Here is a 72,089-nt window from a genome sequence, read left to right as displayed (position 1 = left end):
CTCAATTACAGTAAACATGAGTATGTGATGAGAGCATGACTGGGTAGGCAAATATCTACCTACCTTTTGGAGTTTACCAAAATCAAGATGTGATATAGGAACAGTTAGATTTTTTTCCAATAATAAAATATTACAGCAATCCATCAAAATGCAATATTGTCCAAAATGTATGTAGCTTTAATTAACATATGAACTGCTATACTATACAGGTATAGCACCATGATGCAAAGTTTACTGTTTAGATGGTATAGTCATCAAATGGTTTAAGGTGTGTTAAAATGAAATGAACATTATGTTTTTGTAAACTTACCATGAGTATAGGGTAACCCTAACCCTAACCCTAACCCATTAACTAGCCAAGAAAAAGTATTAATCTCAGAAATATGACACATGACTATACTTAAAATTGAGCGCATATTGTGAGAAAGGCCTTGATAAAGAAAAAGTCTATAAAAAGAAATAATAGGCAAGGCAAGGCAAGGCAGCTTTATTTATACAGCGCATTTCATACACAATGGCAACTCAATGTGCTTTACATAAAACAAACATTTAACAGAAAAAATTGGAAATAAAAAACATAAAAACATGCAATTTGAGAAAAAAAAATGAAACCCAATAATAGTGAATAGTGAGAATGAGTGATTTGAAATGACAAGGGCACACTGGCGCTCTTGATGATGATGGTGATGAAGCAGTCAATGACAGTGCAGAATTGTACAGTGAATTGTTTTTCTAATTGACTGAACACAACAGGCAATGGTGAGGGATGCCTCACTTTGCTCGGTGTCCATGTTGCCACAGCAACAGCATTTGACAGGTCCTTGTCAAAAACAAGTGTTCAATATCTCCCTCAGTGTTGAAGGGTTTGTTGCTTTGATAAACATGCACACACAAGGTCAAAAGTTAAAATGCAGCTGAAACCAAGAGAAAATGTTTGGATTTCAACCGCTCAGAGAAATCTGTGGGCATCAACAAAGGCGCCCACTTCATACTACCATCTTGCGCCTACCTCTCCATCATGTGTCTTCCTCTTAGCCATTTGTGTCCCTTTTCAAAGGATCCACGGTGCACTTACTGAGATGCCACCGAGTGTGCTCATTTGCATTTAACAAGAGATCAAGAGTAAGTGGCAGACACCTCTCGAAATTCATCTAATTTGCTACATAAAACTATTGCGACCGTGTAATACATCCCATATTTCCATTCTAATACGAAGAGCTGCCTAAGATTGCTACACAAGCTAATTCAGTGCATTTCATTTCACATAATCAGTGAAATCATTTGATTATTGATCCGTCTGATGAATGTGCAATGGAGGAGGAATAAATTAAGTGGCTGTCCAATAAATTACCTATTCTCGCAGTTAACTTTAAAGGCATTTTCAATCAAAGTCTAATGTCGTTTGCGGCATGATGAGGCAGTGTCTGGGTGGCAATTCAAATCAATAGAAGCCTTTATACTTTATGTTGAGGTGTGTGCTTCCATAATTTCCAATACAGTATGATGATTGTTTACTTAGTTCTGTTACTGTAATGGATTTATTCACTGATAATACTGTTGTCTTTTTACTACATACTGGATATTGGCCAGTCATGTCATATGCTCAAGATATAAGATTCCTGCCTGACTACAGGTATGAATAATAGCCACGAAACCTGTTGACTGTTGTACATTGTATTTACTGATTGGATTTTTCAGTCATGCCTTTAGTAAATCTTCATTTAAAAGTAGTAATCAGTCACACAGTTCCCCACAGAGATGGTCAGCTGCCTGTTACCACCCAAAAAATCCTTTTAGTGAACATAATGGCGTAATAAATGATTATTATACACCAAATGAATACACATATGTACAGTGTAAACACACCAAAGCGTGACATAATTATCTTTTTTCTCTATCCATTTCTTCACGCAGAAGATTCTCATTAGGAGTTCGATTTTTAACATCTCCACATCACATGGATCTTTGGTTGAGGATACAGGGATCTGTCCCGGCAAGGAGTCCCATCTACAGCTGATATAAGAGCATGACTGCCTACCTGTCAGTGCTACTGACAGCTGCAGCAGTAATTAGTCTGCAAAAGTCTGCTTTAGGTTTGTGGTTATCTTATCACCAGGCTGTAACATCAGAGAGAAGCAAATTACATGAATTCAACTTGTCTATTTGTATTATTCAAAAGCGCAAGTCCTATATGCAGCCAGGAAGCTATAGCTAACTATAAAGTGAATTTCCAAAACTCTAGCAAAAGGAAGTGAAATCAATGAGTGTGTTCATCAACTAGAGACGAACAGGCATATCAAGATTAAATATCAGAGATTTGTTTGAGGCCCCATTGAGCATGTCATCTCTGCTCCATAACTCACATTAATTTTCCTCTTCTATCTACACACACACACACACACACACACAGGAAAAAGTATAGGCAAAGCTGCCGCCCTTTTATTATCTTTATTTTTAGGTCTTTCTGGTGCCCTAAGTGTTTTATGCAAATATTCCAATCATGTATAAAGCAGGACGATAGAAATATACTAAAGGACAAAGCAGAGAGAAACAATACAGTTAAGGAGTGGTATGGAAACTGTGGTGGAGAAAAAGGGACATTTTCAGAGTTGCCACCTTCCAGTATGTCAGATTCTGTCGATGCTCACTGTCAAGCTCAGACTCAGCTGACTGTGTTCATGTATTGAGTTAATAAGTGTGTGGGCTTGTTTTCATTCGATCATAGTTCTACAGTATTATTGTCAAAGAAGGTCTATTTTAATTATACTAATCACTGAAGAGAACCTATTTTAGTCACACACACACACACGCACACACACACACGCACACACACACACACACACGCACACACAGACACACACAGACACACACACTATAGTGGACGTAACTGAAATTGTACTCAATATTTGTATATGGGCAATACTAACTTACTGACTTAATGACGGATATTTATGTATTCATATATGTTCTGCTGATGGTGTAAAAGTGTGCTGTGTGCTTTTCATCTGAAAAGGGGCAAGTACAGCATAGAAATCAAATGCACATGTGCAAATGTGTGTTTTTGTGTTGAAGTAATTAAGTAATTGAAATAAGCAAATAAAATAATGAATGAATGAATGAATGAATGAATGAACTGTGATATAGGACACACAGTCACAGTCAAATGATTATGCTTAAATAATGTAAATGGGTACCAGGTACAAACAAACTATTATTATATACTTGAGAAATGTCAAATATTTGTGGGGGCTGGTCAAACTAAGACCCTTCAATGTATCTGGGGATAGTTGGTTTCCTCTGGGATACACACACTCTGTGCTGGACATTCACATCCAGATGGCTGGGTCTAACAGCCATCTGTGGTTTTATCAACCACAAATTTAAAAAAAACAAAAAAAACAACAGAAAATTGGTTCATGATAATTGACTGTGTGCCTAACATACAGTACATTTGTAGAAATGTTATTTCTAGATACTTGATGTAAAAGGCACCACAGATTGAATGTGTTTTATTTTGCTGGGACGTGCAAAAAAGAGCATAACGAGATAGTTGACCTACTTGACCTCACCCTTTTTTTATTAGCAATGTTGTAAAGGCAGTTTTGAATCTTCTCAAACAAAACATATTTAGTGAACTTGAAAACTAATGGTAGTTGGAAAACAGCTCAAGGGATAATCTAAACAGTGGTTTAATAGCATGTATATCAAACAATCAGCCTTCTTTATCTCTCTAGTGATTATGGATAAACTGTTCAGTGGAGCTAAAAGCAGGGTCAAACAACAGTTGATTTCTGGCCATGTTAAATGTAAATGTTTTTCGTTTGCGTGGCATAATAATAACTCTAAGTCTTGTAAATACTAATGAATTATTAGGGAATACAAACATGACCATCCAAACAAACAAGACCTATTGTAGTTGGTTAAAAATGCTAAAAACTAACAAACAGGCACATTTTTTGACTCTACTGCCAGCAGTCATGATCACGCACTAGTTGTCCCAACTCACAGGGTTTGACGTGTGTGTATGCACGTGCGTGAGGGGGTGGGGTAGTAAAGGAGGGGTTAATCACCCTTGTGAAGAAAGGAAAACCTACAAACAAAAGTGTTGAAAGCCCCTTTCATATGTTTTCTATTGAAATTTGGTGAATATTCTGTCACCATGCTTTTGAAGTGACTGCTGAGCATACAGTTCAGAGAACCGCTCATTTGGGCCACTGCCTACCCAGTCTTTGTTGTCATCTTCATTGTGCTTTGCTGACCTGGTGCTTTTCTAAAGAGCAACATCCCACACCTCTGATTAATGCCTCATTAAGCCTGATACTGGCTGTGAGCAGGGGTGGCGAGCTTGTCTCACGTCTATTTAGGCACAACTCCCACACCCAAACTTCCACCACGGAGAAATTATTAAGAAGCCCCAAACCTGGGTACTGTTTAACTCCCTTTTTCTCACACCCTCCACTTTTATAGCGGGGCCAGAGTGCACCTTTGGGTCTTTTTATTTGGCAAGGCTTATCCCCAATCTCTTCATGTGATTGTTAAACAATTCTATACTGCTTTCAATCACATCAGCCTCTGTGAAAAAACAAATTTGACTCTTGCGTGACCAGTAAATGTGAGGTTTAACTTTATGTATTATCCCTTGGCCATTACAGGCATAAAATATAGTGTAAACTTTAGCGTCACATATAAAGAAAGGATTTAATTGTGCCAAATAAATTGACAAATTCATGTTTTTGACTCCAAGATACTCACTATTTTCATTTTTTCTTTAAAATAAAAAATGAATTTACTGTGATCTTGTTCTTTAAAGTGGAAAAACAGGATATTGTGGTCATGAAAAATCTAAATTGAGTGTTTTAATTTAGCTGAATAAATCATTTTAAACCCCATAGGATTGTATGAAAATTGCACTGCAACTAAGCTAAAAACAGGGTTGTTTTAGTTTATCCTAATGAAAAGTTTTACAATATATAAAAATACTCTGCTTTGAATAATAATTGTCTGGTGTGGTTTTTCCACAAGAAAAAAAAAATCAATTCCTTTATTAAAATCCTTAAAATGACACATAAACCTCTCCCGCATTGAAACATTCAGAATCTATGAATATGCAAATATGTTAAAAAGTTGAACTGCTGGACACAAGATGTCTCCTATTTCACTGGAAAGTCCATTTTCATTTTTTTTGCACTGGAGGCTTTAAGTTTCCACATCACACTTGATTAAGTTACTGGACTTTGATTGACTCCCAAGTAGTTGTGATGTCACAAATCATGCATATACACTTTATGCATGTGTTAAACTGAGGTTTAAGAAGAACAGAAAAATTGTCCGTCTTATGCAGATGAATGTGAAAACAGCCTTATAGTTTTCAACTCTGTACATGCATCATTCTGCACAGGGACTATCAAACATCACAGTGAAGTAGCAATAAGCAAAACACATGTTTGACTGCAGGGGTACTACTATACATAATAGAGTATATTTGGGTTAAATCTGTAAAAAACCATTATGTAACCATTAGATAATACATTTATACTATGGTCTCACATACCTGTTCTCTACAGCTGCGGGAACAAAGGTTCCTTCTAACTATAACTTGAAACGTATTAAATATATCACTTTTAACTGTAAAAGTAAATTTCTTATTGATTCTCTCTTTTTTCATTTGAAACTGTTATCAGTTAACTTCCATTTCAAGGACATGGTCTTATGTGTACTGGTTTCATTTAAAAAAAATAAATAAATAAATAAAATAAAATATATATATATATATATATATATATATATATATATATATATATATATATATATATATATATATATATATATATATATATATATATACCAGAACAAAGTCCTCATTTATTCATCTCTCGTGCGCCCTTTGCTGACTAAATCATTTGGCAGTTGTGTGAATTGCTCTTGAGACTTGGCGCTATCAAGAAAAACTCCCATTGTTTCTTTTCAGTTGATCAGTCAGGATCTTATTTAATAGTATTACAAGTTCTTACAGTCCAATATTTGACTCTGGTACAAGCTAAGTCAGAAGGTTGCACTGGTGTCAGTTGAACATGTACAGGCATGTGGAACAAAGAGGGTGAGCTGCCTGGGGGGAAAATTGACAATAACATATAAAAAATAAATTATAATTACTGTTGATGCATCTGTAAAGTACACTGGAGTGATATTTTCAGAAACTGCACAGTGGGTTTTGGTGCAATCCCCTTCAAGTTAACACAGCAGAGGAGAAGACCAAATAAAAACTGTAATGAACAACACAGATTTCTACACTGTTCAATACCATATATTACCGCCACTGATGTATATTGATTGGGCTGTGGCAGGTGATTGGCTGGATGTGAGCCATGTTGTTGTGTTGAAAAATGGCTGTTTGACCAAATGCCTCAGCCATCCTCCAGAGGACAATCTGCAGCTCACAAATAAACTAACTATCTGCTCTCCACATGTGCAGAGCCGCCTCTATCAAACATGTTTTAATAATCAATGCTGTGTGTTGCTTGGAGTGCTTAATAATATACTTATTATCAACATGAAAAAGCGTTGTAATAAAGTGCTATCAGCTTTAAATGGCTAGGAATTAAGGACATACGTTTTTATTACACCATAACCAGTGTACATTACAGTTTCATAACTGCTGCTGCCATGGAAACAAGTACAAGAGAGTAGTTTGACCTCACAGCTGACAACATTTACTAATTTGTAAGTCATGTTAACAAGCTAAGGCTGGGCTGATTATTAACTAAAAGGGGGAAGCGTGCATTTGTTTTGGAGCTGAGTGAATCCAGTGTTTAGCAAAACATGTTGGAGTCCAATTTACTGCTCATTCAACTGTTCAGTCGTGCTTCTCTCTTTCACTCAATGTCTTGAGCGATAATTTTGTGGAAAAGATAAGAACAATGAACCTGAATAAATATTTTAAAGCGATGTACAACATCCATCAAGCTCTGCACAAGCTTAACATGCAAACAGCGCAGTGCTTTTCACAGGGGAAGTGCTTGAGCAGTGCCAATCAACAGCAACTCTAGAGGATGTTAGAAAAGATTACAGAAGTCAAATGGCCTTTTCTTCCATTGTGACTGTTAAACTGATCTTGACAGCCAGTCATAGACGTTGCGGCCTGGCGCTGCCTTCACCGCCCACCAAATCTATAAACTAAAGCAGGAAAATCTTTGAGGTGTTGGTCTGAAAGTAGTGGCCCTGAATTTCCCCCTAATCCCACCCCCCCCCCCTCCTATTCATAAGAATCATAAAAGCCATGCCTCAGTTCTGCACTGCATTATCCCCTTCTTTTTTTAAACCGTGGTGGTCATTTGTCGTGTGATTAGCGATGAAAAAACGAGCCGAATGTGAATTAAAGAGACATAACAGCGTGGTGAATGACCTGGATGTCGGTCAGAGGGAGGAAGAGGGGGCCGGGTCTGTTCCAGGCAACCATGCTCACCAGGACCCAGACAATGGACCCCATCGGCCCTGATGCGGCTTGACAAGTGAATGACATGCTGAATGGTTGCCATGGGAACAAATGTGTTGAATTTTATGCATGCATATTCTGTTTTGATTTTTCCCCCTCCCCCTTCTTCTTTTTTTCATGGCTGAGGAGATTTGACTAATGGTGTGCTGACTCTAAACAGTGCACTGGAAAGGCTACACAGGGAGCCTCTTTTTCCACAGCTCCACCGGACATTGTAGCCCAGCTTAATGTTAACGCCTCGGAGAGTATTAGCTTAGTGCTGCTAGAGCTCAGGAGGAGATGAGTCTGTGTGAAAAGACATCAGTGCATTAGCTCCAAGAGGAAGGGGGTTTCCAGTGCTAATGATCTAATAACAAATTCTCTGGCCCACTTTGTTGGACTTCATACCCTTTGGATTGCTGTGGATATTTGCCACAAACAGCTGCATACTTCATGCACCATAAACAGCACTGTTGGGACTTTGCTATGCATTCCATCTTCAAACTGCATCTTCCTGTTCAACACATCTGACTGTGCAGGTTCAGCCAGCACATGTTAATATCATCATCTCATGTGCATGTTTATGATAAATGTATATCCTGCAGGATGATCGTTTTCAACAATACAACAATGTAATGCAAAGCAGGCATTGCTGTGATGTTTTTGCACTGCATTTTCCTGAAATTACCTGTAACTGAAACGGTAAATGAAGTAGTGAAATCTCTGTTTTTTTTAGGATTTTAGGATTACGGTGTTTCTGTAGTTGGTGCTCTTCTAACTAACAGTTCCAGGATATATATCAGGACACATGACAGGAGTTCTTCTTCTGCAATGTTTGCATAAAACAGCACTAGAATTTTTTCCCATTATAAGGTTCCATCAAACACTGAGAATACAAGTGTAACAAGCTCAATGGATAAAGCTAGTTTTATTCTATGTTTCTGTTTTTGCTTTGTCTGCAGCAATCAGCCCCAAACCAATTTGTTTCCACTAAAGACGCAAATCTTTAAAAGTGAGTGATGATTATACACTTTCATTAAAAAGAATAATTACCTCAAACACCTGGGCACTGTAGTTTTTGGGAAACACTACTCAAGCAAGAGTAAATAATGTATTTGTCTGGGACTATGTTCAGTCATGGGTGTGTAAAAGATTCAGCAATACTGCATGTTAAGACACGTCTGGCCAACAACTAAAGATTTAAAATGATATCCTAACTGATCTAATCTACCACCAAACTATTGATTTCAACCAGTCAGTGCTGCAGTGTTTGACATTAAGTAAGAAATCAACACAAATGTGTATTTTTTGAAACCATTTGTTTTGAAAATGACAGTTCCTCTTTCATTATGTGCTGCACACAAGTGTTGAAACTCCAGAGTGTGAACGTTGGTTAATATGTAATGTATTCTGTGGCCGGTTATCAGTAGCTAGATTACCTATCTTAATACTGTGATATTTTTAGCCTCACAGTTTGGTTTGTCTCCAGTTTACATGTCAGCACAAGGACAGAAGCTAGGTTTGGTCAAAAGCACGGATCCCCTGTCTGCGCTGACTCCAGGTTAACTCATCCTGAGAACAGATTATATGCTGTTTCGGCTCCTCCAAAATCCTGCTGATGAGAGGGGAGAATCATCACAATCTTCAACAATACTTTGATCAAACACCTAACACAATGAAATGGAGCACACGTGCAAAATAGCCCTGCGACAAAACTGACATCTGAAACATTTTTCCGCCCTGAGCACCAATTTATCATTTTCACTCCTGGATAATAGAAAGCAATCTTTCAACCCATGATTACATTTCTCAAGAAATCATATTTCATATAAGGTAAGACATGCTCTGCGGACAGGATGAATATCTAAAGTGCCAATCACGGACTGTACACACTCAAAAGTCAATAATGCAAAAAGATACATGACAGTGCATCCTCTAGCTTCACTGAGGAGAGAATAAATATTCTGTATCAGCAGCAAGATACACATATCACAACATAGCAGTGACCCTGGGAAAATACATGTTTATTGTTGCAGAGCGTACACCTCACCACGTTATTCTCAGCCCACTTCACAGATAATACTACAACATGACAATTTTAGCATGCTTCTGTAGATGAAACTACATCATTTGAAAAACATGACATTACCTCAAAGGCATTCAAGTTACATTGAAGGTTAGTGTTTTACAGTAGTAGGTTCTGTAACCATTAGTAGTTATGAAATATTGATGATTGAACATCAGACGGCAATTTCTGATGTGCAACTTTCAAATCACAAGGCCTGCATTTTTAATGTGTTCCAGTGTCTTTGCAAGCTGTAGCAAATTTAAGCCAGTGACCACTTATGTGTCACCTGCAAATGTACTCAACTGTAACTAATTAACATTAATTCTGTGAGTACATTTTGTCTGTTTCCTGGTTAGTGTGCTCTCTGCAGGTCGGTGTCTGTAGTATTTATATCTCAGAGGTGTTTTGTCAGTAAGAGAAAACACTGCTCTATTATTTTTTATGTTTGGAAAATAAGCAGCTTTGTCTCTTTGCTGCTAAAGCTTACATTAACTCAAGCAGCTGCAATAAAGAGCTATCAACGTTATCATTAGAGGTTGTCAATATTGTCACACATTATTTATCAGCAGTTTGTGACCATTATGTCACTGGCCAACTATTTAGCATGTTATCAGTAAATATAACACTTCTTTTGGATATTCTGGTTATGTTTAGATATTATTAAATACTCTGATGTATACCGCTCTATCTTAACACTTGATAAATGTGAGCAGATTGAAGTTGTCTTTTTTTCAACTTTTAAAAGAAGGACCTCAATAATGTTGTTGAAACCACATACATTTGTTATTATTCTTGATACAATCATATCTTGTTTAAGACTGTGTCTTCTGCAAATACTGGCCTGTAGTTCAAAAAATAGAAAATGAATTGCAGTTTATATCGCAAATCCAATAATCCAAATTAGATAATTAGATATTTTTCTTAAATCGTACAGCCCTATTTTCTATCTCAAAATGATGTATTTTGCATCAAATCTCCAGATGCCATCTTGTTTATTTGAAATGTATATAATATATAAGATAACATTATATACCGATTGTTACTTTGAAGCAACTTTGTTTAACAAAAATAATAATGATCTCATATCAAGGTTAGTAATTAAATCCATGCCCCCCCCCCATTTTCCATTAAACCCCTTGAGACTAGCTTTTCAAATTTAGCTGCTGTATATTTAGGTATATTCCTGCAATCAAGGACTGTTTACATCCTTATTCATTACAGATGTGTGTTGTGTTTATACAGACAGAGAGGGAGATAGAGGGGAAGGAAAGATAGAGAGAAATATGGGGGGAGGGGGAGGAGGAGGAGAGAACACGCCACTGAATGTCCCAAGCCATTAGAACAAGGGATATTTCTGGTTGACTGAGCAATTCATTCTCGACATGTCACATTGAATTTCTTCCATTATAAAACACTGCTGCCTTCTCCACTCCAAAGGCAGATTGCCTGCACCTATTTCACCCAGTGAAATATTGCTTCTCCCCTCAAACAATCTTTTTCATCCCAAAGTTGTGAAAAAATGTTTGAATCACTGATTAGACTATGCTCACAGTGCACAGGATATTCTTAGGGTGTTTTTTACTTTTGCCATCAGCACAACCTTATACTTTGTGGTAGGGATTCAACATGCAAACATGATCCCTTAAAGCACTATACAATATAATGTGTGTATATCATCATCAATTCTGATGTGCCATCATATTCACTGTCGCATGGTCCTTGCTTCTGCCATTCCATTTTAGGTGTTATTGATGTGATATTAGACAGTGCAGAGACAACAAGAATCAATTTGTTACTGTCAACTGGTATGGGGCTTTGGTGCTGAAGTCAGAGTTTTACACTGAATCTATCTGGTGACACACAATGTAAAGAGGGGGATGGAGTCTTTTTGGCTGAGCCAGTTGTATGATCTCTCATCCTCAGCTGCATCTTGTGCTTAGCTCCGGCACTTCACAAAGCCTGATACGGGAAGCCTGACTTTGCTCTGTGCCTCCAACAGTTCTGACAGACCGGCAACAGAGATTGATGTTGCCCAGATAGAAAATAGAGGAAGAATGGCAATTATGTCAGGCTAGGAGAAACATGTGTCTGTGTGCTGCAGTACAAAAGGCCCTTGCTGCATTGTTATCGTTCTCAATAACCCAAGGTGTGTTTGGGAGTAAATGGATTGTCTGCAGAGAGCATTTCATCCTTTGTAACTCCTCTTCTCTTCTATTCTTTTTTCCATTCTTTTCATCTCTTTAGCTCTTTTCAGTTTTACTTTGTTTTTTTATTTTCATGTCTTACTTTTTTCTTAGTAATTTGTTTTGCAAGCATTTTCCTCTTATTCAGCTGCATTTTGCAATGCCTTTTATTTCAGATATAGATGGTGACATTTCTGATTCAATGCTATGCATCCAAGAGAGAAAAAACTTGGATGAACTATAAAGAACAAAAGAGCTATAATCTAGATACACATAATCCTGCAATCTTGCACTTGCAGGGATCCATCCTTTTCTTATTTGAAGTTAACTGAGTATCATAAATATCTTGAGGTACAGCCCAGCTTAATCATAATCATAATCTTGCTCTTTCATAATCAGGCTATGACAACATATGCAGTCCTTATGGGCCACATGCTCAGCACAGAAATGTATCCCAAACCTATCATTATTGTAAATCCAGATTCCAACACTCAAGAACACATATTGGACGAGCTCCAGCTTGTAGCCCATAACTCTACTTTCCATAAGCCCTATTTCACATTCCAATGAAAGGTACAGCATTATAAGAAACTTCTCCATTATATACTGTATACTGATTTCATTTACTAGCACCGTGGAGCCATTCATGCTTCAGAAAACACAGCCATTTATGAAGAATTTAACGACACAGTCCAGTGCTTGTCCAATCGAATAGAGTTGGAGGGGATGAGAGAGTTTGTCAGAGCCCTGGTGAGTCTACACTAATGGAAATGACAGTTTTGGAGAGAGACAGTAGAAGGGTCATGGCTCAGATCCAGCCACCCCTCTGTTTCTCTCCTGTCCAAACTGGTTGCCCTCCTGAGCCTCGTTTCGCACAACTTAAAACAGCGCTCTACTGAAAACGTGAGTCAAGTGAATACACTGCATTTGTCCTAACATAATTACGTTGTGGAAATCAATTACCCTGGAAAAATATCAGTGGTGGAAATCATTAAATTGGTTGTCACCAGGCACCATCAGCAATTTGTTTTGACTAGTCATCTTACAACTCACGTTTATTTAAGTGGTGCTTTGAAGTTGTGTCGTGTTTGTTTTAGCCTACATTAGCAAATGGCTAGCTTCGCAAGGTTACATGACATGCCATTTATTTGATGGTGGTGTATTCCTTTTTCCTCTGAATGGCAGTCTGGGAAGCAAGACGCTGTGAGAAATTACGGCATGGTGGATTTGGATTGAAATTAACTGCTTGCTACAAATCAAAGATGTGTCACTCAACCACGGACAGCCCCTAGTTAATTTATGAGCGTTGAGATGAGCCTCTTTCTCCTCCAGACTCATCAATATCAGCAAATGGCACATTTATATTCCGCCGAATATGAGGTTACATTTTGTTTTACACCTGTGTTGACATTTAATTCAAAAGACAACGGCCAAGAGGGCAAGGCTATTCTCAGACCCAGTTTAATGTATTTCAACATTCAGTCATCATAAAAATGAGCCTCGATTTTATTGTGATAATGGAAAAGTAGACTGGAAAAGTGGATTTGGAATTGGTTTGCACATAATATCTTGTGCTATAAAAATGAGATTTGCAGTCATAGGGGAAAACAAATCAAGATCCTTTCTTCAGTTATTGGACCATGGAAGAGAAAATGCAGTTATTTTAATGTAGCTGGAAAACGATGCTGTGTTCATAGTGCCCATGCACTGTGTCCGTCTGGGTGCTCAGAGCATGATGTGACTGTCAGGCAAGAAACATTAGTCTGTAAAAGCACAGTTTGGGAGGAATTAAGAACATATAACATGTATATTGGTTTTGTTAATGAAATAGTTGACTGAAACAAAATTTGACCAAAATGTGACATTGAAGGAAATAGTGAGAAAAACACAAAAAAGCTTTGCCCGATAACAGAAACATGTGCACAAATCCAAATTAACTGGTATCTTCAAATTTGAACAGACCAGTATATTGAAGTAGCCTGCAGGTTCAAGCCTGTAGCACTTTGTATGCAACGGGCAAAATGTAGATTTAGATTTGTGTCTCAAGGCAAACAACCCTCAAGCAGCACAGTATTCCATTTCATGCTGAGCATTCAGTTGCAGTGGGCCATAAATATTCATGAGGATTCCTCCAAACCCATGATATAAACATAAGAATATGGCCAGTGACAGGCATTAGTGAATGGTCACATTGGATCAAATAGAATAACCTATCTTTGATGCTTCAGAGGTATCTGCATTATTACTGTGATTAGAAGACATACATGAGGCAGAATAGTACTTGTTAAAACATCTTTCCCCCTGTGATGCTCGCTTCAGAACCAGTTTCGCCATAAGCAAAGCAGAGTTCAAATATGCTGGGATGATTAGAGCTATCTGTGGTAATGGAATAGGCTTGTTCTTGAAGTTCATCCTAATTGAAGATACTATTACATATAGCTACATTTCCTATAAAACCCTTTTGTTCTGTTCTAGCTGCTACAATCGGGGCCATAAACTAAAACTTACAGTACATGTAGTAATTACTGACTACCACTGAATGAAATCGTTAACTCCAACCTGAACCTCACTCAGAAAGAGTCTTCTTCTCTTTGATAAAGAAGTCAAGTATTTGTTGTTGTCACTTTTATACATTGACTGTCACACATGTCGGTGCTAGCCCACGGATGACATCCATATTTGCAACAACAACAAGCAGTATGTCCTGTGGCAGGATAGAAGGTAAGGGTGTGGGGATGGTGAATGGATATGTTGCACTTCTAACTCATGCGGTAGACTGGACCTGCAATAAGTATTTGCCTTTTTATTAACAGTAACTAAACCTAAACCTATCACAATCTTCCTCTAACCTTAACTCTACCTTAGTTACCTCGTTGTAGGAAGTGAGAACTACGAAAACCCTGGCATTGGTTTTAAAATATAAATTGCAATGAACATATTCCAGGTTTTTAAAGAACCATCTGTTCACAATGTTCTTACCATGATGTAGGGTTACTTAGTGTAAATGTGTATAGTGTTTTGGTGTTTTGGTAGACAAGGGCTAGAGCGCCAAAGTGTGGCTAAGCTATACAGAAGACAATAATGTTCTCCCCTTGCATCCTGTAACCTGTCTACTGTCCGAACTCAAATGCAAAAACATCAGAAAAATAATTTTGTAGAAATTGGATCAATCTGCAAAAACAACTTCTTCCTAATCTAACATTAGAAAGCATTTTGAGGCTGCACAGCATAAGAATGCAATGTTTTGATGTTCCTTTCACAGTTGTAATGTCCCAGAATTAGCTAATGATCTTACAAGTAATAGCAAGACCAGCTCAAGTAGACACAAGTGTAAAGACACATATTAATTTTATATCTGTTAAAAAAAATGCTTCTTTTTGTTTTGCTTTCAACACTGGTTTCTTTTCTTACTCAAATAATAGGACAACGTGGGTTTTATTAACACAGATGTTAAGAACCACACTCAATAGGCAGAATCAACATTGAAATCAGGTTTGATGATAATTTAAGAATTCCATTTGACATTTAACATGGTGCACATTGAGTCACACTGCATGTATTTACATACATGCAATTCTTTTTTATTCACTCCCAACCTTCACGCTGTTTTCACACTCACACTGTGCTGGGAATAGGTTATAATCTGTGTGACAGGTGACAGTTTCCCTTTTCTTCATGTGATAAGGTGACAATTACCCTGTGAACACTGTAATTTACATGTGAAGCAAAACAAAGCACTGCTTCTGCTCTGTTAAGAACACAAGACAAACAAAAAGAAGTTCACCCCGACATGTTACAGGATAACTGATTGCATTCTACAAATAAGAGCCCAGAGCTATTAATCATCACACATTGAATGTTCATTACAAAAAACTCATTACACTGGACCATTTAGAATATGTGCAGTACTATGGGAGACATTTATAATATTTTCTCATGAGCAAACGTCTCTCAAATAACAGATGTGCTGTCAAAATCTACAGTAATTAATATTTTTTTGTCTCTCTGCACTGAATAAATATTTTAAAAGACAGCAACAACACATGGAGATTCAAACCTCCACATGGCACGTGCTTTCATTAAAGCCAATGATCATTACATTACCATTTGAGACAAAACCATTAAAACAACAACAAAAAAGCTTGCATCACAATTTACATTGGTCATTTAGTTTAAGGCAAATTTGAACAGTGTTTAAATTGAACTCAAATCACAGAAAATATGTTCCCTTTAAACCCTAGTGGTATTTAATTTTATTTACCAAAGTTTTGAGATATCAAAAACAGCAATATGTCCTTCCAAAAACAATATCTCTTTTTCTGAATATTATACCTCACTGTCTCCAGTTTCCACAAACTTTTACATTTATTTGAAAATAGTACCCAGTGAAATCTGCTAACAGTGAGGTGGATGCGAATTCAGGCTCAAGCTGATCTATGCTCTGTAGCAGCTCAGCATGAAAACCCATTTAGGACTCTTTCTCTCTCTCTATGCTGCTTTAAATGAGCAAGTCAGTAAATTTGAGTGAAGCATAAATCTGATTCAGTACAAATGTGCCACACAAACATGTAGACACAAAATACTTCCATTAACTATTAATACAGCCTAACCACAAATGCACCTTTTTACTATTAGTGAGTAACTGATAGTCTGTTACTAATACACTACGTATGCATACAGCCTGTATGTTTGTAATCTTCATTAGTGTGGAAGGATTTGTTTTTATGTTGCTCTTTTTACAATGTTTACATGGATACATTTAACACAAATTAAACATGAAACTCGGAAAACCTCAGGAAATTTGAAATTATTAAAAGAAAACTGAAGCATATAATGTAATTACTCCCCGGGTTTAAGGGAACGTCAATCAAGGGCATATCTTGGAATCACTTAATGGGATATTGAAATATCCTCTTCCAGCATGTGGCACGGAAGGCAAGCGCTAATTAGTATGAATGACGAGTGTTAAGATGACTAATGCTGCTGAGGACAGGCTTTAATTAAGAATAATATAATGAAGTGTCCTGCTGATTTGTCAGTATGCAGTCCGTGTTCCTTATTGGTCCACATGGGCCTAAGACTAGCAATAAAATAGCCAGCAGTATGTCCAGCTGCTAAAAGGCTTTTTTTTCTCTCCTTAGTGCACAGGTGTCATTCATTATTTTTTCATTCAGGACACAAGCAAAGCATTTAATTTTGTGTGCAACTCTTGAAGGGGGTAACCACATTTATTTACTGATTAAATTGTCTTTACTTATTGGCATGTTTCAATTCCACACACAACATGCATATTAAGAAGAAATAAGACCCAACATAAAATCTACTGCTAATGTTTTGTGGATGACATTTGCCACAGCCTACCTACCAGCAGTCTCTGAGTGCAACAACATGTCAATTAATTTTAAATAAACAGTAGCTTGTGGCATTAATTGTATTACAAATGTTTTCATGCAAAAAGAGATGCAGATATGATTCAGCAGTGGGCTGCAAACACAGAAAGAATAAAAGGAAGCCAGTTTACCATTAATGTCTAACCTCCCTCATCATTACTGAGGAGTGTAATATAGGAAATGGGCCCCAAGGGCTCAACATAAAATGCAAACATGCTGGTTGGAGGGAGGGAAGGGTGGGTGGTGGGAGCTTGCATGAACCCATTTGCAGGATGAGATATTATAAGATGTTAGGTGCTGTAGGTAGCAGGACTAATACTAGGCGTTTAAAGATTGCCAAATCCAGCATTGTCTCAATTGTGATGCCAGAAGAGTGACCAGTACCACCCCTGACATCTGACTGCCAGAACAATTGCTGACCTAGACATGTCCATTAGCAGATAGTATCTACTTGTTTGTAGAAATTCATACATTTGTGCTCTGTCTGTAGTGGTGCTTCACAATTGCCACAGTCTTGGAACATATGACACAAACTTTTTTGTGCATAACTGCAGTCATTGTGTATTGGGCTCTGAGCGCATCCAAAATACAGGTGACCTACACTCAACCAACAATCCTGTGTAGTCACTTGCTGTTGATCTGCTAAATGTGCTGCTACGATGTCTGTCTAATCATGGGGTGGGAGTGCCCATTCAGTTTTCTCTGACTCTTGTCACGCCTCATCCCTCTCTCCCTCTCCCTGATATGCTGGAGTCAGTCAGCAGTCAGTCCGCTTGTTAATCACTGGTTTATATATTATTATATATTATATATTAAAAGTTACTGTGTGTCCAAATTGCACCAAATTCAACATGGCCCTCCCTTGCATCCCTAGCCATAAACCTGCCAAGTTTGGAGTCAATCGGATGAACAGTTCAAGAGGTACATGAAGGACATACATACAGAGATTCCCTCCTTCAGTAGAACGAGGGCAGGTACACTGTTGGCCTCAGGCAAAAAATATGCTGGAGGAAATGTGTTTTTCTTTTAAATACTGAAACATTCAACCATATATCTGTGGGCTGATTTAGCTCACAGAACTAACCTGAGCTATTCGATCACTGCAAATTTTAATTCATGAATGTAAACAGACAAATTCAGTTTATCACCATCTAAGAGGTTATAGTTTTTGTGAATGCCAAAGCCATAAAAACTTAGCTACATGGTATATTAGACTGATACCTTACCTTTTGAGCAAAACTCAGAGCTCTTCTCCTTTCATGTTGCAGCTATTACTTTATTTACTTTAAGAATCTAGTCGAGAGGGAAACAGAAGGATATGGCTGATGTGTAATGACTGAAACCCCTTTTCAACAGAAATACTTGTTCTCTGACCTACTAAACAAGTTATCATTACTTTAACAACATTGATTAGTTGTTGTTTTTTTGTTCTTCTTTTAGCCTTACACTTCAATGAAAAGTGATGAGCATATTATCATATTTTTATATAGGACACATCTTCATTAACGCAATAGAAGTTGAAAGCAAGTTTTGTAATGATTAGCTGTGAGGTTTCGAATGGGTTATCCCCTCATGTTTTCTGTGTCTAGCTGTAGGCCACTGTCGGTCTGTGAGAGGGTTTGTGTGTGCAATTTAAGTCTCAGTGGAGTGGTTGTTCACTAACACTTCACAGAAAGTCTTATAACTATGCCCATTTTAGTGTTCTAATGGCATGTACGATGTTTGTTTGAGTGGAGACCACTTCATGCTCTGAATTCAATAAAAAGTCTCTCTGTCTCGGCTATGTCATGCTTCTTGTAAGACAAGACATACATTTCTTCTTTGCAAAAAAAAAAACAACCCAAAAACTATTAATACCCTTCAGTGGGAACAGATACGAATACTGTTTTTCTGTTGAGCAAAAAGGATGTTAATTAACCATTTTACATGGTTGACTGAGTAACAACAGTAAGGGAATTTGCAAGGCCTCTTCATGTCAAGGTGAAGCTCTTCCTTCACGTTGTCAGTGCTGCTCAGATTTCTAATGTTCAAACTATATGAAAAGCAAAAGTGGTTGTGGCACAAGCAGATGTTGAACCAGTGCAGTATAATTTTACTCAGTATTTGTTGACATTATAAATTCAAGCACAGCCTATTCAAATGCATGCTTGCTTCCAGAATTTAACAGGATATAAACATGAGACCTAAAAGTAGCTTCACCTGCCAAGTTTTTCTCAGCAACAACTATTTTTTCCCTCCTTCTTTATCTTCTGCTTTACTTCTATACAGTAAAAGACAAAATTCTATACAATTTGCCACTGTGTATGTATGAATGGCTTCCTATTTTCTTTTTATATTACTTACTGATTATTGAATTATGTTTGCTGCTGATAAGTACCACATTTAGCTGTGGCATGTATATTTTCTGCATGGGTGACGGTGATAGTAATCATAGCTTTGAGAATTACAAGTACCTGTATGATTGCAAATGTTTTTTGTGTACTGTATGACACCGACACCACATTGTCTTTGTTGGAATTTGTGACAACCATCTGACAGTACTTGTTTGTGAAGGTGTAGCACACTGACAGAATCACACACTCAACATGAAGGGGATCGTACAGTAAATAAAGATTATTAGGTTAATTAATTATTTTTGCATTTATTACTCTTTTGTACCTCCGTATAATTACTCTGCACTGCTTTAATTGAATCTGAGCAGGAGCCAGCCGAAGATAATTTGTTTTCATGTTACCAAATGGTTCCAGTGTTGCCAGGCTGACAGGAAATGACATATGGTAGAAAAGCATAATTCATCTGGCTGAGACTCTGATACCCAACCATCAGAAAGGAAATTAATTCTGCTGTCTGGCTGCACAGCCAAACAACATTAAAAACAGGAATAAATAACAACAGCAACCAAAATACACACACTCCACTCGTGTCGTATTGAAAGCCAAGCATCCAATAACCAGGCTGAATTGGGGATGTAGTGGAGCTTGCTTATCTGATATGTGGTGTGTGGGAGACTGCGTGGGTTTTTTTTTTATGTGTCTGTATGTGCAAGAGTGAATGAGATTTGATTGGGTGGGCGTATCGGTGTGTGTAGCGTGTGAAGGCATTGCTTCGTTATGCATGCAAGACCCACTATCAAACGGGAACATGACGAAAAAAGGTTTGCATATGCATCAATGTGTCCATAATTACAAAGTAGATTTCTTGGCGACTATTATGGATTGTTGACCATCTCTAAGCAAGCACTGGAGAGTGTTCAAATGAGGATTATCTACTCCAGCACAGCACAGCGGAGTTTAGCACTGTATGTCATTGATTAAGCTCACACATATTACATGCCAGCACACATCCCACTTGCCTAGTGTCTTCTTCTGTTTCATAACAAGTGCTTAAAAGCGCCCTCATCTTGGGAATACAAACAAACATACTATCTGAATATGTAAAGAAATACAGTATGGCTTATATTTAAAATGAAAATACATCAATTTATGGTTATTACACTGAATGGTTTCGTAAGTTACAAGTGTCGCTGGACCCACCTGCAAAGATGGCTGTAATAACATCACTATGGCACTCTGCGGGCTTCAGATAATAATTATTAGAGTTTAGGGGCAAGGCTAATTAGACCTTAAAATCTGTGTTTGACATATATTTGTATTAAATGAAGGAAAAAGTAGTTGCAATTGAACTTAATTTAACCCCAGGTATTATGTCTTTAACACTAGCTGTAAGAATAAAAAGAATACAAAACACATTTTCAATTCATACCGTGATAGTGGATGTAAACAAGTCCATCAAGCCTCCGCAACTAAAAGAACGAGTCCTGGATGATTGTATATGTATTGCAAATGGTACAAAAGCATAAAAACAATGGACTGTGTCTTCAAGACATGTGTCAGAGGTACATAAATGGAAACTGTATCATAGAGCAGGAGGTACAATTTAAGAAGCAACAAAGACAGATTACTCACAATTGATTTAATTAACTTTGAATTGCAAATTATTTCATACTGATAAAAAAGCTGGTACATCCTGCTGACAATTAATAAGAGGTAATACTGAAGCTGTAACATCACAGATGCAGGGATATGCATATTAATAAACAGTAGATGCTCACTTCAGTGGAATATGCCAACCTAGGGTGTACAAAGATACATTTTGACATATTTCCAAACAGAGAGTAAGTACAGGAAATGTGGCACTTAAAGAAAAATATCACAAAACGTCATGTGTGCTCATGGCCATTAACATAGTGGGTGAATACAAAGGCTCCTTTTGTGTTCTTACCATGCAACCAGTTAGCAGTAAATCCACCGATCCTAAATTTATTCATCTCTTCCGATTGCTCACAATTTTGAATCAATGTGGTGATTTGTATATAGAAATTCTCTTGGTAGTCAATGCTATTTAAAATGCATATACAATAATAATAATAAAAAAAACAGTGCAGTACACTGATAAGGTCATAATAGGCCCTTTTCATTACAGACATTTTGACATGCCCGAGCGGGAAACACAAAGGTGTAATTAATAACATTAATTATGGCTGCATTCCATTCAGGTGTGTCCGTTTGAGGGTTCTAGTTTTGTGCATGCCGTCTCACTGGTATGGCTTACTGGGACAATTTAATGTTACATTAATTACACCCCTGTTTTTCCTGCTATGACAGATCAAAATGACTGCAGTGAAAAGGGCTATACTCTATATAGATTTTGTGTGGATTTTCACTTTTAAGTTCCACTAATGCACTATTCCTCTCATCTGATGTTCACGTAATATGCCTTGGTTACACTACAACACTGATACTAGTGTCCTACTCAATTTTAGTACAGTATAAATCAACTTCCTGATTTGTGGCCAGGCAAGTAAACCTCCTATTTCTGAAAACTTCTCATACACAGTAACTTATTTCCCAACACAATGACAAATATTTTTTACTGTACACTGTTTGGTTTGTATGGCTTAGCATTCTATTTCTTTATTACTTTCTTTTTACATAAACCTTTCAGTAAACAATAAACTATTTTTATTTGTTTTAACAGACACTGTACATTACAGCTACCTATAAACCTGATCACAGACACTTACAGCGGGTGGGCTTCTATGGATCCCTGGTGTACACCCTTTGTCTGCCAATGTTGTGAGGAACTTCTTAAAATAATGTCTCTGATCTGGCTGTCTGGAAATAACAGTTTTTCGGCAGCAACCTAAAAGTAACACTTGCACAATCTTGTCTTGTTTCTGACTCAGAAACTGAGAAGAAAACTGAGAAGTGTGCTGGAAGAATTGTACACAGACTTCATGTTACATTTAGAGTGAAGTGGTGAAGTGCATTGGGTTGAGGCAGGTGGCCAGACATGGTAAGTGGGATGAGCATGAATCTCGTCTGGTTGAAGGGTGCTGAGGGTCTAGGTTTGGTGTATTGATAGCTTTTTGTTTTTGCTTTGTGTCTGTTGTAATGTATTCATTTGTTGATGTTTTTGTTCATGTCAGACGGTGATGTTTGAGGGACACATTTAATCCCATTAGAAATCTGTGGATGGCAATTAGGTGAAGTCACAGGCCATTTTTTTCAGAGCAAAACTGAATAGTGAAAACTTTATCTTTGAACCATAAATGATGTTTTTTATGCTTAAACTTGAAATCCTCAAAAATGTCTCTCCAACATTAAATATTGTTCAGTTTATTTGCTTCATGCTGATTGTAAAGGTGTGTTTTGATCGGATTTGACAACCCCACACCTGTCATTTTCATTCAAATTCTAAATCTACGTCTTTCATGTAGAAATAAGCAAAACTGTTCAAACTTTGGCTGAAATGTCCTTTTAGGATCCCATCATTCAGACTAAGAAGCTGATCAAGAAAAAAAAAGCTTTTCATAGCCTTTATGTTAATGATATAGGGCTGGCAGATTAGAAAGCACACATACAAGTCCATTTTGGTTAGTTTGTCAAACTGACAAACCAACATTTTGGTAGGAGGACTGTCATTAAGTTAAGAAAATAGTTTCATTTCCCAAATACTACACTTATAATAACAAGAACAGGGTGTATTGTTTTTTCAGTGGCCTCTAAGCACCACTACCTCCGCCCTTTCATTAACTGTGGTACTTTCTCATATTTTTCTTTTCTCCTAATTTTTTCCTAATAACCCAAAAGCGTATTAAAATTGCATTTAACCATTATTTTTGTAAGTTATCTCAAACAGGGCTGGAGCCAGAGAACATTTTTAACTGACATCTGGTTTGTGTCTGTAACATTAAAACTTCAAGCAGCAGACAAGCATATCTAAATGATTACATTGTACTAATGTAAATAAAACTATGAAATAGCTATGCATAGATAGTTAAAGTGCAGATATTGCAAATGTAGTTGGTTTTAAGGCTAGATTATTAGAGCCAGGGGGCCCAGGTGAGGTTTAACATCTTTGAATAAAATAACAATGGCAATTAGCAAACACCTACAACTATCCAAATGAAAACACAGATGACTGTTAATAATAGTGTGAGTGTTACTTGGTAACAGGGATATGTGTAACCGGAGGCAGACAAAAGGCAGTGTGGTGCAACTTGGCTTTTTCAGTTTTCAAAAATGAATAACAGAACCAACTAAACTTTGTATTACAATTCAAACATAATTTACTGTAGGATCAGTTATTCTGACAGACCCTAGAAACCTTGTTCTTTTTTTTCTCTTTTTTCAAGTTTTGCACATTAGTTATAAGTGTTATCGCTGAAATAAAATGAGATAACTCTACGATGTGGTGGATACGATCGATCAAAACCACAGAATTACAATCACAGTCAGTGTTACTGGCCAAGTATGTTTTAACCCACAAGGAATCTGACTCCAGTCTCCAGTGGCTCTCAATGTACTCACAGACAAGATATACATACAAATAAACAAGTACAGCAGAGTAAAAGAGATAAACAGATATAAACATATAGCTATTATGTGTATGCGTATAGGTGGAAAAAGAAGAAAAAATAGATATACATATAAAAATAAATAAAATAGAAATTATGTGCACACACAACAATGGACAACAGTATACATAAAATGTCAGGTCAAACTTCCATTGCAGTGATACAGCAGTGCAAATACTATGGTTAATGTAATAAGTTACTTTTGGATATACAGTGAGTTATGTGCATTATATACATGTAAATATATACACATTTCCTCTGGTATGTACAGTCATTTTATCAGTTTGTTTATTTCAGAATTGAAAAATAAACAGAAAACGATTGTGTTTATTATTTGTCAATGTATAGTTAATACATATGGTTATTGCCCATGTATTCTCTCAGTCTTAAGCTATATATTTCCACTTGACTAATGTATGGAGACAAGAGGCCAAAGGAGAAAGACAAACAACAGAAGTCAGTTTAGAGGTCAGAATCATAGTTGACATGCTCCCTCCACACACGCTCAGCACATATGTTGGTAGTTTAGCTGTTTGAAGTGAGAAAAAAAAGCAAAAACATCCCAATGGTGGAATTCACATAAAAAAGGCAAGGACAAAAATTGCAGGAAATCTGATCACCCCTGGAAAGCTGAAAACCTGAATTTGAAATACACTTAAAACAACAACAACAACAACAACAACAACAACAATAATAATAATAATAATAATAATAATAATAATAATAATAATAATAATAATAATAAATAGATAATGAAACAAACAACATGAAATTCTGTACAGCCCCATTCTATTCTCAGGAGAAAAGAAACAGGAATAATAATATCATGGTAAATATGTACAAACAGTGAAATTGAAATATATATAAATATAATTTAAAGTCATCCACAAAAGACAGTCATTTGGCATTGACATGTAAGCAATAGCATCATGTTAAAGTGCCTACACAGAACACAGAGGGGGCCACTGTGGTAACATGGAGATACAATAAGAACTATATATATTAAAATACACACAGACATGCAAAACAACAGTATATATAGTTTTTAATTAATTACAGAGTAAGATCATTAAAATCAATTATCATATGCCAACAGGTCACATGGACTTAAATGCAGTGTTTTCATGGGAGTGGCTTAGTGTGTTTGGGGAGTGGCTGGCTTGTTCACACATTTTGCCTTGTTCACTACGACAGGCAGAGCCGAGGGCTGAACTGGGATACTCAGTGTAGTACATCATATTCACTAATTGCACCATCTGTGGAGTGTTGTTGTGCTTGTTTTACAAACCCTCCAAACGCTGTACAGTATTTAGCAGATGGGCTCATGCGGCCAGTAAGCTACTTCTGACTCAAACTGCTTCAGCAGCTAGTTTTCTAAGTTGGAGAAATAAACTTCTCAGTCAGACACGCGCGACGGAGGACACGGACGCAGAGTAGTGCAGTTGTTTTACGCGCGGATTTACTTTGCGGTTATTATTACCACTTTTATTACAGTCTTCATTTGTCTTTTTTTCCTGCATCTGAAGGGGGAGGAAAAGGAGGTGGACCCACGCTCAGTCGCCGGTCTCGTGGCTTCTTTGTATACAGCAGCAGCTGTGTGTAAATGCATGGGCACACAGCGCCTGCTGCTCCTTGAGGGACAGCTTATTGGGCTCAGTCCAACCTTCATGTGGGCTTCCTCTGAAATGAAGCGGCTCAACCAGGCGTAGAAGAGGAATATCGAAACTTTACCTAAACCTATTTTTTTCCGCCACCCTAGTATCTCATTCACCTCAACAAAGCCTGGGTCAGTTTCACCGCCTCTCTTTCTCCGTCTCCCTCTGTGCGCTTGGATTGTAAACGGCAGAAACAAATTGAGCTCCGTGCAGAGTAGGCTCCAGCTACAGCTGCGCGGCTACCTTCACACACACATACACACACACATACACACACACCATGGATGTAAGATTTTATCCGACTGCCGGTGGAAATTCTATTCCAGGGGATCCACCAAACCTGGATTTTGCCCACTGTTTGGGCTACTACAACTTCAACAAGGTGAGAAACTCCTCTGTTTTGCGCTGTAGCAATAGTCTTGTGTGCCCACGTTGGTGCTGAAATCAAACCAGTGCGCCGTAACCCAGGTCTAATCAAAATTAAGTATATTTAAAACTAATGCTGATGTTCATTTTTCTAGTTGCCTCCACTTGTTACCTTCTTACTTCGACCACTAATCATTGCTGTCACACATACAGCCACAAACTTTGTTGTCGTGTATTAGTATTGGAAGTGAGCACAAGTGTAGTGACACTGTGCTACTTCACAGCCTCATTGCACTGCCAAACTCTCACCAGAGTGATGTGATCCACAGTCTTGGGCGCTGTTGGCTATACAGTTTCATGATCCTGAACATCAGTGGTGGGTCATTGCATCAGCACCCTACAGTCTTGCATTAGAATGTGATAAAAGTAAGATACAGTGTTTCAAGTGTCAAATAAACTGCTCTGCTGGACTGTGATCATGTTTCATGACTCGTGATGCAGTCAAATAGCATGTTATAGAAAACACTTGTCTGTCCTCTTAGACTGCTTGGAGATGGGCTTGTGTGTTCTTTTTATCTAAACTGACAACAACATAAAAGCCATTCTCAATTATATGGTATTTAACTAGCTTCAACACATCAGAATTGCTGTTGATAGCTTTAATACTTCTTGCAGTTATTGAAAATGAACACTGATTATCTGGAAACAACTTCACAGTTCTACTTCCAAACACAGACACATACATACAGAAAGAGAAATAGAGCACATTTAACTGTTAAGTATGAATGCTCATTATCAGCATTGCGCTGTATTGTGTACTTGTCTTAAACAAACATGATACAATTTGCAATGTTTTAGATACTTTTTGTGTTGAAATTGCAGGAATTGGGAAAAATTGCAAGAAAAAATAAAGAAGAAAAAACTACCAATGAGTAGTCTTTTAATCACTTCCTCTTTACTGCAATGACACAAGTTACCACAACGAGAAATGCTACTGTTGGCCCAATCACAAGCAGTTTGTTGATTTGGCCGTTTCATGCAGAAAAGTTAAGGTTATTTAGAAAAATTGAAAGCTCTCACGTTGATTACTGAAATGGCAACATTGCAGTTTCCTGGAGAGACTGTTCAATGCAGAGAAATCGCAGGAATTTTTCAAAATCTCTCAAATATTGCAGAGATTGGTTGAATTCGTTTTCATTATTATGATTGCAACATCGCGATTTCCTGGAGGGACTAATTGAAACAGATCGCCAACATAATGTTTTATCAAAACTTAAAAAATACATTTAGCTGACGACGGGTCGACTTATAGTAAACAAAATTAAAGAAACACTCCTTAAGACCATAACTGAGTAAACAAAATTACCGTATTTCCCCAAATAGCAGCCTTTATTTACTTCAACTGCAGAGGGTACGGAGCTTTATTGGAAACCAATATGTTAATTTTTGTTACTGCAGTAATCCACACCAGAGACTTCCGAGCTGACTAACTTCAGGTTAGCCATCTTCTAACTTGAATGGGGATAAAATAATTTAATATTGTGGTCTCTTCTAGACTTTTTCAAATCAGATCAGATGGATCCAATTTTGATAGTAAAACAAGTCATTTAGCAGGGGTTGTGAGTTTTGTTAGATTAGTAACATAATGAAAGCTCAACAGGCTGCTCTTGCAACTGTGACATAGGGTTGATGGGGTGGAAAGATGTGACAGAAACTCGACGGGACCATGGATGTTTGTGTCATGGTTTCAGACTCGGTTTCGGATCTGTTACACCCTTATTTAATATCATTTATGAGTTGTTTTATTCGCTTCTCGGCCCGGTTTCTAAGTTGCGAATGTTAACATTCCTGAGGTATGACAAGTTTATTAACTCCCTAACATGGGGCAGAAGTCATATAAAGCACAGTTGATGGTTTGTGATATGTTGTCAGTGATGTAACACTTGAACTATTGGACCCTTAGATCCATCAACAGTTTGACTCCTTTTTTCCCTGGCAAGAGGGTACATCACTGTGACAGAAAGAATCACACAACTGCTACATGCTGTTTTTATAAAGTCTAAACAACGGTACCCCCTACACCCCTCACACACACACACCCTGTTTGCCCTTGCTATCTGATGCTACTCAAAACAGTTACCAGGTTTGTCTCACTGTTTCATCAGCTCTTTGTCATGTGGCCAAGTTGTCATATGTGCCCAATTTCATCATGTCTTCATCAGCCTTGAGAAATTTTAACTACATTGCTTTGAATTGGTGTAAGAGTTGAAGTGCGATTTTATTCCTGCTCATAAATTCCCCAGGTCAAGTGAAATTTTCCATCTGTAACAGTAATTGGCTACAATGCAAAAGGAGGCAGGGCGTGAGAGGGAGGGTTTTGCGAAGGTGCTTATCCAGTATCTCTACCAGCTATGTTGGAGAGGGAGAGAGATCGAGCACAAAGCATGCATTTCATGCTAATTACAATGCCTTTCCATGGCGAACAAATAGGCTCTTTTGCATGCATCTTTCAAAATTTATTTGAATCAACTCGCTGAAAGGTAGCACAATGCAGAGCAGTTAGTCATCCAAAAGATGTGTTATGCTTACAAGTAAGACAGAACTAAAGTATTACTTCTTTAATCTATTTATAAGCTGTCACAGCATCTTTGCAAACAGCAAAACTTTCACTTGATTCACAGTTTTTATTTGAATCAGGCAATACCCTCTCAAAAGGCTGGCACAGGAAATGTTGAATTTTAATGACAACAGAGGCAGAAGGACCCAGAGGCACTTTGAAACATCAGAGATTCTTTTAAATTTACAGAAAAATCCAAACGAGTGGCACAGACATAATTAGGTGCTGCAGTCATGACTAATGAAGCTTCCTGTTTTTTGGCACCGAGATGAAGAAGACACAGCGGTGCTGAAGAGAAACTTCACACAGCCGAATAATGCTTGTAAAATATATTAAGCAAGAAAAATTACCTGCTATAATGTGTTGCTCCCTTTATCAACACTGCCTTGTAAGATGTATAGGTGTATTACTGTGATTTCACTTGTAAACATGCAGTGCAGAGTGTTCAGGTGTGCGACACGGCTGTCACAGCAGGGTCCGTTTCTTTTAAACTACCTTGACTTGAGGTTGAGCACGGATCAGCTATGCCTAAGGGCATTAACCTGCCAAGGCCCCTTTACTTCACTGATTGCTTGTTACTTTGAGAACTGAGCAGTTGCGTTGTTTTCAATTTATCTGTGATAACTACTCTTGGTTTTATTATCTCTTCGGCTTGTGTTGAGAACACCTGGTTGTAGTCAGTAATGTTTCTAAGAGTCTTGGACAACGTTACATGAATACATGGGTGTATGTATTTATGCATCTAATTCTTATTTGTCTAATGTTTCATTTTGGTAATGCCAGTGATGTGATACAGTTAAAAGTTATGTGTTTTTTCTGGACAAGCTCTTCAGTCATGCTCTGTGTTAACCAAAGACAGGGAGCTGTTTGGATTTGATTGGTTTTGGTATTTATAAAAGTCAAATATGATTGACTTTAATGGTTTCATGAAAGGGACCCAGTGTTATCCCCATATTTATGGCCATCTGGTCTTTTTTTGGTGTAAGGTTTAATAATGTTTCAGATACAGTATCCATTTATTGTAGGCTTTCATTACCTCCTGGCACAGAGAGACTGAAATTACCAACAGATGTTAATACAAACTCTTCACCTGCACCGGTGCTAACGTTTAAGTTTATTTGAAAAGCTAATTCCAGCACCACCAAGACATTATAATTATTTTGTTGTCAAGCACTAATATATGGCTGCAACTAACTTCTTTTTTTTTTTAAAGTATCGATTTAATATGTTGAATATTTTCACTAATTGATAATTAATCAATTAGTCATTTGGTCTATCAAATGTAAGAAAATTGTGGACAAGGTTGACCACTGTTTCTCAAAGTCCAAGATGCAACCTCAAATGTCTTGACTAACAGTCCACATCCCAAATACAATCTGTTTACTATCACAGAGGACTAAATAAACCAGAAAAATGTTCACATTTAAGAAACTGGAAATTGACCTTTGGCATTTTTTCTTAGAAAATGATTCAAAACTATTAATAGATTATCAAAATAATTGGTAATCAATTTTCTGTTTATTGACTAATCATTGTAGTTCTACACTAATGCATAATGAGACATATGGACAAATATATTGATAGGTAACATGTAGAGGAAAATGTGCTAACTAAAATATAACCTATTGGTGTTGAAAGCTGTAAAGGCAGCATTTGAGTTTTGTTTATAGTAAAACAAAAGCAAGGAGAAGTCATCAAACTTGTAAACTGACGGCTTCTTTTGACTGTAATACAACAAAAGTCACTCGATGACAAATCTATTGCTGCACATAATGTACTTTTGAAGCACTCTTGAGAATGTATATCTACTCTGTATTTTGTTATCCACTCACCTATGATATGGAAGTCTAACTGCTGTAAAGACAATGATTAGGATGTTTTTCAGATTGTGAGACTTGACATGATGATGAAGGGCTGCAGCTGCAATTATCATCAGATTTTATTGAGCCTGTAAAATGCACTGTAGGTGAAACAGAAGCCTGCTCATGGTTGATGTGGCTGCTACTGACCCATGTATATGTAAGGAAACCAAAAGTAACAAAGACTGAAAGAACTGGGGGGAAGTGAATTACTGTACTTTCTCAGCTCCAAACTCTCTAGGCAATAACCTTTCATTGTGTCCATACCACAGTGGGTCAGGCTTCTTTTGTCTCTGCCGTCCCTGCTGCTTTATCGGGAGGGAAGGGGTTAACGCTCTGCTCAACCAGGGGGCCTTGTGCATCTCTCCAGTGTACACAGCTGGTGCCATTTCATCACACACATTCTAAACATATCCAAACACTACTTTAAATGTGTGTGTGTGCGCGGCGCTGGTGTATGTTAGGTGGGGGCGAGTATAACCTCAGAGGCTGTCTGCTTTGTCAAGCTCAACAGTTGATGGATATGACTCCAAGGTACATGTTAAATGTTAAAAATGTCACAAGAAGTGAATAGCTGATGTGTTTTGCTGAGTCTTTTAATTGTAGCTTGTCAGGAGATGTAGTTCAACAGATTTATTAAACACCTAATTTTCCCACTGAGATTAGAGTGTTATTTTTAGTCTGCCTCCTCCAAGACACACTATACTTGGAGTTCCTGCCACTAAGAATGACTGCTCTGTCTGACTGTTCTGTGATCTGCCACAGTACACGTATGACTACACGGAGCAGATGTTCACATTTTGGTAATGCACAGTTCTCCCATTTCCTGCATGATGTCGTAGCATGGCTGTCTGCTTAACAAAGTTGATGACTGTTTGTTTGATAATACAAGAGAGAGATCGAGTCACGTCGCTGGAAACTATATGTTTATGCCTTTAAGGGGTTCACAGTGATTGTTTGTGAAGAAGATATCTGCACCGGAGCTGTAACTGCTTCATATTAAACCATGAGCCTGATAGTTTCTGATTGCTGTGGCAGTGCATTTTCACAGCTGTCGCTCTCTTTACTTTGTTGATCACGCCGAGACGTTGACATATGGCATGTATGCACGCGCGCACACCAACTCCAAGCCCCTCCAAATTTAACTCATTTCTGCTTGATTTACTTGTGTAATGTGTTGATTTGAACCAACAGTCTGAGCCTATGGGAAACATAAGACCAGGTTGTCTGCTTTGTTTATGAGGTGGATATGACAAAGGCTCTGAAATCTTAGACAGACATAGACCATTACCCAGATCAGCACTCATAAAGACCCTCTCTAATCCTGCCATCACTGCTCATAAATCCACTTCATTACATCTCCTTGTGCATTACTCAGCGTGGTTCATTTAGGCAGACCTCACACTCTTGAAACTGTTTCTCATCCTGAGGGCTGTGGAGTAAAAGGGCATCATGTGTCATTCTGACATAGCTGTAGACAAAGTATATGTTGGTGTTGTCCTATGCCCTAGGTTATGATCTCATGACCATGTTAAGCCAGTAAACAATCTCTGCTTACATGTTGTATGTCTTTATACAGTAGGCTACCATTTGTGCATACTTTATTCTTTTTTCCTTCAGCATAACCTCTGGCAGTGCTATTCCCCTCAGAGTTTACAGGTCCACACCGAACAAAACATCCCGCTTCTTTTGGGCTATTTGTAGCTACGTGACTGTTTCAAAAACACCTCTTTTAGTGATACAAAGAGGATGAATGCACAAGCTTTTGTTATTGGAGCTTGATCATGAACACAACATCGCTACCCCATCCATCAAACCTTGTAAGTGCCTGAGGAAAAATAGTTTATTTTGACACGCAAAGTCATAAAAGAGGAGCTGTAGCGTTTAGTGTTGTTATTTAAATGTCCTGTAAATGGTTTACTTGAGTTAATGAAGATTTTAATATCAAACCATAAGTTTTCTTCCAGAATAGCTATTTCATCAGATTCACAGTAGTGAGTTTGAGTTTATGCATTACACTGCAATCTGTTGCACAAATGAAAATTGCTCCTTGCTTTATGATTTCTTTTCTCCAAAAATATAATTATTTGATGCCTCATTACAGTGCAAATGAACCTGACACAGTAATAATTCTAATGTTTAATTTATTTTGATGATGATTAAACCATGTATAACCTCATTCGTTTAATTGCAAAGTTGTGTGACAGAACAAAAACGTATTTAAACTGAATTAGTTTTTTTTTTCTTTTGTTTTAATGTGAGGAGATTTCAGTCACACAAGCTAAGCCCACTCCAGAAACAGCACATAAGTCATGTTTCCACACAGAGAATGAACTTCTTCTTCTATGAGAAAGTTGTTAACCTTACTTTCAGGTCCCTATAAAAGAAGAGAAGTCAGCAAGAGGGTGAGTTTTTTAGTTTGAGGATTTGATGATCTTTAGATAAGACTGAGATACCACTTGACTCAAGTACAACAAGCACTCGAGTAGCCAGAGTTTCTCTAAGCAATATACTGACATGAAAAATATTAAATCTGCTGTTTGGGTTTGTTTATCTTGTAAGTTCAAAGGTAAAATTAACCTTCTGTAGGCATTTGAAGGAGTCCTCTTTTTTTTTTTGGTGAATACTGTGCCCCTTTTGTGCCCCACAAGAGATATTTTTTCACCATGATAAACCGTTTTAATCTGGTTTTTGGCTCACTACATCTTTGACAGCCTCAACCTTGCTGACTTATTAAAAGGAAAGGAAAAACTCTTTTACCGTGAATTAAGCAGTTTTCAAAAGGACCAGTCAATCACTTCTGGTTGGCTGATTCAATAAGTGTTGTGTCCCTATAGTGGTTAGCCTCACTGTTAAGACACATTCATTTTTTAAAGCTTTCCGGAGAGGCCGTCATTCCATGTTTCATAGATCTAATGTCCAATTCTCTTAATGGGCTCACAGACTGTATCAAAACATTCAGCTGTTTTCCTTTTAACTTGACTTAAGCCCTTGGCTCTTTTCAAGGAGCATAGGCCACTGACGAATGTCCTCCATCTCACACAGTTACGGGTAATATTTTTAGGCTGGTCCAGTTGAATTCACTGCTGCTATCTCTATATTAAACTTCTGTCCTCCAGCTGTTCCTGCCATTTGCTTTTAAGTCAGCTTCCAATCGGGTAAAAGCAGAATATTGCATTTTCAAAATTGAGATATTATTCCTGTAACAGATAAATTACTCCTGTCAACCAAACAGGAATTGTTGGCTGGGTGCAGGATTTCTTTCTATGGCCTGATTTAGCTGTGACCATTCTAAGGAAAGCAGTCTACACATAGAAATATTAGTCACTGTTCCAGCAGTTGTTCATGTATCAGGCTGAGGGAGAATTTCTCTCTCATTAAGAGTGTATGGGCAGCAGGTGTGTGTACTATTACATGTTACGCAGTGTGATTAATCCACCCTCTTTCACCTGCCCTCCCCACCACCATAACACATTCCCATAATGCAGCGTGTTACCAGGTTGCACTAAAAGGAGTGACTATAGTAGCAGGTGTGCAAATACCCCTCAGACCCGTTGGACAAACAGCTTAAATAATGGGGGTGAAACTTTGAATGGTCAAATAGACGGCATGTTGGAACACACTGCAGCAGTGTTCAAGGAAGACTAACTTTAAGTAAAATGTGTTCATCACACAGAATAACATGTCGGCAGCAGTTTGTTAAATGTTAAAATAGTGGAGCCTTTTCTATTGCAATAATTTTGACATTTGTGTTTTTTTTATCATCGTCAAGGTAACAAAATAACAGAAGGTAACAGAGTAAAATTAATTTATGATAAGTTGTTCGGCAAACATGTTTTTAATTTTTAAAAATTAGACAGATTTAAGGTGAAAATAATAATCTTGTTTACCGTTTTGTCTCCATTTTGCATGATTCTGTTCACCCTGGTGAGTTTTTCTATGGGTTTCTTATTGTTGTCACTGATTATCAAATGCTCCCTCTCAAACATAATGTCTGTTTGTAGCAGCAGGGTTATATTAATGTCTGTCTTTGCAGTTACTGCCACAGCAATAATACTGCTGCCTATAAACCTCCTTCACCTCCTAAATGAGCTTTAATAGTCACTTAGAATTGGAAAACTGCCATCTCACCCTGCTAGTTTGACTGGATCTTTTAAATAGGTGTGTTACTGATAAGAATATGTTCTCCTTTTAAAAACGTCCTTTTGCCATAATTGATGTTGAGTTTGAATGATAGCAAGATCTCTAAACAGTGTACTGATGGAGGATTGTCTTGGTGTACCATTAAGTCCTGGAGGGGGAAAAAACAGAATCCATCTTAAAGTAGTTAGTTCATTTAAAACAATCACTCATTCCTAGTTTGTCTTTTTATGTGTTTTGTTTGTTCCGTCCAATATATTTAAAACAAAGAAACACATTCTTGGCAGCATTTTTGTTTCCCACAGGAGATATGTGTTTATGATGACTGTGACATCATTCTTTGAGCATTAATTGCCCAACAGTTGTCTTCACTTGAATGATCAAAGCCCTCAACATGTCACTGAAATATCACTGCTTTGAGAAGTCTTTGTCAGATTTACCGTTTGATGAAAATCCTCCAGTATTCATGATTCTATCCAGCTTCATTCAGTTACATGATTAAAAGGAACAATGGACATTGCTTCAGTAAAAGCCCCAGCCACATAATAAGGGTCCAGTCCCTGAAACCTCGACTCGGGATTATGAATAGGGTCCATGAAATTCTTGAGCCGACTTCTGATATTTCAGGAGTTGAAGCTGAGCCTCATTCACAGCATGTCCTTGTTTATTGTGATGTGTGTGTTTCTGCTGGCTCGTGAACTCTCGCATGTGGTCATAGTGTGGGATGGCAGAAGTAGAAACGAGATCAAGGTCTGCAGGCTTCAGCATTGGCAGGATTTCCCTCACTGGATTGCCACTGACAATTCTTTCAAATGACATTCCTTCCAAGGAAACCGATCTAGTTCCTCATCTTTGGCTCTGACTCCCAGTGTAACTTTTTTTTTTTCAAATACCTGCACCGCCTAGGAAAAGGGATCTCTCTCTTTTTTAAAAATAGGCTCCAGTACATTTGTGTCTCTCCCGCTGATAAACAAGAACAGAAGCTGAATGATTACACTATTTCAAAGGCATTACAGGCAGCTGATTAAAGTGTTAGGTCGGAGTTATCCAAGGTTAACCGTCCATAATGAAACACTTTGAAAATAATGATACGCTGCATGGTTTTATGAAGGCTTGTGGCTGCTCAGCTCAGCAGTGGTGACCTTCAGCAGTTCCATGAGCTAATCGTAGCGATCCCGCAGCACCCCTGTAGATTCGAGACTCCATTAGCTTCTGATATGCATCTAGGAGAGCAGACCTCGTACAAGGTCTTTCTCTTACGCTGTTGTTGTGGCATTAAGGTCGCTGACCATCTTCTATTTCAACTCTCATCATGAGACAGGTCCTCCACCACATGTGGCACCACAGGCCAAGATGATTATGATTTAAAAAAAGAGCGATTTTACATTATGATCAATCAGCTGCCCATCCAGATAAACTTATAATGAGTTAAAACTAAAAGAAACTCCAGTTCTGATATGGGAAAAATAACACTAACAGCTATGAAGCATTTGAAACCAGGTTGTGTAACCAAAATAATCATTTGAACAATGTTGCATCACTTGAGAGGTTTTGTCATCTGTCATTGCAGGAAATGTGGCCTATTATCAAACACAGCTGCATATTGTACGCCTGGGTAGTCTGGATTATAGTCTTTCCAATTAATAAATTTCATATTGAAAACTGGCTGCTATTCATGTTATATGATTACCAAGTAATAACTATTTAGAAACAAAAACAAAAATAATAGGTTTGGCTAGCAAAGTGTTAGATGTCAAAGTACATGTGAATCACTGCCTGTTCATGAAAAGTGACAAGAAAGGAGGTTTTGAGATAATGACACATCCTTTTAGTTGTATTCTTATTAATCTTATGGCACTGATACATTTAACCAGAAAAAATGCATTTCCTCTTACCAGTTCTGTTATTATACTCTCTCATATATCTTAGGGGTCTGAGGGGCATATTGCAAATCGACAAATATGTGAACGTTTGCTAATGGAATTTTGTTGGTTTAGTGTTCTCATCAATAATTTCTCATTCAACCTCAGTAAATTGTGTTCAAATACAATTAGTTTTAAAATAGAATGCTTAAGTCTTTTAAGTATTTTGCTGATTTGTGCCATTTTCTGCTGCATAGAGGATACATGGAACTGCATAAACAGATGTTATCCTGTTGGCATGCTGAACATATTGAGAGAAAGTCCCATCAGCTTGAGTTAATTGAGCAGTGAATTGTCAACAAATGTACCTGAACATGTATGAACATGCACCCAGTTTACAGTAAGATTCCCAGTCTGGGCAAAGCCAGTGGTTTGTGTTTGATTGTTTTGCAGTAGAGATGACATGTAAAGAGACAGCTCTATGTTTGGCTTCATTATTGGTGTGTATTGATATTTTCAGGAGAATACATGCCTTACAGAAACTAATTAACAAATGAGAATAATTGCCCCGTTCTTTCATTCATCACCACAGTCTCTCATAACAGGCAAGCTTCAAGCAGAAACAACAAAGTAGTACATAAATCAAAGTAGTTTCCTTTGCCAAGCCAAAACCCCCTGGGAGGTACCTTGGTGCTTAATTAAAATCCAGAAGGATCATGTTTTAAGTGTAGGTGAGCGAGCACTGAATAACAATGACAAATCATGCCCCAGAGCATTAGTGGTGTGTTTTGGAAAAGAATAACAGCATCTCTTCTTTTTTCTGTGTAATATAAATGAGATTTAATGTGAAAGAAAGCTGTTTTCAGAGCATTGTGGTACATGGACTGTGGTAAATATAGCCGTTCCTGGCTGCAGAACCTGCCAAAACCAGGACTGACATATTAATCTCATAATTACCCATACAGGATTATAATGAAACAGCTCATTATTAGACATTATTTGATGGCTTACCCTTTTCAGTGCACTGTTTATCATCCCCTGTTAAGCCTTGCAATCCCTCACATGTATGTGCCAGCAACAGAATATAGCCATACTTTTGAAATATTGTCACAGGTCATCACTTAACCAATATACAGTAGATTTGATGTGACATGTGCAATCTCAAATAACCTCAAGAGTGATTGAAAAATGTTCCCTCTGCAATTTAAAGTAATAAGACCCCATATGGCTAGAGCAAAATAAATGAGCTTTTAAGATAATAGGTGGCTTTGTTTGGCAAAATAAAAGAATGTGTAGATCAAGTAGATGCCAAATTAAATTCATGAAATATTTTTTGCAAATGCCTATGTAGCATTTTAAAGACTTCTTCATATTTTGTAGTACAAAATTAGTAGTTATTTGTATGAACTTTAGCTATATTCTGTGTATTGTAGGATGTCAGAGGCCACAGCAGCAGTCCTTAGGGCTATTGTTGTCTCTGATCTTTGAGTTGCTAGATCTGACAACTCTGAAGTGACCAGGCCAACCAACCCTGACTGGTCGCCCGGCCACAGTCAGGGATCCTGGGCTAAATCTTCCGATGAAACACAACATTGAGTCACATTTTCTAGGGACGGCAATCAGAATATAAACTGTCCTACATACTGCTGTTTCTGCAAGCGTCATAATTCTGATGTGCACTGGCTCTTAGGAGCAGCTAAAAAAAGAAAAGTACATTAAAAAGGGAATGTGTGTAGTTATCAGCAGAAAAAACCTCTCCCAAGTCAAATCCGCTCAATTACAGAGCTCTGGAGAGCTATCCCCAAGCAACCCTTCCACTGGCTAATCAGTCACAGCAAATTGCAGTGGTGAATATTTCAGACTCGACAGATTTGAATGAAGACATCATGATTATTTCACTGTTGTACTATACCCTCAAATAATTTTTGGAGTCCTTCAGCCAGAGCCAGCATAAACTGCATAACTCCTGATTTAAGAAGAGGGGAAAAAGTCGAATGGAAAAAAGAAAACACAAGGGCTGTCAGTCAATGTGGCAAGCTAATTGGGTCGATCTCTTTAGCGAAGATGAATGAAGAGATTAACTCTCCCTATGTGTCCGGTGAATCTCCCCCTCTGGCTCCAGGTAAATTAGCTGATGACAAGTTGACAGTGGGAATTCTGTTTCTCACTCTAACTTAAAGCTGCTGGCAGTATTTCCAGCATGGCACCCCCTGTTGAAATAACTGATTTACTCATGACAGGGTTTGTTTATGTTTTGATCAATTAGATTAGTGACATTTGAATTTCAGGGTTTATTGACTGAATGCACCTAACCAACATGGGAAAACCTCTCACATGTATTTTAGTCTTTAAAATGTTACTGTTAAATTAAAACTCTACATCTACATTTACTGCTCTAAATATACACAGCTCGCTTAAATCTATTGACATATAGTATCTAGTCAGTTTAAATGGTTGATGAGCAGTTCAATTTGAAATCCTTTCTAATCCTTTTCTTTTGTGTACCTCCCCTCCCTGCATATGGATAACAGGAGATCTGGGCTATGATATCACACGTTCTGATGCTCGCTGCAGGCTTTATATATATATACTCGCAGAGAATTGGAGAAGCGGGTCAAACACAAGCCTAATGAAGACAAATGAAGAGTGATGGCAGAACATGTGCACAGGAAGGTGTGAGTGCAGAGCAAACTGTGCCCTGCTCTCATTTATTTTAGCTGAGAAACTCACCGCAAAGTCCTAAAATAGAGGTCAAGGCTCAAATACAGAAAATGTCAGTGACCCCTTTTTTTTAGCCGCCTGCAGTGGAGAAATGGGGGGGGGGGGAAAGCTCTGAAGGTAACCGTGGTCAGAGGAGGAAATCAATACAGCTGTAAAGAGGGGTTGTACATACGATGTAACTGATTATTTTCAATTGTAAAAAGACAGATTCAGGCTTGTTTGCTTGTACACTCAAGGATATGTCTAGTTACATCTACATGACTAATGGCTCTGCAAATTATTTTAATTTATATTCACTATTTTTGTCATTTCAGTTTATTTATACTGTGCATGCCAGTGTAAGTTTTGTGTGACAAGCTGAAATTACTGGAATGGTTTTTCACTATTTTGTGTGATACGATCAATAGGGAAATTGACTCCTGGAAAAAATGGTGGCATTTTGATTGGTCACACACTGACAGGTATCATCAACAAAAGAACATTTTTGCATAAAGCTCTCACTTTTTACCACCTATGAGCACTTTGTTAACGTATCTGGTTCTCTTTTAAAAAGCACTGCTCCAATACACAGCAGACCTCCAGGTTTCTCTGTGCCTTTCATCTCCAACCTGTCATTTTACACAGAGGAGAGGAATCATTTTTGCGTTATGACTAAAAGATGTGTAGAGTATCTTTGTTCTGAATCTCTTTAAATGTCAGTGCAATGATATGGAATCAAAGCTGAAGCTTAGTGTTTGTAATTATTCAAAGCTGGTATCTTAATTTTGCACTGCTTTTGAAGTAGGAAATGTTAGAGTGACATTTTGAGTTTAAATACTGTTAAAAACATTAGCGAGGCACTTAGCCTGATGGTTCCTGTCACAGGAAAAACAATGTCTGCGACTCAACAGCCGTCAGGTTTGCTAATGATGTCCTGCTGTGCTGTCAATCTACCATATAAACGGACAATAGTATGGCAAGGAAAAATGCTTGAAATAGCTAATTGCTTCTAAGAGCCTGCTCAACCATTCTGTAACTAGTATGTGTTCACAGATGTCTTTTCCAGCTGCTGTTTCATTATGGAACTTAAAGACATTACAGAAGCAATGCATTGGCTTTCTTTTATGAGCCTGTGTTGTTGCACATCAAGTCATTATGATACATCATTGCAACCACAGTGGGAGGAATAAAAGGCTCGTGCAGGAACAACACAAAGTAACATCCATATCTGTGCATTTTCATTATTTCACCTAATTTGCCCCAGTCATTCCGTTAATCTCTGCCAACTTGTTGATTGTCAGTTTGGAGACACATTTCTGGAGAGGAGCTCGAGAGTATTTGCAGCCGGACTTCTGTCAGTAGCGCCAAGCAACACAGCCACAAATTGGAATGTGGTACAGCTCTGGGAAAGCAGCCAAGATTTAAATTAGACAATAACCTCTGCTCTCTCTATATTGCCTCTCTTTTCCAGCTGCAGGCCTAGCCATTTGTTTAATACAGTCAGCCCTGTAGTATATAATAGACTGATATATGAGTCACTGCTCAGCAGTTTGTGTTTTTCAGATTTATAGAGATTGAACAACTGGTCGGTTTGTGCTTACTGTGGGTTTATGTTAGGAATAACAGAAAAGACACAGGTTGCACACCAACTTGGAAAGTATTGTCACAGCACACACTGAAAAGAAAAGGCAAAGATGCTTTGACTAAACATCCAACTGACTGTGCACACACAGAATTAATTTTTAAAAGTATTTTTGTAACGATTTTTCAGTGGTTTTAATCATTTCTTTTGTTTTCCAAATATCGCAGGCCCTGGAAACAGTATCTTTCATTTTACAGACTGTTTATTTCTGGAAGTTAATGTTGATTCATATCAGATAAGATTGAACCAAGCTAGCCACTGGGCAACGCCATTCAAAAAGATGCTTTACTGTGTATTAAGGCTTTTACTGGGCTGAATATCTTAATGTATCTTATCTTAATGTTATTACTTTTACTACACTGGAATTTTGTTTTTGTACTATAAATGGGCAACGTAATATGGGTTGTTTTTAATTATAATTATATTTATATAATATCAAATATTTTATTTATAATACTTCCTCTGCCATAACTTGATTGGAAATAGTAAATTGTGTTGAGTCCATCTCTAAAAGCTCTTGACTTTGCACACTCCCAAAGCCGGTTATAATGAGTGTATTAGCCAGTAACGGCACACTGGGAATAGAAAAATGCGTCGGTGCTGCTAAAGCAATAAGAGAGGACTTCACTCCTAGCAGCTTTAAATAGAGCTTTATGTGAATCCATGTCCCAGAGCTCATAGCCCATCCATCCAACAAACCAAGAGAAGTAGCAAAACCATCACCGTTAGTGCCGCCAAAAACAAACCTATTTCCAGTGGCAGGAAGCTGTTCCTCTCCTGTATGACATTTAACCATATAATTTTCAGTTATTAGCCTCCTTAACCCCACAGCACCCTACTGCTCTGTAGTGGAAGAATGGCAAGCACAGCAAAGTGAGCTCGGTTAAAATCCACACCTTTGATACCATCTTGAGTTGGAGTTGCTTCAAAGCTGCTGAGAGTAAACAGCCTTGAGACATGGCTTAGCAGTAAAAGCAAGACAACACCACCAAGCCAAGCCTCTCTCATGTTTCTTCCTCAAGAGCTGTGTGTCCATGCAACAGCAGCCATTGTGAGAAAGCTACACCATGTTTCTGAGGCCCTCTCCATCGCCTAAGCTCCTTTGTGGCTGTGGGCCAATGGCTTTGCACCCCGCCAGATCAAAGATGGAACCCCATTTAGCTTGCGCTTTCTTTTAGGATTTGCTCTTGAGAGTACAGAGCAGACTCAACAGCTAGGAAAAAAGAGGGATGTTGGATGTTGACCTGCATAGTGTTGAGACTACTGGGCTCAGGCTGTGGGTCCATTATGACAAATGCTTAGATCATCTTTGTCTTGGCAGCATTTGCAAGTCTTGGGCCTCAAAGAAAACAGTAGCTATGGTGAACCTCAGTGTATTTTAGTTTCATTGTGTAACAAGGTGGCGTTGGATGTGGCTACTGTATGCTGCAAAACTATGGTGTTAATGTGTTACTGTGTTGTCACTGTTTACTATTAAAATCAACACTTGAACACAAAATGGAGTGATAGAGACGCTCAGGACGTAGCAAAAGCTACCACGGTTTAGGCACCATGACATTACTGTGGTCAAGCAGGTGTGGAAGATAGCATTTTTAACTTGCTTGTTGTATAAGACTCCCAACAATACAGTGTGTGAGAAATTGACTTTTCTGTGCACCAATGTCTGAACTAATGCAGTAAACTCTACTAATCTCATTCTCAAAAACTTTAAAAGAAATGCAAAGATCTTAGAAACACCGTTCACCCTGGTCTGCTTGCGTCTCCATGTTATCACTCGTGTACACCGCGTCTGCTGAATGTAAATTTAGCCTCAAGGAATATGCTGAACGCACAAACTATAGCACGCCTTTTACTGTCTTTCAACACCGCCATAATGACTGGGAAGCTTGAAAAAACATAATACGTATTTGCCGAGCTGTGAAATCGCTTAAAGTTTTTCCTTTATTTTGATAGTTAAGCTTGTCGTTTTGGTTGGATATGCGAACTTACTTTCATGGCCCGTGACAGAGTGGTAATGTTCCTGTACCATGTAGAGTCATTTGAGGAACAGAGGCTCTGCTTTTGGGTTTATTCATGACTCGCTCCATCTTTAATTTATGATTTAAATGTTATCTTTCCCATGAGTTTAAAGTAAACACACCATATTTCAGTCAGTATAGATACCTGAATGTCAAATATAACACTGAATAAAGGGAGTGTAACAGGGAACATGGTCTTTTGTGGCAGGTTAGATATCCCAGCAAAGGTTCAAACTGTGCCTCCAGGTCCAAATTTACTAAAGCAAAACAGACTGTGATGACACTAGCTCAGGCCACAGCGGTCAGTGTGGTGTGAGAGGGGAGATAATCAGCACACAGCCTGAACAAAACTGTCATCAGCTTGATTCGGATCTCAGATAAGACCTCGATTTATTTTATTTTTTTCTCATGCTGGACCCACCTCTCTGCTGTGATAGTACTCGCACTGAGAGACAGAGACAGAGGCAGGATGAAATGCTTACAACAAACTTCCATTCAGTGCTACCTCGTGTAGTTGAGGACTTACAGTGCTAATAGTGGAAGACAGTGCTGGGCTAGGGGAGTAATGATTTCAGCTTTAAACTGAATTACCAATCGATTCGGCCTGCAGATCAGAACACAGCTTGCGAGCTGGCTGTGTGGACATGCTGTTTTGTGGAGTCGCTTTACAAATTGACTGCTGCACACATAGGAGGAAATATATCTATATACAGTATGTCAGCTTGGCACTGCATGCATGGTGGCCTGCTGGGCGTGAATAGGCCTCGTGAGCACCAGAGAGGCAGCTGCAGAGTGTTTATGCTGAATTGGGTTGTAAATGAGCATGTATTTTGTGAGGAGGACCTCGGGAATCAGAAGATAACTTTCCCTAGAGGCGTCAACAGAGCCCGACCAGGATTGCAGGAAAGGAAACGGTGCTGCTCTTTTGAGTCTCCAATCCGCCGCACTGAATAAGAGGCTCAAACTTGGCGGTAGGCCGAGCTTTAAAGGAAATTGAATAAAATAATACATAGCAAATTACCATGGGTTCCTCTGGATTGGAGGTTGAGTTTTAACTGTGGTGTTTTCTCTGTCTTTTATGGAGACCACTGGAGAACATATTAGCACAAGTGTCATGTTCCACAGAACACATGCTAGGCTGTGATTACTGAGCTCAAGCTGAACTGTAAAAATTGCTTGTCAGCAGTTGATATGTTTCTGGAAAAGCCTGGGCTCTTGATTGAATTAGTTTGGTGGTTTTCAGTGGGGAGGAAGAATGTGTCCAATTTGCTTACCTGCTGACAGACAGCACTGATGTTGTGACTTTTTGATTGCACTGTAAAACTGAGAAGCAGACTGCTGAAGCTGGTTTGAAAATGCAGATTTAATGAAAGCTCACAGTTTTTGTTCTTGGAAGTTTTTTTTTTTTTTTTTTTTTTAATGGAAAACAGCTGTGCCACACATCTTTCTCAGTCATCCTTTATTATTCAATGACCATTGAAAAATCTGTATTTGATGTTAAGATGAGAAGGTATTGGCCAGCGCGTGTTTTTCTATTTGTATGCATGCAGAGATGACAGCTGTGCTATCAGAGGCTCTTCAGGCGTGTATTCTGTGGATCTTGGTCATCCAGTTCATGTTTACTGATAGGATCTGTGTGGTTACTCCATCATATTGGGGGTGAGATGGGGTCATGTTGGTGCAATATTGTGTTCGCCCCGAGGTTGAAATAATTTTGTTTGCTATAATAGCTGTAAAACATCTTATTTCCCACTGGACATTCTTTCATACAAATATTCCTGCTCTGGGATTTAAAAGGTGGGAAAAAAATCAACTGTCAAAATTACACTGGTGTTGGTCCAAAAAGTAAAAGGTGTGCAGTATGCATGCTGATGTTTATGATTAAAATTCTGATCGTAACTGTTTTGTCTGATCATGAATAACTCCCTGTGACACAAAGAATATCCTTAAAGCATTATCTTGACATAGACAGACAGAAAATAATGGCAGTACTGTGCATTTACAGCAAAACAGAGAAATTCATATTCATCCCATTCACTGCGAGGGTGCTTGGTTTTCTGTCTGCCTGCGATCATGCAGACAGTGGAGTCTTTTCACGTTAGGATCAGGGTCTATGTAAGCTCTTAATTCTCTCCTGTTAAACAGTTATTGAAGAAATGTGCTGGTGGTGCAGAAGGAGAAATAAAAACACTGAGTGCCCAGTGTTTGCTCTGCCATGTAGCCATGCCTGACTCATATTACAGAGCACCTTTAACCGTGAATTCACTCTGTTAATAAAAGCCTCCTTCCCCACAGCTATATTAAAGTTGTTGTTTTTTTTCTCCTATGGCTTCCCTATGGCTCCCTCCTGCCAGAAGAGGCAAAGCACAAGAAGTACATTTTTTTCAATGCATGTAACATCACTCCCCGGGTTGGTGCTAGACATTCAAAGCAAGTTTATTGTGTTATTAGGAACACAATCTTTAAATTCCCCAAACTTTTCATTCATGTACATCTCTATTTTCAAAGTGCCTTTCCGTGCATACACATGCGGTTGTTTTGCCTCTTTCATGGCCGCTGCAGCTCTCTTCTAGCTCGTCACATCATTTTAATTACAGAGCCTTCATTGTCTGTGCTGACCCATTTTACTGCGGTCCCTTACCGTCAGCTGCGTGGTCCTTCCAATCACACTTAATTTCATCTGGCATTTGACTCAATCGGCACTGCCGCGAACATGAGCACCAAATGCCCCCTCCCCCTCCCTCCACCCACCCAAAAAATGAATTGGGAATAACAATAACAATATCCCTGCGCTGGTTGTCCACCGAGGCCTCTGGCCTGGGCTGCACCAAGACATGGTACAGCTTTTAATGGTGAAGATTGATACCAGCGGCTGGGGACATTTCTTGGGATGTTAGTCACAGTTCTCTGAGGACATTTGGAACTGCTCTTAAAGGCCCCTGGAAACACAATAAAATGTGACTCACATAGATGGTGCCCAGGGAATTTCACACCACTAATTAGCACTTGGACTTAACTTGATTGTGTTTTCTCTAATGAAGCTAATGTGATCCAGATCAAGGTCTGCACTTACAGTATGTAATTCAACCGTGCCTCTTTGTGTGGTGTTTGTTTTAATGACACATGGCTTCCTGACGTGTAAACACTTACATGTTCGTGAAATTGTCATCCACATTAGCCAGTGGTGCGTAATATGGCAAGTAATTGAGTTGAAAATGTGGGACTATTAATACCACCAAGACATTCACGCAGAATCTGAGACAAAGCTACTCTGCGTACCTTTCTCAGTGCACTTCCTCCCATGCAACAGGCTGAAATGTATATTAAAAGTAGTGTTAAGATTTCAGATCTGCCTGTATTGTCAGGGAACTATTTATAATGAAGTGCAATTAAATGCTCACTCTTGAAAATCGTATCTACATCCAGGGAGACACAGGGACAGAGGAAACAGAAACAGCATTGCACTATCTCCCCCCACAATCAGAACAATGTTCCTAGTGCTTGAATAGAGAGGGGGATATCTCTGAGACTTCAATTTGTTATCTAAAAGAAGAAGGGGGAAGGAGTAACACTTCCAAGATAAGCCCAGCATAAGGTTAATTACCATCCGAGTGGCTGACGTAACCCAGCCATGTCATGTCTCAAACTTACACACAGCTGGGAAGTGAGGAAGTACTACCTATTGACAGATGTTTCTCACTTGAAGCATGTGGACCTTGGTGTTCACCTTTCTTATAAGCAAACATGTTAACCCGTTGTTTGAGTCAGATATAGTTTAGTGGGGCAGCTCCAGGTAAGATGGCACTGGAGGCCTAGAGAGTGCAAACCACCTGCTTCAGCAACTGCTAGCAGAGCTCCTGGCTCCCTTTCTCATTGGTGCATAACACTGTTAACATTGCTGCTGATTCCCCACTCTCTCTCCAGGGCATAGACTAATTAATGGATACCATTCGCAGTTGATTAGCAGCAGTTCTTTCGGTAATTACATTCGCATACTAACCACTCAGAAGAATAGGAGAGTAGAAAAAAACACAAAAGGCTAGAAAATATATTAATGCACTTCTCAGTTCTCTCTGATCTTAATTTGTTTCCACTATTGTTTGGCTTCTACTAAGATAAGAAGCCATTTCTCTCTCTCTCCCTCTCTCTCTCACTCACACTCTCTCTCTCTCTGTATGTCTATTGGAGTTCGTCGTCACTCATAATGTTTTAAGAGAGTGACTTTGTAATAAACACACAAAAGAGATTACTGCAGAGCTTTGTTGAAAATAGGGAGAGTGTTCTCAGTGGAACCTCATGAAAACGCAACGCGCTGTGCTTCTTTCTCCTCCGAGCCGTGTAGGCTGGGTCTGCACTCCTCACTCACAGTGAGGTGCATTGTGCTCCTGGGCCCAGCTGCTAGCCCATAATTCTTCATTCTATGTCCTATTGTTCCTACCTGTCAGCATGGTTGTGTCTCCGAAGAAAGGAAGTGGCTGCCATTTTGCCAGCAGGCTATGTGTGGGTTGGGAGAGACGGGGGATGTTGTGAAAACATGTTATTTCTTACCAAAGTACATGGTTTTAATAGCTTATCAACTGTCTTAAACACTTAAGTGTCTTCACAGTGTGGCACCACCATCATTACTCTGAGACCAACTCTGATATTAACCAGCAAAGACTATGATTGCAAATGAGATTATTCATAAGCATGGATACATACAAAAAAATATGCTGATGTAATAAATTGTTTAAACCAGCTCCCATTAACCAAAAATGTACTCCTCCCATATTAAAAACACTCTCGACCTCCTTATTTCCCTCAGTATCACCACTCTCCCATAGGTTATTTAAAGTTAATAACCTGCCACCGCATCTTGATACTTGGCTTTGTGATGCAAACATATCCTTAATTGCCATCTCATAAGAGCTGAATAGCCAGACCAGATTCTCATTACCCTGGTTTGAATTGGCCTGGGCCTCTCACATGCCTCTCGTCATGTAACAATAATGGCAAAGTGGCAGAATGCACTTGTGTAAGTAGAGAAAGGGGTTAACCCAGTGTGTAAACATTCACTGCCAAGTGTGACAATCCGTCTGAGTGACAGGTGTCCATTATGAAAGGGAGAGCTCGAGTTACACTGGATGTTATCTTGACACTAGCAAGCTGATAGTGTTTTTTGTCTTCATTCGCAGTTCCAGAACAACAACAACTACATGAACATGGCGGAGGCCAATGGTGCCCTGCTTGCTGCTGGTGATGTGAGTATATCTTTACTTTTTCATATTAAAATCCCCCTTTGAACATGGAAAATTAAAGTAATTAAGATGTACTTTTCAAGACACACACAGCCAAGTACAGTGGGGTAAATGTTTCTTTCCTGGTTTCTTACTTGGTAATACCTAAATATAGTTTTCATTTAGTTAGTCCTGTTCATAGATGTCATAATATAAATAATATTGCTTTATATCGCTTTTTAATATTCCTCTGTGTCTCATGATTCAATATTATAGGAAATATACTAGTATCATAAAGCATAAGCCGCATATTTCATAAAGCCTTCCATAATATCCGCAATGATGAATTCCAGTTTCTCACAGGTAACATTATTTTTATTGCCAGAAATGTTGCCACCTCATTTTTTGTCTTGAGACCCACACAAGAAACTAAGCTTACAGAAAGATGAATTAGGCTTATCCTATATTGTCTTATAGTAACTTCTGAGAGCTAACACTCATCTGATGTGTCTTTACTGCAACCAGTAAGATTAAATGATATCCTAGAAAGGTGAGGATATAAACCCCTAGTTTCTTCCTCTTTTGAAAGACATAATGAAGGAGCCCAAAGAGATTCTGTAGTCCTGTCGCTCTCAGAGCCACTTTATCTGCTGACACTTATAAAAAGTGAAATGTCACCAACAATCTGAGTCTGCCGAACTGCTGGAATAACTCTGTGTACTGTACTGTCACGTTAAAAAGGAAGAGGGGAATAGTTTTTGCTCTGGAGGTATATAACCGCCTCTCTGAGCAATGGTAGTCCTAACAGTGTGCTAAATTTACCCACTTTATTCCCCCTCCACCCACTCTGCTGCCCTGTCATTAGAGAAAAGTGCACCAAAAATACCCGTCATCCTCTGTGGTTCAAACGGTCCAATCTCATCCAGTTTAGCAGGGGAGATTGATCTGGCTCCAAAACCCACAGCAAAGCGTCATTACCCAGCTCCAAAATAGTGAGATACATATCATTGTTAACCTGATTGTTTTCATTCACGTCAGAAGGGCAGTTGGGATGCAACTGTGACATTCAAGCTAGGGCAGCTACACAGAAGTGTTTGGAGCGTGTGGCCTCATGTTCATAGAGTTGCCGCCCCACAAAGGCACAGAGTATTGTGGAAGAAGTTTAATTTTCCCCCACATTTACGCTGAGTGGGCGCATCCTCTGTATCCACGGGCTGCTGAGGCCCACTGCAGCGGGGACCACGCCGACACAAGCTGCTTGGAGAGCGTTCAGCCCCCAGCTGTGAGGGCCCACTGTGGCAGTCAGGGAAGGGGGGGATGGGCTGAGGGGGAATCCTTGATAAAAACAGCCCAGCTCATTTGCATTTTATCAAAAGGAACAACTGTTTCCAGTGTTAGGGCACAGATGGTATTGTGCTTAGAAGGAGGGAGAGAGAGACAAGAAGAAGTCTTATTCATAGTTTTTTCCTTTCAAGCGATGGAGTGTCCAAAGTATTTGTTTTTAGCAACCTGAGCTAAAGTAAGATTAAAGTGACTTCCACTTTGAGTTGTGAGGTTTCACACTATCTCTTCTGTGATGCTATTAATCTACTTTATGTATCTGCCTTGGGCTGAGCGTACAGTGGGAAAGGAAGTCTTCCATATGAGGGCTCCATGATTTTGACAGCTAAGCTAAATTTATGTCACCACAGTTAGCTAGCTATTGTTTTCAGATCAAACCAGAAAGGAACTGTATCGAAAGAGGCACCCTTTATTTAGTTAATGAAGATACACTCCCTGTTTTCTATGGAGCAACGCCTCTTTCTCAAATTAGGTCTGGAAAAAATATCATTAGAGGATGTCAAAAAAATGAATAGTAGGAGACAATGGCATCCTATGACTTGGCTTTGAATAATCAATTGAATTTATACTCATTTTTATTGTATGGTACAAAATTAATCTAGCCTATCTATAATGCTACAACATCCTCTCTTGTACCTCACTCTTTAGCCTTTCTGGACCCTGTTGCTCTACCTGATTTTTCATACACAGCATTAATATACAATAGTTATTTTTGTGCTAAATATCCTGAAGCTAAATATCAAGCTGTTTATATCAGGATATTATTGGTCTGCATAATACACACTGTATAGTTAAAATGTGCATGTTTGTGTGCTTTTGCATCACAACAGCAGATCTGCTTTGCCGTTTAGATGTCCGGTGTATCATTTACCTTATGCACTTAGAGGATGAGATAAGATGACCTTGGTGTGCCTGGCAAAGCATACATCCTAGCAGGGAAAGCTTGACTGCTTCCCTCAGTGAAAAAGATACTGTACACTGAGATTGTGTTCCACTCAGATGTATCATTTTACTCTCTCAATCAAATTAGAGACGTGTAATGAACTATAAATATGTAGAAATGGACTACAAATGATCCAAATTTAAAATAATGTTGATTAGGGGTGCCATGGTTAATGTTGTCATTTGAGTAGCTGCACTCTGCCTGTCTCGATATTTGAAACTGGATCCCCAATTCGGCCCCTATTGATTCCAAGGCCTATTATATGCAGTAATTGCATGCTGCTGCCTTTAACATGTCTTGGTTATTGCATCTGTGAATTGCATTACTACGTTTATTGAAGGACTGGGAATATTGCCTGAAAAGCTTTCTCTTGCTCTTTGTCCTGATATTGAAAGAGCACCATGGCAGCACAGGGATGTAACATCATCGTAAGAGAAAATTCACTGATAAACATCTTCTAGTCATCTCCCTGTGTGTCTATTGTTGTAAACATTGTTGTAGGGTTTCATTTATTATATAGAGTTAAATAATGTGCATACTTTACATAAACCAACAGATATTATTTACCACAGAGATTTGTAAAGACCATACACACTAAAGCTCTTTTGTCCCTTCACTATTTTTCCAATATTTTGTATTTACACTAGTAACAGTACATTTTATTGTGCATTAACTGTAGTTAACTGTACAAAAAACAGTAATTATTAGGTATAATCTGGTAATCCTACAATATGCTTTTGCAGCAAACTAAGCACATTGTAGGGACTCTATGGTCATTAAAGCAATTTTTTTTAAGTGTCATTGACTTTTGCTTCCAACTTATATATATATTTATGTGGAAGTCGATCGTCCCTGCACTTCGATTTTAATTTGATTTCTCAGTTTGCACTACACTATAGTTGATCTAGGTTTACCACCTTCAATCAGCACTGACGACTGCAGATTCCCCACACACCTGCTCAGGATGGTCGTGCTGGTTACATCAGACCTCTCTATAACAAGCCCTGCTCTGCCCTCATACCACTGAACCCAGTGTCTGCCAATGGAAACACACACACACACACACACACACACACACACACACACACACACACACACACACACACACACACACACACACACACACACACACACTACTCTCACTCCCTCTCTGTTGTGTGTTGTGCTCTCCCTTGCCCACCCCTTAACATGTACATGCCTGCACATCCCAAGCCAGCATCTGGCTTGGCACTTGGCTCTGCTGAGCCTTTCAGAACAATTCAAATGGATAATCAGGCTGGTGATGCGAAGAAAGTGGATTGTGCATCTCTTAATCTCCAATCAGAGCCCCCTAAGCTGCTCCTGGTGCAGAATTAGACTGGCTTTATGTGAAATGACACCAGACAGTGTGCAACACTGTAACACTCTGTGGGTTCCAGTAGGATCTGGCACCTCTTCCCTGGGGAAACAGCCTTTCTTCGCGGCCAGCTGACATCTTCCATACCTTCCCGAATGAGACACTAACGCCATGTCTCAATTATCAGCGCCCCTGGTGCAGATGTTAATTTGTATCATCATTAACATGAAGAGGTGATGCACACAAGCCCAGTCTTTGATACTGATCTTGCTCCATCTTCCCTCCCCCACTGTATTTTTTTTCTTTCTCTCTCCTCCACTTCAGTGCTGTTTAGCAGACACTAAACAAACACATTCCTGCTCCCATAGTACATGTCTGTGTTTCACTTAAAGGTCATGGTGAGGCTTGTGCTGCTCTCTTAACAAAAGTGTAGTTCACCTCAGCCAGCGCTTGTTTGACGTTTACCTCCTAAACCATTGGCTATTCTCTGACAATGATCTAGCCTCTGATGGCAACAGCCAGTGTTTCAGGGTTAGGCTAAACTGGATAGGATCTGGACGAAAGGTCCTTCTCTGTGCGCCGATCATACAATCTGCTTACAATCTGATTAACAATTTGAGATGCGAAAATGGAATTGGAGATGATAGACTCTTGATTATTTCACAAGTAGCTAATTTATACTCAGTTAACAGTTTAAAACCAAAACAACAGCTTTGTTTAAGGTATTGGCTTGACAAATGCTAGCTCATGTTTATTGTTGGCTTGCTTGCCAACAGGGCACAAGTTTGATATACCAGACATGGTCAATGCCATGGTCACTGCTAGCCAAACAAAAAAAACCCAAACAATGGACAATGGATGCCATCATCCTGGTGATCTGGTGATCCTTGATACTTGCTGCATATTTTTCAAAACCAAAATACAGATGAAGACATTGCCAAGAGACTCATGTCCATCATTTTTAGTTCCCCTGAAACATTTGGCAGAGAATGCGGTCCATACTGTCGTTCAGTGGTAAGTCTCATTGTCATTGTTCTGTTGTGTCTATTTAGCCTCCTTCAAAGAGACCCAGTAAGCAATAGCCATGATTTCAACAGCCAGGCTAGATACAGACCTGATTTAGTCCACTTCTAGCCACAATTCTCATAAATTGGTACAATGTAGTTTTTTTTTTTTTTAGGATGTCTGTTTTGACTGTAATGTATAGTGATCCTAGTTTGATCATTGATTGACTGTAAACACTTTTTTAAATCTTCACCAATAAAAATCAGTCTATGGAAAACTGAATGTTTACTGCACGTCAACTGAAAATAGGGACATCACAACAGAAATAATCCCAGAAATGACAGGAGCAAATCACATTCTATTCACAGTGGAGGATATTTTCTGTAATGTTCATGCAGGGAGTGAAGAAGCACATTATTTTTGATGTTTTATCTGAGGTGTTTCAGAGCAGTGAATCTGACTGGGAGGAGGATGATGATGCATTTTTCTAACCCAAGGCATTTGGAGACATTTCCCTCTGACTCAGCAGACAAACAAACACTACAATGTTCAATGTAAAGAGACAAGTGGAATGACATCATTTTTCTGAACCAGTGCAGTATCACTCAATTGACCACAGAGATGAGATTTTTAGGAAGATTGGCACTTTAATTGTTTGCTTTTTAACACATATAATACACACTGAAGGGCAAAACAAATCTACATAAACTACAGTAGTGCAATTTCTGTTTTATAGATAGTGTTTAGCATGTTTTTGCCCAAAGAATATACCTTTGTGAACAGAGCACAAAATCAAAAACAATTGCTATAATTTAGGATTAGTGCAGTATGTATGAGGCGAGGTAGCTTTGTTTCAGTGTGCAATATATGACAGAGTACATGTTTAGTAGTGCAAGTCATTTACATTGAATGAAGCCTTATTTAGGCTTTTTCTTAATTCAAACATTTTAAAAGTAGCTGCTTCAGTAATAATGTGCAATGTATGTCTGAACTGCAAACTTTTTTTTGTTAATTTTGAATGTAAAAATTTACTTTACAATAAATTACACCTTTGTTGTAAATCAGATGGTACTTCCTCTTATGTTAGTTAATTCAGTTCACAAGATCATCTGATTTGATCCCGTGCAGGGGGTTAGCCTGTTGTTTTATGAGATGTGTTTAGAATCTACCTTCCCTGTGAGCAAACACATGTTGCTTATGTAGAACCCAAACCATTGTTGTAATGTCATTCTGCTGATTCACAGCTGCGTGTCTCTGTGATGCACTAACACCAACAGATCTACTATAAGATCTGTCCTGATTTACACTTTTATAAAGTTACACCACAGGAAACCTACTTACCGGTACCTCCACAAATAGCATCCATAGAACAAGAGCAAAAATATTGTATGTAATGTTTTTGTCCTTAAAAGCATCACTCCAAGGGCTTATGTGGATAAATGTGGCAAACATATCCCAGATTGTACTGTGCATTTGACTGTACTTGACAAGGCTGAGACTTTACTGTCAAAGAAATTATAATAGCATGCCCATGTTTACAGATTGCTGGATCATATGAGATACAGATGAGACTGGGACCACAAGGTTTAGGTCTCAAGGCTGGTGTGTAGATTGACCCTGCGCCACTGGGGAGTTGAAAAAAGATGAATGAAGATCGTGATGATGGAGGACCTGTGATCCCATCTTTGTGCTACTAGAACTTTTTGTCCATGACTCATGACAGTTTTGTTTTATTAACTTTCTAAACACGTTGTGTTTTGATTCACATGCTGCTGAACAGGCATTATTGTGAACTAAGTTCCAGAGGTTTTTGAGTGGACTGAAGCATAATATGACAGCAGAGGACTCATAGTAAATGGTTCCTACTGAAGGTGCTCATGATTTATTTTGCACTCTGTGAGCCAGGGGCCAGGGCTGTGATGAATATGACCTTAGATCCTTCTGAAAGGAGAACTGATTCTCTAGCTGTGAAACAAGCATTGGAAAGTGAAACAGTGGTTGGTAGCAGGAAGAGAGAAAGAAAGGCGGGAATGAAAACTCTATTAGCTGTCTCTGCCAGTGGAATTCATCAGTGCTTGTCAAGACAGCTGCCCTGAGTAGGCAATGAATTAGTTTCAAGTGTCTGTGTGCTAAAGCAAGCAAGGGGAACATTAATACTCCCTAATCAAGGGCTATGTTGGCATATTTCCTCCATTGTCTCCCTTCTGTTATTCCATCTCCTACTGGAGACAGAGAGACAGAGCCGAGAGAAGATGGGGGAAAACAAGCTTGGTTAGCGCTGTTGTTGTTGTTGTTGTTGTCGTAGTTAGTTTTGCTGTAAGGTCATGCAACTCTTGATATCAGGTTTGATGTTAGTACAACGTCACCTCTGTTAGGCTTAGGAGTTCTGTTCCTATTGGACACGTCATGCTGAAAATGCATGGTATCGTATGATGTTTTACATGTGACTTAATGCTGTACTGTTGTCACATTTGGTAAGAATGAGCGAGCAACGATTTTGAGAGAAACCGGCTCCCCTTTCAACAAAGCTGGATTTATCTCAAAAAGTGATGCAGGATCAACTCCAGGACTCACAATCCGTCTGAAAATGAAATGCAGGTGTGTGAAAAGGTGAATCGACATGCGGGAGAGTCATCAGTGTCTTGCTTGAATTGGTCTAAATGCCTATTTACCCTCTTTTTGGCCTCCAAGCCAATTATTTTCATGCCAGGATTGCCTGAGAAATTTCAAGTAGTAGAGGCACCTCTTAAACAGTGCTGTAAAAGTGACCCATGGCGAAGACAGAAGTGTTTGAGATCAACCTGAAGCACTTTGTGTTTTCCAGTAACCTGTCCATGCAGAGTCAGCTTCATTTTAATCTTGATTTCCAATAGAAAGACATGCTGCTCATCATTTATAATAGTGCTCACTCTCTGAGTTAAACAAGATTTTGCACTATGCCACTATGACTTCAGCAAGAAAGCCAAGTGCTAGAAGTTAAAATCATTTAATTTTTAGTAAGAGACCCATGCTTTGAAGAGGTTGTCAGTAATTTAACAGCAGCAAGCAAAGCCTAGCACCTTTTAGATACCGTGCTGTTTGGCCCTGTGTTCAGCCGCATTTATGTGGACCTGCAGTGTGGTCATTGTGAGGATATGAATATATTGGGTTTCCAGAGAGTTGCTTAATGCAATATGTGGATGAAAACAAGACCCAAGTAGGTGAACAGTCCCATCTCCAAGAAGGCACATAAGCAAATTAAGTGTGACCAAAAGCTTTAATTCGGAAGGCAGAAGGATTAGGCTGTTTGATGAGCAGATTTAAGGGTGCAGGCAAGGGGAACAAAAAGAAACACTTCTGGCCAAGCGTAATAATCTTTGAAAATGTTCTTTAAACCAATCTCCCTGTGACGTGTATTTTCACTGCACTTCAACCCAACATCTTCCATCCCTTAGATTAAGGGCTTTTATCATGTATCCTCTCTCTCTCATGATTGCTGCTTGATATTTTTGCTTTTGACGTCTTCTTCTGCACTTGCCTTTTTTCCTTCTTTTCCTCAAAGTGGACTTTAATAGGTTTAGGAAATGTTACATCTCAGTGCACTTACAGACAAGTGTTTTACCACTCTACTAAAACACTCCCTCTCTTAAACAAAGTTGTCTAATTTAATCCCTGAAGGTTTCCTTCCAGCATGTAAGATAAAACACTGTGAATGCTTCCTGGTTGTTTTGTGATGCTGGATTTGATTGGACTTTCCTCTTCCTTCCCTTTCTTTTAAAGACATTTCATACGCCCAGTTTGGGAGATGAGGAATTTGAGATTCCTCCCATCACACCTCCACCTGAGACGGAATCTGGCCTGGGCCTATCGGAAGTGGATTCCCCTTACCTACCAATGCCAGAGCCTCAAGCCCAGCACAGGGGTCACTTAATCCCTCAGTTCCCCCCGCAGAGCCTGGATCTGCCATCTATTACCATCTCACGCAACATGATGGACCAGGAAGGGATGTCTGTCAACAATAGCCAACCTGTGGTGAGCACTGCTATGCATACACACCTCTAGTAAATCCAAGTCTATTTATTTGCTGCCATGTGAACTGATCATGGTCGCCTCATTTGTCAACACAAAGAAATCCTGCACTAGCGCTGCAACAGTGTGTTTCCTACTTGTAGTGGTAATTCCAGATGTGGTTTTCTGAAGGTGTATCCAGTGTTAGAGATATGATTTAGAAGTATATACTACTAGATACACCTGATATCAGAAGCATACCATTCTTAAATGAACCCTCTTACTGAACCATAATGTCACCTTCAGTTTTTGTAAGCCTCCTGTTGTCAGTGCATCTGGCACAGCATCTGGCCTTGCTTACCACACAGGAGGTATATGATCACATTGAGTAAATGTCATGATATTATGTTACTTACTGTGAGGATTTTTTTTAAATCACACCGACTGTGGATGATCCCCTCTGTAAGGTGGTCAGATGTGTACCTTTGTTTCTACTGTAAATGCTGATGCATACTTCTGTCCAGTGTCACATAGGGTCTTGGAGGGGAAAAAAAGACACACTGCTTTGTTTGGAGTTGAAGTTCAGCTCTGTGTGTGCAGAAAGAATTATAGTGAGAACATGATGAACATAGTTTTAGCTTAATCCTGCTTTCCTCTGATACGGATGGTCAAACATCCAACAGTAGACTGAGTAATCACTCTCTTTATGTTGATACTGTTATGTGCTATAGATTGTGAGATTGTTGTCTCGGGGTGGAAAGGCGTTTTCAAATGCCACAATCATAGAAGCATTGAGGAGGAAAAATGGAAATGTCACTGGCTGACTAGTTGTCTTACAGACCTATTACAAAAAGGGAAGATTCATTTAGGAGAAAAGAAATGAAAGGACAAAGGCATGAGCGGAGAGATGATGATATTGATGCTGAATTTGCTTCGTGAACCACAAAAAGCATTGCGCTGAGAAGTGGTGCCATGACCATTTTAACTGTGAATAAATGAAATGTGTTCTAGCCCCCCCCCCCCCCCCCCCCCCCCACACACCCTTTCTCTCCAACATATTTGTTGAATCATACTGATATTACAGATATTTATTTACATTCCATATGAGAAGGGGCTATACAATTTTACAGCTCTCTTTCCTGCTTCCATGCTTCTGGCATGTAAAATAATTGCAGCTTTTAAAATATCTCTGCTGCATACAGTAAGTGAGCCCCAGAAGGCTTTTGCCTAAAGAATTTTCATTTCATGGTCAGTTAAGCTTTCTACATCTGGAAGAAACGGAACCTTGACACAATTACATTCCTGACTGTTCTCACGACTTGCTGGAGGATTAGATTTGATTCTCAAACATTATTCCTCTTTAACACCATTTGCATGGCTCATGTCTCTGATTGTGTGGAGACTCTATTAAAAACTGAGGGGAGAATGTGGGTTTCTGCTCCTTGCCTCGTGGCATTGTCGTCAGCACACTACTCACTCGTTATCAGTCATCGCACATTGTACAGCAGGACAGCTTGTGGTGGCCCTTCATTTTTCCTGTAAATGGGATTGATCCCCAAAAGTCTGGTGACAATGCCTATAGGAATTCTATTCATCTACGGTTTTATCTCCGCCTTGAAAAGAGAACGCAACTTTAAATGAGATAAGTAACAGTGCCGTTTTCAGTGCATTCTATATACAGAGACAATGATTTACGAAGGCCCTAAGAGGGGTGTTTTGTCATTTTTGTCAGCACACTGATAAAGGAATGACAACCTTATATACATGATTACATTCTGTGTTATTTGTTATGGCTGCAGGGGCAAACAAATAAACCGTGCACTATTGCAATTACATTTTTCATCAAGCCACTATGCTCATATTTCCCAAACACTTGTCTTGGTTTTCTTCCTCCATACTAGCTTACTGGTAGAGAATATTTATTGTGTCCAATGCCTGTTTCTTATCAGAACTTAATGAGAAACCCAACCAGTGAATATACCTGGGCTATTTTCAAAAGCTTCTTCCATGTCATTGCATTGCCAAGTGTTCTGCTAATTCCTCTCCCATAATGTTCAGCGTATGTCTTGCAAATTGGCCACAGATGCCGGGCTTCTACAAAGAGAAATACATTTTCTCAGCTGCAATGTGCCTGGCAAGCTCTGAATCTGAAGTCATTATTTATTTAATCTGCTCTCCTAACAAGCTTCTGACTCTCATTTTTGTCTCCCAGCATGTGTCCTCCTGATTTGTGATTGAGTCTCAATAGTGCCAAATAGTACTGGAGTTAGAGCTGCCAGTATTGCTTTATTCACAATTTCTTCTCGATTTTCTCCCTGCTGCACAGCAAGGGTCTTTGGGTTCCGTTTCAAAAAACACCTGGTGCCTTCACCACGTTTTAGGTTTTTCTTGACACATGCAAGCTTGTACTGAAATGGGCTCTGTGTCCTCCGTGATTGAATTCGAAACCGACAGTAGTAAACTTGTTGTATTAGATGTTAGAATCAATATTTAGGAGATATGAGCCCTGCCGTCTTATTACATTTACCACTGTGTGGTGATGTGTTTTAAATTTTTCATTACCAGCTAGCTGTTTCACATGTCATTAGCTTTACAACAGCAAAGATATGCTAATATCCAATATAAAATTGTGTGTTTGGATCACGCAAGATGAAACTGAGGCTGAAAAAGCCATTTGCAGTTTGTTGTTCACATGATTTGATATGCCTTGATATTGTGTAGATTGCCAGTGAATATAATACCTTCAGTTTTGACTGGTCAAAAACCACTATATCCTGAATCAAATGGAAAATGTGAGCACTGTTGCAGAAAGCATGTTTTTCTACACTTCCCTCTTATCTCCCTTCCAAGCCAAGAAGCAGTGACATGAGTTGTACATCAATTTAAGAGAGTGGATTTTTTTTCCGCTCCGTTTCTTTTTTCTTCTCTCCCTAGACAGACAGCTATTGTGACATATTGGGTCAGTCAGAAATGAAAGATATTCATGCAGGCATGCAATACTTGTAATGAAGTCTCAGCTTGACCTTCTGCATGATTGATTCTGTAATTTACTTTTCTCAGGCAGCTCTCAAAATGAAGTGATGTCATGTTGGACAAGTTTTAAATACCCACAATGCATCAGGAGAAATAGGGGAGAGGGGTTTGGGTCATTGGCTGTACCGGACCAAGGGGAGGGAACCTACTGGCCCCTCAGTCTGAGGGGTGGAGGAGAGAGCGAGAGATTTGTTTTTAAGTGAGGGTTAGAGGTTGGGAAGATAGATAGACTGAGTTTGCACACCACAGAGAGAGAAAGAGAGAGAAGTGTGTTTGACTGAGACAGGGCAGGGAAAAGAAAAACAATTTATCTTCATGCTATTATAGCCTTTACCGGCATTCAAAATTCCATTTTTCTCATTTGGCTTAAGCACAGACTTCAGCAGCTTGCTGAAAATGGAGGAAAAAAAATAAAACGATGTACCCGTTTAGAAGCCGAGTAAAGGAATATGTGCAGAGCACTGATAAACTATCTTTAATAGGACTGACCTTTCATGCTGGCGAAAGTTACTGGGGGATTCATCCTTATAATTACCATATAGATGATTTTACCCCTCTCCTGCCATGGAACATTTCCAAGAGCTCTGGCATTGATTGAATGGAAATTGAACTTGTTAACATTCTTTTCAGCCTGTTACAGCTTAGTACATGGTGCCACTGTTCATAAATTCTCCCCAAATTCTGATTTCCAATATCTTAAAGAACAGACTCAAGCTTGCTTTCATTGACATCAGTGTTGAGATTTTTATCACCACACTTGGTGAATGCATAATGTTGCATTTTCGAGTCCAGCTGCTGTGTTTATTGGCCAGTGTTTATTGCGGAAAAGGTTTCACACATTGTCAATCGCATTTTTTTTTTTCATCTGCTAGTTTTTAGGCTGCTTTATGTGGCTCTGTGTTGTGTGTTTGCTGTGTTAAGAGCATATGAGGCCAACAACAAATGTACAAAACAAGTTATTTTTTTCTTTTCACAGCATATTGTTGACAGCATTATGTTGTGGCCAGCTATTTCAGCTTTCACATTAAAAGCAATACAATGGGGAATACTACAGAATTAATTTACATTAAAAAACAACCTTTATTGATTATGGAGTAGATTCCAGCTTGTTAATGTTTGATGTGCAAACACATACACAGACAGACAACGCACCTAGGCACATACACACCGAAACCTGACTAAGGAGGGCACATCTGGCCACTGTGTACTCAAGATAAGGACTTATTTGCAGATTTACGATGACTATCAAAATATCTAGTTAGATGTCTGCTGTGACTGCTGACAATACTGCAATCAAAATGCAAATGAGAAGGCAGAGGGAATAAATAAACATCCCAGTAACAGATTTATATTCACAATCAAGGCAACTGTTACTTAAGATGATTTCTTTTGCTAGTGTGTTATTAGCTGTTATCTTTCAAATTAGACATGTGGTAATGCTGGTGTTTGTCTGACGTAAAGAGAAAATTACTCCAGTTATTGCTAAAATATGTGGTAAAATTAGACATTTAGCAGGCTGTTGGGTGTGATATGATTAAGTGTTGGATATTTAACTGTGGTCATCAGTGCCTTTTTTTAATGCACAACATCCAAAGGCCATTTTAAAGAAATCACCATATTCCAAACAAATGGCAGAACGGGCCATTGCTCTAAGTCAAAACTGCATCATTGGGATTGGGCAAAAGTGTTATTTTACAGATGGCCACGACTAATGAGCTCAGTGTGTGCGTCTTTGATGTTCGCAGCGAGCAGAGAGCAAACTGCGAGCCATCGTGTTCTCGGTAATGAAGATGACAATAGCACTTGGAACATGGTGGGTTGCAGATATGTAAATCACAGTCATTTGGTCACAGGCTTGTTTATTTCAGCTTTTATTTCAGAGAAAACTGAGAGCTTCCATATTTGAGGAATCGTAACAATATGTCTTCAATTTCTTTCCTACCTTTACCTCACCTTTGCAGAATCTTCCTCGCACATGTAAATATAAAATCCGCTTTGCACTTCATAGATTGTATTTATGATAAGCAGTAGACATGGCATATGAGAAAGAAATGGATTGTAGATCCAATATGTTTCTGTCTGAAATGGTGTTATATTATTGTTTTTGAAGACAGGCATTCATAAGGTTATTTCAATAAAGCCAGGTGCGTGGGTTTATGATGTGTTGATGTTGGGAGAGATTGAGTTTGTGCTGCTGAATACCAGATGGATGTACCGAGGGAGAACAAATCACCTTTTCTGTTGTGTTCACGTCCCCTTCTCTGTTCCATGTCAGCTCTGCTGGCTCTCTGATCAGTCTTCCCTCTTGGGAGCTGGCAGGCCTTGTAATTTCATCCTCGCCACAATCAATGCAAACATGTTGCCTGCACCTCTCTAAGACTGTTTAAAGAACCAAATGTTTTGCCAGGAAAAAAGTAAAAGTGAATGAAAATGTTATTACATTATACTCTTGATGGTAGAGGGAAGGGGACCTGTCTAAACCTCTTAAGCTTCATACCTTCAGCCAGTTGATTTATGGAGTTGATTATAGAGAAATATTTTTTCCACTCTTTGGCAGTCAAACATGATCTATGAAAGGTGCCTCTTTCACAGAGTTATAACCTTAAAGTTACATTACATCAAAATGTATAGAGCTCCTTAGGCTGCTGGGCCCCTCAAACTAAACTGACATGTAGGTGCATGCATACAAACTGCAGCTCGAACAGTCTTTTTATTGTGGCATTTGAAGTTATGTACCACAGTGCAGGGAACTGAGTCCACCGTTACCCTCCAGGGATTGGGCAGTCAAAAGCTGTGTCACAGATTTCCATACAATAGAGTTTTGAAATGAATCAAGTGAGCTGTGTAGTCATCTATTACTGGCTTATAAAGTTGGCTCCTTGGGTGTCAAGATAATTTATCATGGCCTGTACCGAGACATTTAAGACCCAGGACATTCTGACATGTGATCTGCCACATAACAATCCACAGAATCCAATGACCCGATTTTCTCTCTGATAAAAGGATACAACTTCATAAGCTTCATACTCTGGATAGTAGGGTGTCATAGTGAGCGCAAATACAGATCTTTCACCTGGAGAAATGAGATGCAAGTCTGTACAGCTAGCCCTACTGAAGTTATTTTATTATTGTTTTTTTACAATCTTAACAATCCCCCACTTTTCTTATGTATCGTTTTTGCAGAATGTTGGACCGGGCCATCTTCGCCAGTACCCACCCAACCCAGCCATGGTGATGAAGTCCATCATCAGCATGAACAGCCCCAATGGGATGCTATCACGGAATCAGTTGACCACCATCAACCAATCCCAACTCAATGCACAGTTGAGCCTGAATATGGCAGGACCCAACATCACCCACACTTCCCCATCACCACCTGCTAGCAAGTCAGCCACTCCGTCTCCCTCCAGCTCCATCAATGAAGACGACCAGGATGATGGCAACAGGGTAAGCAAAGAGTTAGAAATTTGGATGCAGTACAAGCCATATGGTGGACATATTTATTAGAAGTACCTCGCTTTACAGTGAACAGCTGTGCCTACTTTTACAACAAATGTATTCACTGAAGGGGATTAACTGCTCATGTGAGGGACATTTATGTAAATGTCTTTATCTCATTGAGATCATTGCAATCATTGCAGGTCATTGGAGAGAAGCGACCAGCCCCCATCGATGCCACAAAGAAGCCCAAGACTCCTAAAAAGAAGAAGAAGAAGGATCCCAATGAGCCTCAGAAGCCGGTATCGGCTTATGCGCTATTCTTCAGAGACACACAGGCTGCTATCAAGGGTCAGAACCCCAACGCTACCTTTGGAGAAGTCTCCAAGATTGTGGCATCCATGTGGGACGGTCTGGGAGAGGAGCAAAAGCAGGTACAGCAAAGTTTGATTATTTAAACTGTAGCTTAATTCAGCTTTAGCTATATTCTGGCAAGAAAATAACACATACAACATTGGTGTATATAATGTATCCTGCCTTAGGTGATAAAAAAATGTTGCTATTTAAAAAATAAGCTTTATTTGTACATTCACATGTATCTTTGTGTCATCACAGGTTTACAAAAGCAAAACAGAAGCTGCAAAGAAAGAATATTTAAAGGCCCTTGCTGCATACCGTGCTAGCCTGGTTTCCAAGGTGAGAAACAGTTTCTTCTATGCACCTGAAAAATGTGTGAATTTGACTGTAACATGAATTAAATTTCTAAGAATTCATTGTATCATATGATATGTTGGTGTTGTTATAGAGAGGTCTTTTGTAAAGATAAAAACAACCAAAGCAATTTGAGGTCTCACCTTTTTGAAATACATTTTCTCCATCCAGGCTGCAGCAGAATCAGCTGAGGCCCAGACTATCCGCTCAGTACAGCAGACCCTGGCCTCCACCAGCCTGTCCCCAGGCCTGGTTCTGCCTTCACCCCTCAACCAACACCCTTCCATGCCATCAGCTGCCCAGGCTCTTCAACAAGCCATACCACGGGCCATTGCCCCAAAACCCCTGCAGATGAGACTAGGAGGCAGTCAGATTGTGACCTCGGTCACAGTTTCTCACCCAAACATGTCCTCCGGGATGCCTCCGCAGCTGCTTGGCCAGATGGGTGCTGGAGGGGCCATGGTCGCAGGTGCCCAGTCCACAGCTGTGTCTCAGATGAGCCCACCCATGCAGCCAGTGCAGCAGCATGCGATGCAGCACCTCCAGCAGCAGCAGCAACAGCAGCAACAAATGCAACAGCACCTCCAGCACCATCAGATGCAGCAGCAGCAGATGCATCACCAGCAGATCCAGCAGCAGATGCAGCATCAGCATTTCCAACACCATCTCCAGCAACAGCTGCAGCAGCACCACATGCAGCAGCAGCAGCAACAGCAGCAGCAGCAGCAGCAGCATCAGCAACAACAGCAGCAGCAGCAGATGCAGATGCAGCATATGCAGTTGCAGCATCAGCTGCATCAGCAGCAAATCCAACATCTCCAGCAGCAACAGCAACAGCAGCAGCAGCAGCACCAATCCCAGTGTTCCCCACCCCAGCATTCTCCTGGTACACCCCATTCAGTGGGAGGCTCTGCATCGCTCGGCAGCCCCCAACCGGCTCCACAGCAGCAACCACACCCCTCCCAAATCCAGGCCCATGCCCAGGTCCTGTCCCAGGTCAGCATTTACTGAGCCAAATGGAAATCCTATCTCAAAGAACAGGAATAGAATAAAAGCATCATTCCACGTTGCTTTTCTACGTTGCACTTAAGAAGTGTGTAAGATTTAGAATGTTATACAAAGAACTTGTCCATTGTTATAGACGGATATGCACTCGTGTGTACAGGGGGTATAAACATGTTTGCTGGGTTTTTGTCTATAAAATAGGCTGAGCTATGACAGAAGCCTGTGAGCGGGAGCACCCAGTGATTGTTTATTTGTTTGTTTGTGAGGTCTTTCAATTGTCAATTTAAACTGACTGGGTGCACAATATGTTGAAAGACGTGTGTCTTTCACTGTTTTATTTAACAATAAAGCTTTATTTATGAGGCCAGAGTTGTCAGTTCAGTGCAGCGAAAGGACATTTTGAATGCATCTCAACAAAAGGATTTTTATCAGCTTTCGCCTGGACTGAATGACTCACAGGATCCTTGCTGGAAACCAGTAACCCACACGTCAGTCTTTGTTCCCACACTGGCCAGTATATAGCAAGACTTTCTTCCCTCCAACCTTTCTCTTTCACCCATCATTCTCTCAGATTTAACTGTTCAACAATGCCGCGGGGGAAATCGTTGATCAAATCATCACACGTTGGTAGCCGAGTGATATTTGAACACATTTAAACCATGTCACAAATGCAGACAATGTCTTGAAGAGTAAAGGGAACTGAAAGTAAAAGGTCTTGGGATGCAGTTCTCTGGATGAATGACTGAACAGACTGAGACAGAAACTCCCATAAATCATTTATGTCTTCACATCATCAAACTGTAGCTGTAATCTGCTGTACATGATTTGTAGAGTGGGGAGAGATGAGACCTCCTTTATCCAGTAATCTACCCTCCAGATGATTTGCCCAAAAGTGTGTAACTGGCACCCCCAAAAATGATTCTTTAATCTATTTGTTTTTACTTCAGATGTTTAACAATTAAATTATGTTTTTATTTTGTGTAACAAAGGGGATATTTTATGGTAAATACAAATTTCAGGATCAAGGCAGATGGTTTGGGGATTGATGTATTTTTACTCTGCTCCTTGATACCGTCATTGTTTTAAAAAGGAAAAAGAAAAACTAGCAGAGCCAGTTTGTTGCACTGCCAAAGCCGACAGAAAAGGCATCGGAGGTATTTTTGCCAGCTGTACAGAAGTCCCTGGGGGAAAAAAAAGAAAATGTTGTACATTTTTCATATCACCTGTTGTAAAGTTTTAATATGTGAGGCTTTAATTAAAACATTGTTAAACGACCTGTGGATTGCTATATCACATAGTGCATTTCTGCTCTTTTATACTTTTTTATGAGTTACAATAGCAGCGATTAATTTTGTTTGTATTTTGCTTACAAACCCACTGCTTATGAAAACTGTCCATAGAATAAATGCATATCGATATGGAGTTCTTGAAAAGTTGTTTTCAGCTCACAATAGGAAACCGTGATTTAATGTTTGAGTTTTGCTCGGCCATGAAGACGAATCCAGAGACATTCCATCACTAATATGATAGTAGCCATAATTTTGTATGAAGTATTATATATTTCTTTGTGTCTCTGTTCAGAATTAAACTATCAATCACAAATATTTATTTGAAGGAATTGGTTTATTTCAAAAGTTATGTCAGCCATAATTTCTATGAGGTATTTCTTCACCTTGTTAGATACTGAACATAAAACGCTGATACATATTAATAGAACTCAATTCTTTACAAGATATAATGAATACATTTGTATGTTTTCTATGGAGTAATTCTATAAGAAGAAAAAAAGATACTTTGGAGGGATCTACAACCATTCATGTTGGCATTATTATAGTGTGTGCTGTTTCTCAATGATTTGAATGGAATTCCATTGTATCTGTGTGTAAAGACAGTGTTGATACTGGACAAGGTCAGCATGTAACTGGTACTTGTCTCAATAACAGTCCCCTTCTCACACACCAGTGCATTGGATTCTGCCTCTTTCTTACTCCCTTCAAAATCGCTTCATTTCCAAGACATCCCCAGGGGTTTGCTGAGCTCCCTTGAATAATATGGTGAGCGGGGGAGGGAAAGCAGGCAAACAATAATTATCATATCTTCACAATAGGCTGTGAATCCACTGGCCCAGAGAAGGCCCTTTTTCCAAAGGCAGCTGAGATATTTTAAACATGGGTTAATGTTAGTTACAAATTAGGAGAGAGGATCTGCTCCTGTGCTTCTGTGATAGTGGCTTGATAGAATTTTCACATTTTGGTTTGTTTTCAATTAGTTAGTTTTAGGAAAGCATTTGTAATTTGGACCGAGGCTTGCCGCTGCTGCTGCGGTGATTGGCTCTTCAGCCTGGTATGGAAAAGATGCCCATTTCTCTGCCGTGATTAATTGCAGCATCTGTCCTGTCAGAAGCCTGAGTGAAGAGGTCTGCAGGAAAACTGCAAATAAGCACTGGCAACAGTCTTAAAGTGCTTATGATGAAATGAAAATTAAAAACAGCAAGTGCCGTGCATGACCTGAATCTCAATACAGTGGGAGAAGAAGAGAATGTGAGAGTGGGTGTCCATGGATACCAAACACATGCTTTAAAAACACACAGTAATGAGGCTCTGGGAAATCGCTGTTATTATTCTGAACAGATTCACAGCAGAGCCCATTAATAATGCATGGAGCTCCTTGTTATTCCATAACCCCTCAGTACTGCGGTCACTGTGTGTACAAATATCTCACAGCCAGGGTTGGAGTTATGGGACTCTGCAATAAAAAGGTTACAGATATTTTCAAAACACTGCTATACACACACACATAATTTACAAGGATAATACACTACTCCTCCAATAATGGGAATTGGTTTAATTTGAATAGGTGAATAAATAAATATCACCTGCTTAATGCAGTAGACTGTGCAGTATCTGCTTGATAAATATATTTTTTCACAGCGCGACATGATATGATCATAGAAGCATGAAGCAATCAATAGCCTCTGTGCTCTTCTTTCTTTCAGTCCTCATCGTTAACTAACACTGATGAAATGCATTAAGGGTACTGTGACATTAATATGTCATTTGAGTAATGCAATCATGAGGTGACCTAATTGTCCTCCTCCTCCCTACTGAGGTCAGTTGCTTGGCAGTACGCCGAGGATGACTAAGGAGTCAGATGTGGAAGCTAAGGGATTCTGTATTTTAATGATTTATTTGGTTCTTTTGTTGTTTTCCCGTTCAGCGCACAGATACAATGTGAGCATAACAAAGGCCCTGCTGACACTGACCATCTGACCATCAGACCAACGCTGCAGCCAATCTCACAGTCTGGACTCAGGTCACAGATGCAGGACCTGCCTCTTTGCTCTGACAATAAACTTTGTCTCTTTAAGAAAAAGAAAAAGCAAAGCTCTCTGCTGATAAGACCTGGTCCAGGGGAGTGCAGAGACAGTTGACCCTACAAGTCCAATGCCAAGCCTTGTTTGCAGGGAGGAATTAGGCCTCCAGTCAAATGGCTGACCACGTTTCAGGAATTCTTGACCTTGTGATGAAGAGCTTCATGGAGAAAACTATTGACCTCTGAGATGAATAGTGAACTTTGTTTGGGGGTTGCTGGCTGGTTGGATTGTTGACATCTCTGACCAATGGTAACGTTTGTTTAGAGAACTTTTGACCTTCTAGACTAAAGGAGCGCCACAGACGATGCCTCCAAGCAAAGTTAATAGTATATTCAGGGGGGCTAATATAAATATTATGATGCCCTAGCACAACCCCTTAGATAATCTTATCTAAATCTTTGAATTATGGCGTTAACTCTTGACTCTTAATAAAACAAAAATACATTAAAAAATCCTTATTCTTTTTCTAAATTTTAAAATAGCCCTACTAAATTCCTTACAATAAATATAAATTAACTCTGCTGCAGAAAATATGAGCTCAAACACAAATAATCTCATATGCATTTTCTTGCTTTATCTCCTTCTAACCTTCTCTCTGTCTTTCACAACCAAATGCATGCACACACAACATGCAAACTCACACATACACATATTTTCCATTCTTGGATTTCTGTGCAATGATGTTGCCTTGGTGACACAGTGATTCAGCCATTAGGCTAACCCCCCCTTTTCTGAATTCTGTTACAGTGAGGCTGATCTGCCAGTCTTTTGACCTCCGTTAGCCTGCGCACTGGCTCCACTATCATAATTCTGACACAGCCTTGCTAACGTACAGCAAACCAGTGATCTGAGAATACATACTTGAATGATTGATACTCCAGTTAGATTTATCATATTACCGTAGGAAATGGTGCTACTCTTAATAGCTGTACATAATCCTCAAAATAGTTAGTGATTAATTGTATGTAATCATAATCAATGCAGCACTGAAAAAGCTGACGTTCAAACATACTTTTGAATCTTGCAACACATTCAGTGAAAGAAACAAGATCTGATGTTGAGATACACCTAAGGCCTTATGATTATTTTATTATCTTGCATGAGTCTTTAGATACTTGCAATCAGGAATTTAAATGATATTGTTTCTCTAATACCACTGCCCTTTAAATATATTTGAGCAGTTAAACACACACTAGACTGAGGGCAGATAAGCAAACCACTATTATCCTGCTGTCAGCATCATAAAGGTCATGGAATAAACATCTAAAGCAAAAAGAAAAACTGTTTATTGGAAGCAGTTGTCAGCATAACAATTACATCAGTGAACATAGGAGGAGCTGGTTTGCTTCAGATTGTTATGTTTATTTCAGTATTTCATTGTGCATTCTCAGTATTTAGCAGACCAAATGTATCTGGAGCATTTATTCTCCGTTGAGTTATACAGTGTCTCTAAAAAAAAAAATTGCGCAGCAAGCTGTCAGTGATTTGAGAGAGCTTTCTTTATTGTGACAGATCATCATGCCCCAGAGGTTGACAGATGTCCCTGTGTTGCATGGAAACGATAGCAGTTTCTTTTTATTTGGACTTATTTGGTTTAAGAATTTAAAATCCAGCTTGCTCTCCCCCCACTGCCACTTTCCGATTTATTTCATCAGTATTTTATGGGCTTTGTGTTCAGCAGAGGATCCCAACTCTGAAATTGCCTTTTATTGCAACTTACTTAGCCTGTTAATATAGGCTATTACAGAGCCAACATGTTTCTATGGCAACAAAACTGATAAAGTGTACCAGGAGACTAGAGTGATAGATTACACGTGCACGCTGTGTCACATCCAATTAACTCAAACTGACTGTACACCACATTATGCCACGACTTGCAGGAAAATCAATAAATATGGACGGTACCCAACAAGGTTCCCCCTCTGTTTCTTTCTTTCATCCCTCACGATGGCAGCGAAGCCAAGACAGATCATGCCACTAGGATGTCCCTGCTGCTACAAGAGGCAGGTGCTGTGTAGACACCATTCAAAACTTGGCCTATTCAGTCCAACTCCTCTAACGCTCCATTCATGCATAGCAAAACACCATCTGCTCCTGTTTTGCCCGGAGCAATCACAGCTGACCAAAAAAAAAAAGAAAAAAGAAATCCATGATAACAGCTGTTGCCAAACAAAAGCCAAACAAAGGGGGTAAGAAAAGGTTAGAGACAAGTTAGACACCAAAAATTACTCGTTGGAAAGGGCGAAGGAAAACATTTACTCTTGGTAATAGTCAGGGAAATGGGATGCCATCCAGCAGGGTGATGGGGAAGGGGTTAAACGTGAGGCAGTCAATCTGTGTGTCTGGCAGACTTGAAACAGTACAGGATCAGGTGATAATAGATTCAAGCTGAGGATGATTCTTTTACACAGTCAATTCTCAGGGTACAGGAGCAGAGGCAAATGAGCCATAGAGTCTCCTCACAGTGTATGACTGCTGACTGAAGTGCATACAGATGCAGGTAGATACTGTACATAGAAGCCATCCAGTTACCATGTGCTGTTACTGCTCTCTCTGGCATCATTACTAGAACTGCAACTAATGCTCATATTCATTATAGATTAATCAGTATCAGAGTATTTTCTCATTAATTGTTAGAAAATACAGAAAACCCAATTTGACTGATTCAGTCTACTTTCATATACAACTAACCAGCAAATATTCACTTCTGAGAGAATGTATTTGGTTGAACAATTAATCAGTTATGACAACTGTTGCTGATTATTTTCTATCGATTGTCTAATCAATGATTCCGCTATTTTTTCTGCTGCACTGTTTCAGTCTGTAGACAGCAGACTGTTGAAGGCAATGCAAAGCAGGTCAAATTTGGTATATAAATATTTTCTATATGTCTTATATGTTTGATATGTCTTTAACTTATAGTAGGTTTTAAGTAATTAAAGGGCAGTTAGTACAGAGCATTTTAAATGATAATTCACTAACAGGACTACTTTAATGACAATAATATGTGATACATGCTGAATGGCGAAACAATTAATACTAATAAGTAAATAAAATCAAAATAAACGTGGGTTGGAGTTAAGGGGGAAATGCATGTGCTGTTGCTTCAGTGAGGTTTATAGTTTCCGCCCTCCCCTGCAAAATGCTGCATTGTGATGTGATTGGCACCGGTTCCTCGACAATGTGAGGCCTAGCTTGATCTAATGTATGGCCGCTGACCTGGGGGAGGGGCTGCAAGCGAAGGTGAAAGCCCGAACAGCTTGCATGCCTCTAGACCTCAGCTGCCCATACAGACGGCGAGCTATAAAACCACTGTTTGAGCAACACAGAAGTGTCACGGCAGCCGTATACAACGCTGACAGGGACTCAAAAGCGCCCGATACACGATATAGTGGTTGAGCGGCAGCCTGAGGGGGAGCAAAGTTAAAGTGGAGGAAGAAGAAGAGGAGGGGAGGCATCGGTAAATGATGATGATCTTACCCATTGTCCCCATGGGGATAATTAAGTTTTATCTTATCGTACCTTATGCTGACTATGAACAGACCTGGATCTAATTGCATTTTCACATAATTCATAACATTTAAATAATTCCTCAACCTCATAGTACCAGATGGTTGGGTGAGTTTTGAGCCCATAAAACAAGAGAATATGTGCAAGAAGCTTTAGACATATCATAGGACACCAGTTGAAATGAACAGTGAGTAATGAGTGAAAATGAGTTGAATATGTTTCTGTGATGTGATTTATAACCTATAGCTGACATATTTCCAGGTGCGATGAAGCTCTGGGAAGGAGTGTAATAAATGCTGGA

General features: G+C 39.1%; 1 protein-coding gene across 1 annotated transcript; it reads left to right on the top strand.

The window, feature by feature from the left end:
- Positions 1 to 25,936: 25,936 nt before the first annotated feature.
- Positions 25,937 to 64,911, top strand: tox3 (TOX high mobility group box family member 3). Its single transcript, XM_062416942.1, has 7 exons — positions 25,937 to 26,068; positions 48,065 to 48,130; positions 56,491 to 56,742; positions 62,935 to 63,198; positions 63,393 to 63,623; positions 63,805 to 63,885; positions 64,072 to 64,911. The coding sequence occupies exons 1-7, from the start codon at positions 25,967 to 25,969 to the stop codon at positions 64,909 to 64,911; spliced, it is 1,836 nt and encodes a 611-aa protein (XP_062272926.1). The 5' UTR covers positions 25,937 to 25,966.
- Positions 64,912 to 72,089: the final 7,178 nt, after the last annotated feature.

The sequence above is a fragment of the Scomber scombrus genome, chromosome 1 (assembly GCF_963691925.1).
Source record: "Scomber scombrus chromosome 1, fScoSco1.1, whole genome shotgun sequence".
In the NCBI taxonomy this organism is placed as follows: domain Eukaryota; kingdom Metazoa; phylum Chordata; class Actinopteri; order Scombriformes; family Scombridae; genus Scomber; species Scomber scombrus.
The sequence above is the reverse complement of the archived record's forward strand: the minus strand, read 5'-3'. Positions and strand labels throughout refer to the sequence as shown.

Coding starts and splice junctions, on each gene's coding strand:
- tox3 (XM_062416942.1), top strand. CDS start 25,967: ATGGATGTAAGATTTTATCCGACTGCCGGTGGAAATTCTATTCCAGGG. Junction 48,131..56,490: donor CCCTGCTTGCTGCTGGTGAT/GTGAGTATATCT, acceptor TTTCTTTTAAAG/ACATTTCATACGCCCAGTTT. Junction 63,199..63,392: donor ACCAGGATGATGGCAACAGG/GTAAGCAAAGAG, acceptor CAATCATTGCAG/GTCATTGGAGAGAAGCGACC.